A 71,338-nucleotide genomic window follows, 5' to 3' on the forward strand; every position below is an offset into this window, starting at 1 on the left:
CATTTCTTTCCAACTCTGCATTCAGTGATGTCACACTGGTGGCCTGGAATCTGCCACGGTAAAAGTATTTATACCATGGAAATCGGTAAATGCCACAATTCGGGACTCTTTGCTTTGGAGAGCCGCTGGAAAGGATGGTCCCCCTGAGGAATGCCAGAGGGGGTCTCCAGATTTCAGGTCCACTTAGGGAAGAGAGCTGGGTGGGGAAGCCACACCTGTTCCTCGCAGGAATCCCAGGCAGAAAATGCTGCCCCCTATTGGTGGAGAGAAATATGGTCATTGTTTCACAACCGGAGAGCCTGGGTGACTCCAGGGAGGCAGCTACCAGGAGCTGTAGCTTATCCCAAAGGGGCTGGCGGCGGAAGCAGTTGGTGTGGGATGAAGGGATGCCCAGGCCACATCATGTTTCAAAGGGTGTGACAGGAATGATAAACCACTCTGCTTGTGAGAAGCCTGTCCCTCCGTCCCTGACTGGAACATGTCACCCTTGCATTGCCTTGTGAATGGGCAGCATTGAGCTTGTCTGAGGGAGGAGGCTCACTCTAAGACAGCCATAAGCACCACCTGGCATGTTCTAAACATTTACAGTGGTCTCACGCTATGCCAAGAGCTTTAGATACTTCCTCATCTCAAACTCTCACAACTCCACAAGGTAGGCATTATTGATCCCATTTGACAGATAAGGAAACCAATGTTCAGAGAGGTTGGGTCTCTTGCCCAAGGTCACAGAGCAGGTAACTAGTGGAGCTGGGATTTGAACCCAGGTCTGTTTGACTCCAGAGCCCTTGGTCCCAACCACTATAGCATCCTTCCTTCCTTCTTATATTCATTCACTCATTCACTTGTTCAACAATTATTATCAAGCAAATTTCCCACAGAGAATGTAGAATTTGGAAGGAGTAAGAGGCCATGCTATGGTGGCCCCACATTCCAGATGTTTGGAGACAGGACCAGTCTTCCATATTCTCTCTGGCTGTCAGAGCGTGTGTCTTGGTGTTGTGTTTGGTAAGCACATCTCCTGTAACTGAGGATCCAGAAAGCCTGGGAGAGTAGACAAAGCACTGTTGGCAAAAGGGGGTCAAAGGAAGATCTCTGCCTACACAGAAATACAGGAGAGACCTCTGTGAATATCTGGAGATATTTCCCCTTGGCCTGGGCTTGTGGGTGAGTAAACAGCCACCGCCTGGCCCTCTGGGGCACGCTGGCCAGTTCAGGTAGACTTCCTCCATCTCTCTCCTGGACTACCCATTTTCCTTTTGCCCAGGCAGGAGGTTTTGGCTCTGAAGGATGCCTTGCTATGGACATTGGTCTTTCCTCTCCTCACACATGCATCTACCCTGCCCCAATGCCTCTTCAAAGGGGAGGAGGCCCAAGGAAATTTCTTATGATCTCTCCAAGGAACTGTGGAGTTCTTCCTCCTCCGTTGCCTCTTCCTCCCAACGCTGGACCAGCAAAGGTGCTGCCTGAGGCCTCTCCTGACCTATCTTGGGTTCTGGTTAGCATTGCTCAGGGGTGCTCATTTCAGGGGTCTGGAGATATGGCATTTGGGTATAGGGGCTGAAGACTTTTGGGGTGGCTGGGAGCTCAGCCTTTGGGACCTCTGGGCAGGGCACATTGGGTGGTTTTGTCCAAGCAACCAGGGAAGAATCACTGAGTCTCCAAAGCAATGTAACCAGAGAGGAAAGTGTCTCTAGGTGGAAACTCGGGGTTTGAGACATCTCACACAGCAGCAGAGGTAGCACTCAGTTTGTGCAGGAAAATATCAGTAGGGGTCATGGGTCCAGTGGACTTGGAAGAGGCTGGGTAGGGGAGAGTGCTGGACTGCAGGACTGCCCACCCTGGGAAGCTGTGGGGCAGAGGAGGAAGCACCTCTTGGGGAGATGGTGGAGTGAGTCCCAGGGAATCCCAGAGGTGGTGTTGGTTAGAGGGGTGCTGGCGATGGGAGGGGCTTGGCCTTCAAGAAAGAAGCAGGCTTACTTACATATGTGAGGTGTGATCTGAGAAATGCTAGGAAAGTCTAACTTGGCCCCACTGACCTGCTGCTAGTGTCCGAAATTCCACTGTAGGACCTAGCTCCTCGTAAGGATTCCTAGGGAACATCTGGCCTTTTGAGGCAGGTGCAGGGAGAGAGTAGAAGGTGGAGTGATAGGTCCACCACAGGCATGTCCCCTGACCCAGAGCAGGCTAAGGTGGGTGAGCTCTAGAAGGTCCCTAGTGCACCAGGGAATGGAGGTCCAGGGCCCCTCAAGGTGTAGGTATAGGTAAAGTCACTTAGCTGATGGATATGAGGATATGGATTTTTACAGTCTCCTGTGCGTGTCTTCCCAGCAACATTTGCTATGGGATCATTGTATACCACAGACTCTGCATAACAACAGGAAACAGGGCTTTGCCCTCCATGTGTCCATGTGTCAGGCGAGTGGTGCACTGGGCATCACCTTGGGTACGAGGAGCATGACCCGGGAAGCCATGCCTAAAGGGAATGGTAAGGGTGCCCTGCTTCTTGGATATCTGATTGTCTGGTTCTCATGACTGCTGCTTCATTTAAAACATGCACCCACACACAACAGTGGGGTAGGATCCCAGGCATCTTGGATGATTTTCACATCAGGAATGAATGGATGCATCCTTTCTCTGCCCTGCCCACATGGAAGTTCTGCAGCCCACATGAAGGCACATCTAGTTCTGGTGGGTGACCATGGTGAATGTCAGGGATTGGGCTGCCTAACCTCCTCCACCCACCCTCCTTCTACGGAGCCTCCTGCGCTGCTGAGACTGAAAAGCTGCACACTCCATTACCCAGGCTCCCTTGCAGCCTCCTGCGCTGCTGAGACTGAAAAGCTGCACACTCCATTACCCAGGCTCCCTTGCAGCTGGGCTCTGGATGCAAATTAGATTCTACCATTCAGATGCTCTCCTGGGAGGGCCGTCCTCCTGTGTAGACGTCCTCCTGTACCTTTTAGCTATTTTCAGTTCACAGGCAAAGTGGTGGAGATGAGAGGTGTTCTAGAGCAGGCTTCAGTATCCACTTGACAGCTTTCTGGGTCCCAAGGGTGGGAGGTTGGCAGAGTGGGGCTGGACTGTGATTCCAGTGCCCAGTCACCACCTTTGTGATGGTTGAGAGGTGGTTGTGGCACTGGTGACAGCATCCTGATCCCTAAATCCCAGCTCCATTTGTGGTTCTTGAACTCACAGCCCCAGCAGCAGCCTCTGGGGTTGTGTTTGCAGAATTGTTCCTTGAGGCCCACCCTGGAACACTCTCCCCCAGCCCTTCCAAGGATTTCTTAAACACTTTCTGTTTTGGAAAAAATTACAAATTCACAGAAGTTGCAAAAATAGTACAGGGAGGTCCTGTGTACCCTTCACCCAGTTTCTCCCGTAGTTACATCTTCCTTAATTGTAGTGTGATATCAAAACTAAGAACTTGACATTGGTACAATATGTGTGATTCCACAGTCCTCTTATCACGTGTACACTCATCAAACACCACGGCAATCAAGATAAAGAACTGTTTCATCACCACAAAGATCTCCTGCACTCCTATATAATCAACCTACCCCTTTCGCTCTCTGCCATTCCTAAACCCTGACAACCACAAATCTGTTCTCCATTTCTATAATTTTGTCATTTCAAGAGAAATGTTACATAAATGGAACCACCCAGGATGTAAACTTTTGAGGTTGGCTTTTCTTCCACTCAGCACAATGTCCTTGAGACCCATCCAAGTTGTTGATGTATCAGTAACCCACTCCCTTTTGTTGCTGAGTAGTATTCCGTGGTATGGATGTACCACGTTTTGTTTAACGATTTGCCCATTGAAGGACATCTGGGTCATTTTCAGTTCTTGGCTATTGCAAATAAATCTGCTTGGAACATTTGGAACATTTGTGTACAGGCTTTTGTGTGAACATCATTTTCATTTTTCTGGGGTAAATGCCCAGGAGTCCAATTTCTGAGTCACAGGGTAAGTATATGTTTAATTTCTCAAGAAACTGCTCATGTATTTCACAGAGTACATTTTACATTCTTACCAGCAATGAATGTAAACCCAGTTGTTCTGCATGTTTGCTGGCATTTGGTATTGTCGCTGTTTCTTATTTTAGTGGAGGCATGGTTGAGTCTTCCTTCTCCACCAGTGTCTCTATATTTGAACTTGGAAAATGGGAATGATTTGGGGATATTAACCTCACGGTTATACAGTAATCCACCCCCACCCTCATTTTCCATTAGTTGGAAAAGGTAGCATTGTGAAATATTGTTTATCAGAAATTCAAATTGAACTGGGTGTCCCCTACTTTTGTTTGCTAAATTTAGCAACCCTAGGAAAAGGCTGACCTACCCAAACCAGTCAAAAGTCTGAAAGTACAAGACTCAAAAACACATCATTTGATTATTTCCACTAGATATAAGCTCCCAGAAGGCAAAGATTACATCTTCTTGTACTTCTTATTCCCAGGATCCAGGATAGAATTATCTCAAATTCTAAATTAGTTGTGTGTGACTTCATGAAATTTTTTTCTTTGAGAAGAGAAACTCCTTTGGTTAAAGGACACACAGCTTTCTGACTATACTGCTGTTTGGAAGGGGTGTGTTTTTTAAAATGTTAATTAGAATTTATTTGGCTTTCGAAAATTCATAAACATAATGGAAACAGAAATGACACAGGAGGCTTCAGACCACATCCCTTTAAGGTAACTACTCTGCCCACCTGCTTTCCCACAGGCTCAGTGTGGCCAGAGCTGACTGCGAGGCTGGCTTTATGCTGCTGCTGTGGTGGGACCTGGGCCCCATAACCTGTACCCTCCTGAAGGGAGGCCCACAGTGCCAGTCCACAGGTCGATGCAGCCTTGGTTCGCTGCCTCTGGTGCTGACTGCAGGGGCCTGGCCAGGCCATCATGATCACCAGTGGTGGGGACTGGGAGGGTGCAGGGCTGCACTTCTGCAGAGACCAATGGTGGCAGCAGGAGGCTGCCTCCCTTCTTTCCTTCCCTGCATCTGGAAGAGGACTACTTGGAGGCCTGAAACTGCCCTCCTATCCTGAAGGGTGGAAACCCTGGCTTAACTAGGTCTTCCATCAGTTGTGGGCCACATGGACTGTGAGGCAGGGCCTGGTGCAGAGGTTGGTGCACCTGGACAGCCTGATTATATCGGGCTGTGGCTGATTGGGAACAGCTGGAAGCTGGTCAGGGGCTGAGGAACACCTACCTGAGGCATTCCTTATGTGTTCAAGTTCCCACATGGGCCCCCTGCCCAGACGTGGCACACCCCTGCTGCCACCCCACCTACAGCCAGAAGGATGCTTTCAGAGCTGACTCATGGTGGAGGTCAGGGGGAAGAGGAGCAGAGGCCAAGGGCTGAGGAGCTCTGGCCCAGGGAGCTGCTGGGTTACTTGTGACAGGCTTTGGCCTAGTAGCTGCCTACATATCCCAGACCTCAGCTCTCTCTTGTGCTCTTACCTTCACCTGACTCTTTGATGGTTAAGATGCAGATTTATAATAAACAGGATAGAGAAATGTAAATGCCCCTAATGTTACGTAAGTTCTTATCACTCCTGTGTGTGTTTGTGTATGTATGTATATATAGGAGTCATAAGAGATTATTTATACATTCATCCCCCTATGAATATGAGGATGATGGAGATGGTCTCTATCGTGTAGGGATGTGTGTGTTACATGGATGTATGTATTTGTCAAAACTCACGTAACTCTACACTGACGATCTGAGTATTTCACCATAAACACCAATAAATGGTTTTTTTTAAAAAAAGCAGCAGCAGCAAAAGAAAAAATGCTGCTACTATTCAGTGCTATCAAGGGGTGGCCTGGGCTGCTGGGCATGGATCCAGCTCCTCCATGGAGCCTGGGGGAAGGAGGCTAATTTCCTAGTGATTGTACACAACGTTCTCTAGCTAACCAAAGTCTTGTTTCCAAAGAATAGTCATCAGTGACATGGCAGAGTGTTCATGTCTTAATGTTAAAGAGGAAAAAAAAGAGGGGGGCAAAATTTCACATAAAGCGGATTCCCAATTTGTAAAAAAGTTTGGACAAAGGCAGAGATACACATATTCATTGAGGCAAGGAACCATTCATTGAGCTTTCGCTTGGCTGTGACCCACATGACACAAACCCTCACTGAGCTCCCAGCCTGTGAGCAAGGTCTTGCGGAGAGGTAAGTGCTTCCTGGGAGACAGTGGCGGGGCCAGCAGAGTTAAGGCTTTTTGGGTGTGACAAACTGGGTTTTCAGGAGAGCTGGCCCTTGGGCTAAGTGGTCTTCCTTTTAAATCAAGGTGTGCCATACAGAAAGCACAGAGGTGAGTGAGTGCACTAATGTACCGTGTAAGCAGGATGATGGCTTTCCTCAATGTCCACGGTGCAACCACCATCCAAGACCACAATGTTGCCAACCCACAACCCCCTTGTGTCCATCCCAGTCTTTACCTCCTTTCCCGGTAACCACCATTCTGACTTCCATCGCCATAAGTTTGTATTCCTGTTCTAGGACTTCATACAAATGGAACCATACAGTAAGTATTTTGGGTCTGCCTTCTTTTACTCAATGTTGTCTGAGATTCACTTCATTCTTTTTAAAATTGTTGTGTCCATTGTATGAATATACCTGTTGATGGACACTTGAATTGTTTATGGTGTTTGGCCATTAAGAGTAGAACCATGGACATTTTAAGACATGTCTTTTTGCTGACATAAGCACTCATTTCTCTTGGGTATATATCTCAAGAAGTGGAATTGCTGAGAGATAGGACAACTAAGTGCTCAGCTTTAGTAAAAACTGCCAAATGGTTTTCCAAGTGGTTGTACCATTTCACTCCCCCAGCCCCAGCAGTGTATGAGATCTCTGGCTTTGAGCTGAGTCTTGATGTGTGGATTCTCATGGCAGTTTATGGTGGCAGCAGATGGAAGCTACAGTTAGGGAGAAAGATATTCTGGATGAAAGGAATGTCATAAAGATCCATGGCGACCATGAAAATGCACCATTCAGATCTCCTGCAGCAGAGAACAAGGGATGGCTCAGCTGCCATGCTGAATCCACCAAGGTACTGATGCTGAGGCCACACTTCCCACTGCGGCTCCCAGGTGACGACTAGCATCGGCGGGTGGGAGGGAATACTTATCTAATGGACACCTTTGGCTCAAAACTCCCCGATCAGCCTGCTGAGAGGTTCTCAGCACTGAGCTACAGCCTGAGGCTCTACCTCCTCTCCCCAGCTTCTCTCCCTCTCCCCCTTACAGGAGTCAGACCTGCAGCAGGTCTCCCCAACAATAAAAGGCCAAAACTCCTCTTTCTTCAGGACAGATTTTATCTTGGGCTAACTTTCTAGCTCTGCTCCCATGGAAGCCAGACAAGCCAGTTAGCTGAATGTCAGGTACAGTATTAGGCCAAACTGCCCATGGGAGTTTTTGACCTCTGATTGATAAGCTACACCTGGGCTGGAAGGACAAAGAATAAGCTATACCATCTGGTAAGAAACCATGGCCTTAGGCTTCCCTAAGTGCAGAAACTCATAACTGGGCATGTCCCTTGAGGGACCCTGGGAACTCTGATTGTGGGTTGTTGAAAACACATTGACTCCTATGGGGCATGGGCTTCTGAATCAAGGTGGCCCTCAGGAGTACTGATGTAAGGACTGCTCCTGTGGAAGGGAACTGCTGACATGGCCCTGCTGGCATGCTGAGCATCTCTCTCCATCCTTCTAAGAAACTCTGATGCCAGGTATGATCTGTCCAGGTCTTGCGAGTCTTAATGTCTAGTTGAGCCCAAAAAAAAACCCATGGTGGATACAGCTCTTCCTCCCCTCAGCCCTCTCCTACCTACTTCTAGGCTTTTATCCCATGTAGGTGGAACTGTGATATTAGTCCAGCTAGTCAAGATGAAATCCAACCAGCTTGCTCACTTTGCCATCCTGGGCGCTTTCCCATTGCCACGTCTCCCTAGCTAACAATCAAGATTAAAGGGCACCTGGGTTTTGACGACCAGCTCCCCTTCCTCCCATCCAATAAGAAGACTTGACCAAGATGCTTAGAATCATTTAATGAATGTTCCAAACACACCCTTCACTGGGCTACAGGTAAATTTCACTGGGATGGAAGCAGATGAACCACCCAATCAAACAGTACATGATTACTCGGTTTCCAGAAATCTGGATACCAGAAAAACTCAGTAGGAAACATCAGGATCACCTAGCCAGAGGTTCCTTGTGATTCTTTGCTTCCTCCTCTCCTCTTCCTCCTCCCTGCTAAGGAACTTCTCCAGGGGTACAAATGTTCAGGATGGGAGAAGGGGAAGTCAGGTCCCTTATCTCTAGGGCAAAGAGGAGTGCTGTGACACCACACCCCAGAGACAACAAGATGATGTGGAGGCACAGGCCTGCTCAATAAATAGTTCCCAGAAGTCTCCACAGTGGGATTAATGGGCCCAGGGACGCTGAACTGCAGGAGCCACCTTCCCGAGGCCAGGCTGTGGCCTGCTCGCTACGTGTTGCACACCAGCACATCTGCAAAGGGTCCCAGGAGGATCTTGTTGAAGATGCAGCGGACCCACACCAGGTAGGTGGTGAAGGGCTTGATGTTCTCAGTGAAGGTGTGGTTCTGCAGAGCCAGGATGTAAGGCACGTAGGTGTTCTCCCCCTGCTCCTGCAGCCACACCTCGTACTTCACCTCCCTCACCTTCAGGTATTTAAGGTTCCATGGGATCTGCCAGGAGACAGTGAGGCGGGCCTCGGAGGCGCCATGCACTGACGCCTGGCACCGTGCCTCCCGCACCTTGCCTGGATATAGGCCGACTGTCCACTTCTGCTTCCGTGGTCCTGGCCGGCCCTTCACCACGCGCCGTATGGTTTGAATGAGGGACGGGATGTCCACCTTGGTGTCCTGGTAGATTCGGAAGAGCCACTCGGGGTTCCGGCAACAGAGATGCCGTGGGACCTCACGGCTTTGCAGGATACGGGCTTGCTCAGCCCGGTCCAGATGGGTGATGCCCCCCTGATCCCAGGGCCGCTCAGGGTGTGTGACTGTGTTCTCTGGCATCATGTTCCGCCAGGCTACATACTGGAGGTCCATGCCAGGCAGCATGGCCAGCGTCTTATAGGGAGTGTAGTGGTCGGGATTGACAGCATATGGGAAGAGCTCTACCACAGTTGCCCCACGGGGCAGGAAGAGGGTGGTGACCAGCTGGGCCCCATGCATGCTGACCAGCATGGAGGCATTGCTGACCAGCCGCACGACATCAGCAAAGGTGTGGTCCTCCAGGGACACTGTCACTGTCTTCATCTGGAACTCCTGGGCCAGTGCCAGCAGCAGCTCTGCCTCATTCAGAATGAGTCTGTTCTGGGTTCGGCTAAAGACCAGAATGTACTCCTCGCCTAGGGGGACTCCTGTGTGGCTCACGTTCAGCTTTTCTGTCATGAACCGTGCAAACTGCCGGATCTCATTGCCTGAGACGAGGATGTTGGCCTTCGGGCCCTGGGGCTGCACAAAGCCATACTGGTACCAGGTAGTGATCTTGGAGAGGCCCACAAAAGCATGGGAGAAGCACAGCAGCCGGCCCAGGGTCTTCAGCTGTGCCCGCAGGAGAGGCTGCTTGGGGCTGAGCAGCTTGTAGAGGTCGAAGTGTGCACCCTCGCCCCAGCCCTCCATGAAGAAGAGCCGTGCCTCGTGGGCCAGGCCGGGAAACTGCCGCAGGGTGTAGAAGAGTGGCAGCAGGTCGTCATGAAAGACGTGCATGAGGTTGTCGGGGTTGAAGCGGTTGGCGATGAGGGCCACGTCTGGCACGAACACCGGCTTGGGCATGAAGCGCAGGGCAGCAGCAGGCAGCTCCACGAAGTTGAAGTACTGAGTGTTGTGGTCCTCCACGGTGGATAGGTCGAGCAGGGCTGGCTGGAAGCGCCGGGAGCCCAGGTTGGGCAGCATGACAGAGGTGTTGCCATGGAAGAAGATGAACTCCTCAGCCTCGTTGGAGTAGCAGAGCCACTTGAAGCGGCAGATGCGGTCTGTGTGCGTGCGGCCCGTGCACACCATGTGTGTGCCGCCCTCCATCAGGATCTGCAGTGCCTTCGGGTAGTCGATCCTCAGTGCTGGGGCTGGCTCTGTGGCCTGTCGGCTGAGGGCCAGCTCCTCCTCCAGTGTGGCTGCATGCTCACGCAGCCGCACATGCTTCCACAGGACCGCTGCCAGCACCGACACCAGGAGGGCGTTGAACACCGCCGAGAGGTGCATCCTAATGCCACTGTGGGGCCCTAATGAGATGACGGCCACTGGGAAGCACCACAGGCCAGGCAGGCTTCACCCATCCCTATGGGCATCCTGAGAACTGGTGAAAGCCTGCAGGAGGAGAGAAGGAAAAGAAAAAGGAATTGGCAGTCTTCCTGGCATCATTACAAGCTCCTGCTATGTGCCAGGCACGGTAGCTAGGCTCTGTGTGCCCGCTACAGCACTGGATCCTTGCAGCCATTGTGCACATTGGTAGGCGTGGTAGATTAGACCATTGTTTAAAATATTCTCTCCCTCCCCATCGCCTCCATGTTGGAAAGTGCATCCCCACACCCGACTTTGGGCTTAGCCATTTAACTTGCTTTGGCCAGTGAGATGTCAGCAGACAGAACATAATCAAAGGTTTGGAAAGTGTTTGGGCTGGCCTTGCCCTCTTTATGACACTGCCATAAGAAGAATGTATTCAGGCTAACTTGCTGGCCCCAAGAGGAGCGAGATACGCATGAAGCAGAACTGCTCCGGCCATGCCCTGTTCTAGTTCAGCTGATCCCTCATGACTGAGTGGGCCCAGCCAAGAGCAGCAGTGCGATCAGCCAAACGCAGCCAAGATCAGCCAACACATAGACATCAGGGCTGAGCAACAGCTGATTAAACATCCCTGAAATTCTGGGGCTGTTTGTGATGAAGCACTGCTGCAGCAAAAGCTAACAAAGAGAGGCCATAGGAAAGACAGGCCATAGGAAAATCCCTTGCAGGGGCCTGACATTCCTGGACTCTGGGTAATGACTTTTCCTTAAATGAGAACAACTGGCATTGGAGATCTGTGAACACTGTTCCCAGGTTGCACACCAAGACCCCAGTATGCCGCCTTTGAGAGACACACACACGTATGGTCAGCTAAGCTTTGCTCCTGCTTAAAGCTCCTTTAGAAATCATGCCTGCTGGCTTTCAGAATCCCTTAGGAGGAGGGTAGAAACTTGTCCCCTCAGTGGTAAGATAATTGTATCTGGGTATCATCATTGAAAAATGTTTTGTGTACTGAGGCAAAAAAAACCAATAGGGTTTTAAATGCCCTCTCCCATATACACACACTGACAGAGAGGCCTGGCTAGGGGTAAGCATTTACTCCCTCTTCTTGCGATATTGTGAAGGGTATCATGCCTGCTCTGGGACCCAGGATTATTCAGACAGTTGAAGAAGCTCATCCTTTGTGACACAGGAGCAGCACAGGTAACAGCTGACACCTGCAGGGCACTGCACCGGGAGGGAGTAGCTGCTCCTTTATTCCCTTGTGGCTAGGTCCTGATGCAATTCCTGCCTCCCTGCAATGAAAAGAATCCAAGTGCATCTTGCCTAGAAAGAGAAGGTGTCTTTAGCTAGGTTCCCTAAGAAGTAGAGTCAGGGGCAAGGATTTGAATCAAAACAGTTTGAGAAATTATCCCATGAAACACGTGTAGGGGAATGGGAAAGTGAGAACAGAGAAGGGACCAAAGCCAACACATACAGGGTACATTAATGAGCAGTTAATGCCATGTGTAGCCTTCCTCCCATGATCATATGCTGGATATAGTATGGAAGCTGGGATACATGTCTATCAACTCCTGTTGGGCATTACTTAGTTGAAGGTCATTCCTGGAGGCATGAGATCTCTTCTGGCCTACTCTTATCCAAAGGTTGGGCCCACACATATGAATATATCATATACTCCCCACCTCCAAACTTCAGGAAATGAAAATTACCGTGACCAAGTATCATACATTCTAGCTTTTTTTTTCTAGTACACTGTATTCTAAGTTCATTAACAACAACAGAAACAAAACAAAACAAAAAACCTGCCCATAATCATCTTAATTAACTTTCCGACCTACTCACCAGGTTGGCAACTTACTGTTTAAAAAATACTGGTCTACTCCAGATGTTCTCAAGCCTGGCTGATTACTGGAATCCTCAGGAGTAGTTGCTAAATAAAAATCCATATTCCCAGGCACCAGTCCTGGAGGTTCTGATTCAGTAGGTCTGGAGTATGGCTCAGGCATCTGCATTATTTGTTTCTTTTATTTCCTGCCTTCTTGTGAATTACTTGAATTCCACTTTGATTTATCAGTAGTGTTTTTGAGTATATCCCTTGATATAGATTTTCTAGTGGTTGCTCTAGGCATCATACTATAATCTGTAACTTATCACAGTCTACTGGTATTGACATTTTACGTTTCGAATAAGTGTAGAAACTTTACCTCCACCTAGGTTCCTTTATAATTGTCTTATGTGTTTCCTCTACATATAATGAGACCCACATCAGACAGTAATTTTGGCTTCAACTGTCAAGTATGATTTCCTCAAGAGGGAAAGGATCATCTATTATATTCACCCATATTTTTACTCTTTATGTTCGTCCCTCATTCCTGATGTTCCAGGTTTCCTTCCATTCCTATATCCCTTCTTTGAAGAACTTCTGTTAGTTCACTATTCTTTTAAGGTCAACTTCCTGGCAACAAATTCTCTTAGTTTTCCTTCATGTCGAAATGTCTGATTTTAGCTTCATTCCTAAAGGATATTTTCACTGCGTATAGAATTTGGGGTACAGATTTTCCTTCTTTCAGTATGTGAAAAATGATGCTGTGACACCTCCTCTGGCCTCTGTGACTGCTGATGAGGAACTGCTACCCTTCGAATTGTTTTTCCCTGGAGGGAATGCATTGTCTCCTGCTGCTCTTAAGATTTTGTTGAGTTTTCAAAAGTTTGACTCTGAGGTGCCTTGGTGTGGGTTTCTTTGGGTTTATCCTCTTTGGGGTTTGCTCAGATTCTTGAATCTGTAGGCTCATGCCTTCCCCCAAATGTGGGAAATAGCCATTATTTCCTTGAAAACTTTTTCAGCCCCACACTGCTCTCCTAGGACTCCAATTACACCAATGCTAGATTAAAAAAAAAAAATTGTATTGGCCAGGGGCGGTGGTTCACACCTGTAATCCCAGCACTTTGGGAGGCCAAGGCGGGTGGATCACGAGGTCAGGAGTTCGAGACCACCCTGGCTAACATGGTGAAACCCCATGTCTACTAAAAATACAAAAAATTAGCCAGGCATGGTGGCGGGCGCCTGTAGTCCCAGCTACTCGGGAGACTGAGGCAGGAGAATGGCATGAACCCAGGAGGTGGAGCTTGCAGTGAGCCGAGATCGCACCACTGCACTCCAGCCTGGGTGACAGACAGAGCGAGACTCCGTCTCAAAAAAAAAAAAAAAAATTGTACTGTCCCACAGATCTCTGAAGCTCTGTTAATTTTTTTCCGGTATTTTTTCTCCCTGTTGTTCAGACTGGATGATTTCTATCATTCTGGCTTCATGTTCGCTGATTCTTTCCTGTGTCCTTTTTATTCCTGATTGAGCCCATTCAGTAATTTTAAAATTCTGCTTACTCTATTTTTCATATCTAAAATTTCCATTTAGTTTTTATAACTTCTTTTTTTTTGCTAAAACTTATCCTGGACATTTCGGTCATAATGTTATGATACTCTGGATCTTACTTAAATCTTCTATTTTAGTAGCTTCTGTTAAAACTGTACTGGTGGGGGAAAGGAGAGCATTGACTCTTTACTGTTGGGCGGGGGTGGGCATCCAGGCTCCCTACTCAGCCTCCACCAATACCATCGTGGCTGGGAGGGGGAGGGATACTCAGCACAGAGTGTGTGTCAGGGTGTCAAAACCCAGGCTCTGCAGTTGGCCTCCAATGACACCCTGGGGTGTGGATGGAAGTCTAGGCCCCAAGAGGACTATGGTAGTGAAGGACGTATGTTACTACTAGGCGGTCGTGAAAGTCTAGGCTTCCCATCAAGTGGGGAGGGTGTGGGGCAGCTGGTTACCCCTAGGCAAAGGTGGAAGTCTAGGCTATCTGATATGGTTTGGCTCTGTGTCCCCATCCAAATCTCATCTTGTAGCTCCCATAATTCCCACATGTTGTGGGAAGGACCTGGTGTGAGATGACTGCATCTTGGGTTGGGGGGGGTTCTTTCCTGTGCTGTTCTCGTGATAGTGAATGGGTCTCACTAGATCTGATAGTTTTAAAAACAGGAGTTTCTTTGCACAAGCTCTCTCTTTGCCTGCTGCCATTCACGTAAGATGTGCCTTGTTCCTTCTTGCCCTCTCCCATGATTGTGAGGCCTCCCCAGCCATGTGGAACTGTAAGTCCAATAAACCTCTTTCTTTTGTGAATTGCCCAGTCTTGGGTATGTCTTTATCGGCATGAAAACGGACTAATACGCTATCCATCTGGCCTTTACTAAAACTGAGGGGTGGAGGAGGAGGAAATTTTCCCTGGTGTTTTGCAGGAATGGGGTATTTACAGCAAAAAAAAAAAAGTTTTGCTAAACTGTTCCTTCTTCCAGTCCTTTGACAAAAGAGACCAAGCTTCCTTGGGGCTTTGTTTTGTTCTGTGCTCACTGGCATTCCTGGATTGTGGGCTTCTCTAGCACCACGGTAGAATATATAGGAGGCAAGAAGAAAACCCAGAGAACTCACCATTATGTTGTTCTGTGAGTTCCAGGATCCCCAGCTGGTTCACTCTTTTCTCCACCTTTCAGTCTTCCAATGTTTTATATATAATGTCCAGTATTTTTAGCTATATTAGTAAAAGGGATAGGGATAAATTTGTCTACTCTATTTTGACCAGAACCTGAGGTATCCTTGGCATCCTGCTTTTTTTTAACCAAGCTCCCAGGTGATTCTGGGGTACAAACAGGTTTGAGGAAAACCAAGTAGCTCTTAACCAAAGAAGCAGGCCATGAATCACATTACCACTTATCAGTTTAAAAGCTTGGAAATGTTTTCTTATTTCTTCTGTATATAAATTAGAGTAGGCTCAATGTCATCCTTATAATCACATCACCATCACTCAGTTGCTTTCTGATACATCTTGAGTCAGGAAGATGAGGATCACCATTTAGCTTGCACAAGAACCCACAACCCCACTGCCTAAGCTGTGGGCAGCAGTGAGCAGCCTACATGTTAGTTATGCCTTATTAATAGCAACAGCTAGTATGAGTTACTGTTCTGCTTTACTTCACTGCAAAATATCTTTTGGGTTTCAACAACACCTGTATGCCCATAGGAGTATGCCATGCATGTGACTCTTCCCTATCACGTACTATGGGGGAAAGACAAAGGGCCAAACGTTGCAGCAGGAACCCTGCAGAACTTCAGATCAGGTCTATCACTTTGCTCTGTGACACTGGACATGCTGCTATGCCTCTCTGGCTCCTGGGTGCCTGGATGATCAGATAAAGCATCACGCTGACCTGGGCTTCTCACCTGTTTAGCAATAAACTATGAAGCAGGATGCCAGCAATAAACATAAGCCCAGCTAAGCCAGGATACAAAGGAGTGGCTTCATTTTTTGTTCTCAGAAGGGAGAAAGGAGAGGTGACTCCCACTCAGGCAATCATGTCTACCCAGAACCTTAGAAGATGACCTTATTTGGAAAAAGGCTCTTTGCACAGACAATTAGATAAGAATCTTGAAATGAGATCATACTGGATGAGGATGGGTCATAAATCCAATGTGACTACCCTTAAAAGAGACAGAAAAGGACACACGGAGAAACAGAAGGCCATGTGAAGATGAAGACGAGACTGGAGTGATGTAGTTATAAGCCAAAGAGCCAGCCCGGATGACCAAAACCATTAGAAGCAAAATAGAAGAAAGGAAGGATTCTCCCCTAGAGCCTTCAGAGGGAGCATGGCCCTGCTGACACCTCAATCTTAGACTTCTGGCTTCTAGAACTGGGAGAGAATAAATTTCTTTCATTTTAAGCCACTAAATGTGTGCTAATTTGTTGCAGCAGCTCTAGAAAACTAATATAGGGACCATAAGAATTCATTTGAAAAAGGGGTTCTGTGCTCTTAAGAAGGAATTCCACTGCTACAAAGGTTAACAACCACTAAGCAAGTCCTCATTTTACGCAGAGAAGCAATTTGCCCAATGTCACACAGCAAATCAGGAAAAAGAATGGAAGTGTTCTAGAACACACCTGCTGCAGCACTGCCTCCCAGTGGGGATGACTAGGGAGACCAGCAGGTCACCAGCAGGCCCAGCTGTGCAGCTTCTGTGTTCAGGTTCTCATGAAGTTAGGACTCCACTTCGCCATCCACCTGCCTAGCTCCACGGCCCAGACCAGTCTGATATGGATGAGCTGCTTGAACCCTCCTGAGGGGTGGGGAACTTCTATCTAGGACGGTCAGAACACCTCAGTCTCGGGAAGCCAACTCCATACATTAGTTTGACTTGTGGATTGGCTCTTCTGGAGACACCTTTAAAGGTATCACTGATCAATCAGTAGCTATCACATCATCTCCCAAACCAGCCTGGCTCTCAGTTTCCAATGCATTACTGGTTGCAGGTAGCTCCCAGAAGAGGATATGCACTGTCTGGATAAGTTTGAGGATAAAAAGACAGAAAGACTTGGGTTCAAACCCCAGCTCCTCGACCTACTGCATGTCCTTTCTAAACTCAGGCTCCTCATCAATGAAAATGGGGGTACAGTACCCACCTCACAGGAATGTGGAGGTAAGAAATGATGTATAGTTGAATTTTGTGAATGGTGATACTCAACCACTTTTGACTTATAAGAACCACAATTTCATTCCATCAGGTTCAACCTAACATGTGCAGTATATAGTGGAGCTGAAAATAAAAAGGTTTTAAGGCACCAGATAGCTAATAAAGGGCCACTGGGATATAGACAAAACATTGGCATTTTAAAACATTTTGGACATACGTGGCTGCCTTCATCTGACTCAAAGCAAAAACTGATCAGTGGTGAGGCAGGCACTGTCACTTTTCATCACAGTCATTTGAAACAAAGGATTTTATAGCTAAGCAGGAGAAGATTCCTTCCAAAGAAGATGGAGACAGACCAGACAGTGAACGCTGTCACTATGTCATTGGTGGCACCTTGGGCCTGGTCAGTCGCCAACCCTCTGCTTCTTGGGCGTCCAGGTCGAGTGTACTGACAGACGACATAATGGACACTGTTGCTTCCCCCAGCAGCCACTGCCCTCTTCCTTTTCCTAACAACATCCCTAGTGTGCCCAGAAAGCCACCCTCCTGCTGACACCCACGAGGCTCAGAGAAGCTCAGACCTTGCACCTCAGGTGGACTGTCAGCAGAGCCTACTTCTTGGGCCAGTTACTGGCCCAGCCGTGGCAAAGTTACCTGAGTGGGACCAATTCAGCTGAGGAATGAGGTGTCGCATGCCATGTTCCTACCCACTGGACAGAAAAAGAAGGTGTTGTCCTAAGGCTGCTGGCTGCCATCTGCTGACCATGCGGAAACCAGCTTGAGGCAAAGACAGTGCCTAGGACGGCATGGCCAAAGAGATACAGACGACCCTGGTGACATCTCCAAGCCCCATCTCTGGACATCCTGCTGTGAGAAATGGTAACTCCTCATTGCTGAAGCCAGGTTGGGTTGGGATTTTGGCTTCCCACAGCCAGAACATTCCAACTGGTATGGAGGGAGAACTTGTTTGCAAAGTGTCATGCATGAGGCAAACATGCAGGGTCTGGCTGCATCTCCTGTTTCTGAGCTCTGTGCTCTAGCTTAGGGGGATTATTTGGCATCAGTTTCCCCTGGACTCTTCTATAACTTGGGTAAATGAAGCCCCCTCCCTAAGAAACCTTTTCATGAGACATGAAAACAATCAAATAGAGGATCTGCGACAATTTTCTATACAGGTGACACCTGCCAGTAGGGAACGAGAACTAAGGCCACCAAAGTGTCACAGCACGGGCAGAAGGTGGGCTTCAGTGAGCCCTGCAGGCAGGAAGTACCAGACCCCTCCTGAGGAGCAAACAAGTCCTCTGGCGTGGCTGTTTCCTGGAGCTTTCAGAGGGACAGAGATGTGATATCTGAACAGTACAAAGGCAGGGGCTAGGAGGCAGTCCAGGGAATGTGACCCAAGGACACCACACAATCCAGTCTGGTTGGAATGGATGGTTCACAAGGAGAAGTAGAGAGAAACTTAGAAAAATCAGCTGAGGGTGTGATGCCAGATCAAGGAGTTTGAACTGTATCTTCTAGGCAATAGGGAGCTATTATAGGTCTTGGAGCAGAGCAGCCTGGAGGTTCTCTGGGAGAACAGAGGTAGAAAAACCAGTTAGGAGCTCCCAAGCTCAGAGTCTCCCCATTTAATACAGGAGAGGAGAGCCTGAGTGTTAGAATGGGGGGCCTAGAAGGGAGCGCACAGAGGAAGCTGGTGGGTCACACTCTGCATGAAGTGGGCACAGGAGCATGTTCCTGATGGCAATTCGAGTCCCAAAGTCTGCAGATGATTTAAATTTAAATAAATTCTGATGAACTCAAAGCTCATCCTTTAATAAAACTTCCACTCATTCACATCTTAATGGGCCTTCTTGGTGGTGAGAGAAGAGGATAAAGTCACAGCTATGTTGAGGGCCCTGCAGAAAGGAGAATATAGTGGGGCCCTGACTTCATGTCCTTCATTCAGGTCTTCAAGGCTCTTGTGGAACACGGGCTGAGAACTTCTGGGCCAGCCACAGGTGAGAGGCCAGAGGTCTGTGGCTGCCTTCTTAGCTGGGTTTTAACATCACCTCCAGTCAGCCTTGTTCATCTCTAGGGGAGTGTCCCTGTGAGCCTAGAAATCCTGCAGCTGAGAAATCTAATTAAACTCAGTGTTTCCTCAGTCTTTTCCAACCCATACACCCATTGATAATAAAGAGAAACTCTCTCATGCCCCAAACTGACCTGTAAAGTTCAGTATCCCCTTCTCCCTCATTCATAAGACTCTCTTCTGCAAAGTCTGCTCCTCAAGACCAGTGGATTCTATCAACCTTTACTTTCTGAAATCGGTATTTTATATCAACATCTATCTATATATTTTACTTTTCAATGTAAAATTATATCACTGCCATGCTCTTTCAAATAGGCATGCCCCCAACTGGACATTCTCCATACAACCCCACCAACTAAGAACTACTGTGCTGAACTACATTAAAGTGCTGATATGACCATTTTTGACCAGTGTCCCATGGTCCTGCCATAAGAACCAACTAACCTTACCACCACCATGGTATGGACAGTTCTTCTCAAGAGAGGACACCTGCGTGCCCAGTAAGACATGCCCTCAGCTGGAGTTCCGACATCTGATCTCTAGGAGGAAAGAAGAGAAGCCAGGAGCTAGAAAGAAACCAGAAAGAGGGAGAGTTCATTGACATTTGAGGTTAGGAGAAGGAAAAAAAAAGGATAAAATAAGAAAAGGGACAAAAGGTTTAAAAAGAGAATGGAAAGACAGCAAGGAGAGACTGTCTTACCAGGGGGTGGAAGGGAGACCACCCTGAGATCCTCAGCTCAGATCTAGACCAGGGAACTGAAGAGGAACTCACACTGGGGTGGCAGGGAGGAAGGCACCAGGGAGGAACATGAGCAGGAGGAACAGTGGGAATATTTGTGAGTGTTTACCCTAAAGGAATGACTGGACTGGCAGTTGTAAGAGGAACTATGTCAAGCACAGTTCAAACACTTTTTGTATACACAAAATATCAAGGTGCTAATTTCAGACACTGATTCTCCTCCCACAAAGTATCTAGTGATAACTGTCATAGCTAAGGAAATGGTTGGAATTATAGGCGTTCCTAGTTCAGTTCACCAAGAGGGCCTGGAAGCAATGACAGTGCAGTAGCAATCAGTATACCCAGCACCCAGATCTGTGTTTCTAAAAATCTTTCTCTACAAAAAGGAACCAGAGCTCCTTGGAGAAATGGTTTATTCCAGGGCTAGGGCAGGGAAAGTACAAGACAAGCTTGGAACATTTTGTAGTGCCAGAATGTAAAAGTATTAAAAAAAAAATGATGGGGAGACAGTGAAAAGGCACAGGAGCCAGCATGAAAGAGCTCCCAACAGCTAAATCTTGGATAATTTTAGTACCAAAATTAAAAAGTAATAGTAATGAATTATAACCCATAGAATAAAATATCCATGAGTCAATATTGATATGAATAAATAATTAGGAGAGAAAGGACAGCTCTTCCTTAGAGAATTCCAATTAAAAAATGTAGAAGCAATCATGGAAATAGATCACCATTTGGCAAACATCACAGTAATAACTGTTGCAGGCAAGATCTGCTGATAGATACTAAAATTAGTGGGTGAAAAAGTATGATGAGAGGATATTTGCATAGTCTCAAAGATTCTTCCCATGAGGTGCATATTAATTACAAAGGTAAAAATAGAAACTACAGTAGAGAAGCCTGGCAGACATGCCCTGAACCAAGTAATCAAAATTAACATCACCTGTAATAACCTATTGACGTAATGTACCCCTTTATATGATGCACTGAGACAAGACCTCACTTCTGTGGTTTTCTTGCCCAAAATGCGTAACTTCAATCTACATTTCTAAATGGGGATTCGTGATTCTCGCTCCAGTTCTAGCTCTGAATAAGGTCTGTAGGTTAGCTAATAGAGAAAATCTTAAACCCAATTTAAGGGATGTTCTACCAAATACCTGGCCAGTACTTGACAGGGCTAAGGTCATAAAAGACAAGGGAAGATGGAGGAGCTGCCTCAGATCGGAGGAGACTAAAGAGACACAGCAACTTAATGCAGTGTGGGATTCTGGTTTGCGTCCTGGACCAGAAAGGGAATATTAGTGGGATGATTTTGAATAAGGTCTGCAGTTTAATGTGTTGTGTGAATTTCCTGGTTTTGATCATTACATTGTGCTCTGTAAGATGTTATTAGTAGGGGAAGTGGGGAGAAATGGTTTATGTAACTTTTTTGTAAGTCTAAAATGTATTCAAAATAAAAAAGTTATTTTAAATTATCTATTTTTAAAATAAATTAGATAAGAAACATGAGTTTTTGTTTTGTTTTGTTTTTTTGAGACAGGGTCTCACTGTGGCCTTGCCCAGGCTACAGTACAGTGGCATGATACCAGCTCACTGCAACCTCAAATTCCTGGGCTCAGGCGATCCTCCCATCTCAGCCTCCCAAATAGCTAGGAGTATGGGCACGGGCCACCAGCCTGGCTAATTTTTAAATTTTTTGTAGAGAAAGGGGTCTGGCCATGTTGCCTAGGCTGGTATTGAACTCTTGTCCTCAAGCAATCCTCCTGCCTCAACCTCCCAAAGTGTTGGAATTACACATGTGAACCACCACACCCAGCTGAGAACATGAGTCTCTATAAATATTAATGACATGTAAAATGACATGAACGTGGTTTGCTCTAAAATCCTCCAGCAAACAAAGTAGACAGACAGAACCCGACAGGGGGATACTGATCACTGTGGAAGATGGTGGAGTTCTTTATATATTTGTACTCTTTTGTGTTTACTTGACAAAATAAATAAGTTAAAAAGGAAACAGTAAAGAATTAAAGAAATCACTATTTATAAATTACAAGAGAATTCTGAAGAGTAACAAGAAATAAATCGATATTCAGGAAAAACAAAACTAGGCCCTCTCTGGAGAGATGGGAGGCAGATGCATGCCCTATGAGCTGATGCACATTTTGCCCGGATCAAAGAATAGCTTCCAACAGAAGCTAAAGCCAAAACAGACAAACCCAGGGAATATCAGCTAGAAGAGAGGAAAGACTTACCTCCAACATGAGTGGGCATCTCAGCCACCAGGCATCATCTCTCTAGTGATCATTCTGCCACCTGCCCCTCTCTTAGGCAGAATTGGCAGCAGGTGGGGATATGGGGCAGTGGCTGCAGGCAGGAGTCTAGGGTCCACATCTGGACCTGGCTGACTGTACATGCAGTGGCCAATCCCAGCAAAGCACTGAGATCAGGGCCTTAGGGCAAAGCTCATAAACCAGGAAATATGGGTGGGGGCCTTGTGAGGCAAACTGGCAACTAAGCAGAGACCAGCCTTTGAGACTGGAGGACGTGGGGGCTGCTTCTAATTAGCTGCTAAGTCTTCCCAATCCCCTAGTCCCTAACCCCTCCCAACTCCATCCTCCTATCCCCACTCTCAGGCCCTGCCAGAATAGTGTTGATGGAAGGCAGGACAGACTGGCCTGCATGGACCTGCACTGGGCATTTCAGGTTTCTGAGTTACCCTTCCAAGGGGAAAATGGGAAGAAAGTTTTGCTGGGGATGGACAGAGCAACATTCTGCTAGAAACAGCACGGTGGATAGAGCATAGGTCCTGGAGTTCTGATTGCCTGGGGATTTCTACCAACTTTACCACTTATGAGCAGGCAGTCTACACCGCTGTCTGATGAATACCCCACTCCCATACCCCCCAGGCAGGTTAGCTTTGAGACATGTTCTACACTGGTTCCCAGGGTTCCCCAGTGGGATTAAGTCCCAGGGTTACCCACTGGTAACAAGCGTGACACACATACTTTTTGGCTGCCTTCCCTTCCCTCTCTCACTTTCTCACTCCCCATTCATGTTTACAAGTCTATTGGGACTGAATACAAATCATCTACTTGTTAAAGAATCCTTGTCTTAGGATCTCAGGATCTGCTCCTGGGAGACTTAAAAAAAAATAGATCTAGTCCTGAATCCAGAGGAGAACCTTAATAAACATAGATATTACTGTATTTTGTCACTATGGAGACATGGAAAGCCACCCTTGCACTTCTACCTACTGTGAATTAGGTAGCCAAAGTGTGGTAGTAGGAAGCCAACAAGCAATTGGGCAGTCAGTGGTCACTACAAAACACTGTCAGTCTATTTCCCACACTCCTGTGGCACCTGCCCCTCCTCCCAACAACCTGCATAAGCCAGCCAAACTGAAGGATCATGCAAAATCTTCAGGAAGGTTTTCAAAAGACAACAGATGGAGGCAAGGAGTACATTAATCGGATCTCCAGCCCTAAAGAAGATAAAGAGGCCTTTCCCCATCACCACATCGAAATGTTCCTGGATAATAAACACACAATTCTCTAGGAGGAAAATTCACAATGTTGGAGAATAACTGGGCCAAGTTGCTTACTGGGCAACAGACCCAGTGATTTCCCCTTTCTCCAGACCAATTTTCACTGCTGTGGGGCTATCACAGCCTGGAGAGGCTGCCAGTCTCACTGACAACAGAACAGCAGCAAGGAGGCAAGGGAAGTGAGAGAGCCCAGGTGGGCCTCCTTGGCCTTAGAGACTGAAGAGACTTGGAGCTAAGCCGCTGTCTTCCACAGGACTGCAGCCTGGTCTGACTGACACTGTCTGCTTGGTCCTAATGTCTGACTGTTCAGGGCAGTCTGTGCACCAACTGCCTCCCCAGGGCACTGGCGACAAAGGGATAAGAATTCTTTCAGACTGAAGGCCTCCATGCCCCACTTCATCTGTCTCCTGGCTCTGCTGAAATGTGCAGGGGCCAGGATCCCAGCATCACAAGAAATATGACTGTGCAGTGACAAGGAACTCCCTCTCAGTTTTAAGCAGCCCACCCTCCTTTGTACACTTACTCTGAGAGCACAAAAGCAGAGCTGGAATGTGCCTCTCCTGCACCTGCTGTCCGTAATCCTGTCTCCCAGTGAGCCCACTTCTGAGCAGTCATGCAAGCTCACCCTGTCTGCAGTCAGATCTGGCTGGCACCCCAGCCTGTTGAGCTCCTGCTGCGTCTCAGTGCTATGCTAGGTCCCTCACACGCATACACAGCCTTGCTAAATCCTTCCTTGCCCCTGCTCAGCAGGGTGGTGCAATTTGTCTCCATTTTCCATCCAGAGAGAGGCTCAGAGGCTGAACCATGTGTCAACAGTCCAGGATTCAACACCAAGCACGTCCACCTGTGCTGCCTCTCAGAGACAAGGGCTGCCCAGATGGAGTCTTGCCATGAGGAGGTGAGAGGTGGCACTTGGAGGCATGGGCCTCCCAGGATAATACATTTTGTCTCTACTTAGTGCCTTCCTGAAAACAGAGGCTGATTCTTTAGGATGTGCGGGTGGGCATGAAGGTCCAATGGTCACTGATGCAAAGGACCCCACTGCCCTCTGGGCTTACAGAGCCTCCAATGAGATGGGATCCGTACAGGACAGATGGTCTTTGACATGAGCCATTCCACACAGAGGAATAAAAAACAGATCAGCCCTTTTCCTGCTTGGGCAAGGACATGACAGGTGCCCTAACAAAGCGTCCTCCAGCCTTGCCCCTGCTCCATGCCAGGACAGCTGCATGCTTCAGTGCTTCTCGGCTGTCTTGCCCTAAAGCGTTCCTCTATGTACTAGCCCCAACCCTATGAAGTATCATTATTCCCTATTTTTAGATGAGGAACCGGAGGTTGAGGAGGTTGAGTGACTTGCCCAAGGTTACAACAGGTGTGAAGCTTAGGTCTTAACCTAGTGTTCTTGGACTCTAAAGACTGTGTTGAAAACCACCCTCAAGATACAGAAGATCCAGTCTTCATTAAAGTGGGGCAAGGGGCAGAGAAGAGAAAGAAACACCTCAGACATTCAGAGAACTCAATCAGGGAGGAGCGAGCCCAAATAAGGGCACGCACATCCCACCCTACTTTGCAGCCCAGTCCCCTCCTGGACCCATGACAATGACCAGAGAATGCCACTGGCTGACCAGCTGAAAGTCATCAGGCTATGGGGCAGGGAGAAGGGAAGATGAGTGAATGCTGGGTGGATGTGATCACAGTGCTCAGTGGTGAAACTCTTGAAGGAGACAAAAGGGATTCAAAGGGGACCCAACAACCTTGATCCTTATTTGTTTGCTTTCCTTTAGAAAAGCGGAGGTAATCAAACTAGGAAAAGCTGCCTCTTCCTATCACTCCTCTTACTCGTGCCCTAAGCGGAGTTTTGGCCCCTCCACTGCTCTGGGACCAGCAGCTGATTCCCGTGCTGTACCTCCCATCCCATCCTGCTACCAAGGATCCAATCGGCACCTGAAACTGATTCCCAGATTACCAACAACTATTAAATATGAACCCACTCTTACCTTGAAAAACACACTCAAAATCACCAGCCTCTAACACTTTATGTTCCAGGCAGTATACTGAACACTGTAGGTATATTTTCTCATTCAATCTTCAAACCAACATTAAGAGGCTAACACTATTTCTATTACTCCATTTTATAGATTGGGACACAGAGGCTGGGAGAAGCTAAGTAAATGTGTCCAAGTCCCTCAGCATGTACAGAATGGAGGCAGGATCTGAACATGGATTCTAAGCACTGTCTTATGTTAATAGCCCAGGCACCATTTGGACCTCACCTTCTTGGCATTCCAGGGCCACACAGACCAGGGTACTTCAACACCACCATGTTTATCTGCCTCTGCCTCCTCTATATTGGGCACCAAATTTAGAGACCAACTGGAGTGGGGAACAAAGGGCTTAGTGGCTCAGCCAGGACAAAGCATGATAAAACAAAAATTTTTTCAAAAGAAAGAGAAAAAAGAAATCAACAAGAGATTAAAAACATGCCTAGAAAATCCCTTTAGAAACTGAGGCAGACAGGAGGAAGCTACCAATTCACTCCCCCAAACCACTTTACTAAGCTCCCAAGAGCAGTTAAATGTTATCAGATCCCCAGACTTAGTGAATCCTCCTTTCTAGGATCCCAGCTGTTCCGAGCATCAGAGGATAATGTCAAAAATGCTGTTGCAACTGCAGACCCCAGTAACAGCTGGGCAGGTGGGGTGGGGCCACTTGCCTTGGGGAGCTCACCACGTGAGGGTGGTCATTGGTGCTGGGTGCAGGCTGTACTTCTGGGGGCCCTGGCCAGCCCCAGACACGGGCACAGAAAAGCCCATAAGGGCTTTAAGGTTTGATAAGGAGTAAAAGCTCCAGGAATTCTGGGCCCAGAGTAGGAGGTGCACACTCACATGCCTGCTAGGGCCGGAGCCAATGGAGAAAGTAAAGCTGAGGGTGGGCTGTGTGACCTGGAGACAGAACACCTAATGCCAGCTGATGAGAGAATGGCGGGAAAGCAGCCTGGTGGTACCTATCTGTATCAGTCTGCTTGGGCTCCCATAACAGAATACCAGACTGAGTGCCTTAAATGACAGAATTTTCTCACAGATCTGTCAGGGTTGGTTTCTGGTGAGGCTTCTCTTCCTGGCTTGTAGATGGCCTCTTCTCTGTGTGGTGGGGAGGGAGGAGAGGGGCAGGTGAGCAAGGGGGAAAGGGAGGGAGAAAGGAAGCCGGGAGAGGGAGGTGGGGAGAGAGAGAAACACTCTGATCTCTTTTCCTCTTCTTATAAGGACACCAGTCCTATCAGATTAGGGCCCCACCCTTATGACCTCATTTAAGCTTCATTATTAGGATGATCTATCTCTAAACACAATCACAGGGGGGTTAGATCTTCAACATATAAATGGGGGGAACATGATTCAGTCCATAGCAATACTCTTCTGATTTTCCCAGAGAAGCAAAAATCTATTTAAAATGTGAAATGTCCTCATTTGTAACTTCTGGCAATTATTCAAATTGAGTGAAGACAACGTGCACCAAGGCCTGGGGCTGCTGGCCTCATGGTTGCCAGTTAAAAACGGATGCTCATTTGCAAGCTCTGGTCTAAAGCAAATCCCCTGTCCTGCTGGCCTCACCATGGCCTGTGCCCGGGTTCCCAGTTTTGTGACTGCCAGAACCAGCAGCTCACCGGTCACTCCTCCACAAGAAGGGTTACAGAGGTGGAGGGACCAGACAGCCAGCACCTGCCAGACCCAGGCTGCAGAAGATCAGGCAGGGCCCAGGCCAGGAGGGGGTCAGCAACGGTGCAGAAGGTTTTATATTTTACTTTCACAGCAATTTGACTTTTAAGGATTGTTCACACTTCCAATTGAAAATTATAGAAATCTTATTTTGTCACTGAAAAGTGTTTTTGTCCTAAATGCAGCCTGAAGTACTAGTGCTAGATTGTGGAAGCTTTCAGTCCTGTATTGATTTGTTGTCTTACATGTTGTAAATTAGTAAGGAGTAAACATGTTTCACTAACTCAAGCTTATCCTCAGAATGATCTCTTTCCCCCTCCTTTTTTTTTGGTTATCTGAAGTAGTATATGGAACTGGTATTAATAACATAATGCTTACATTTGCTCCTAAATTAAATATTAACCTAATGCTATTGATAAATTCGGCATTTATAGATCAGGTTTTCTGACCAAGGTATTTATCCTTTGGCAAAATCTTGGCAGTCTGAGTGGTTCTTGTAAAACTTAACACATTTAATTATCAAGGCATATTTAACATTTAGTTAAGGGCTCACTTTCTTAGATTAAAACTTTGACATGGGTAGTATCTTCTTGCTTTAGAATAAAGAGCAAAGCAAAGTCAAAGCTGGAGACATTAATCCACCATCAATAGCTGATGACTGTGACTATATTGCCTTATCAATAGAAAAGGAACCCCTTCAAAGCAGGAAAAACTCCAACAGAATTCAAGTCTGTACTACTTTGGTGAGAAGGGTGATGTCAGTCTTTGCTGAGGATAAACCAAGGCTTGAGTGTGGGGCAGGACGTTCGGCCTTCCACCAGCTCATATGCAACCCTCTCACCGGTTTTCAGCCTCCAAATAACGCAGAAACCTTTGCTTGCCACACAGCCTGCCGTGTCATCTGGCTTTTGCTTAGCACAAATGGGTCACCTGGAAGTGACATGTGCCTGTATTGGTCCTCTCTGGCATCACTGTGTACCAGTGTGGTCATAAACGGGGATGAAACAGGGAACAGAACGGTGGGAACCTCTGTTGTGTGGCTCACAAAGGTAATGGAGAACACGCCTACACCAGGTTTTCTAGGTGGAACTACAAAATCAAATGAAAACAATTCTTACAGGGAATGCTCAGACCCCAGTGTGTACACAAATCCAGATGGACCCTCAGGCCCAATTTGAGAGGGTTGAACTGATCAAGAGAGCCAAAAACACCCAGTATAGGAAGCATAAAACATTCACAAAGAAACACGAGGAAGTGTGCACAACAAGAGATCATCCAGGGAAGCTGGCTGGAGGGTGGGTGAGTTTTGAGCAAGTTTTTGGAGGTGTTTTGGTGGTGATGGAGGATAAGATGAGCATCTCTGTTATGTGTCTACATGTCCCAATTACTCATGACTGCTACAAATCTGTCTGCAGCAAGCATCACTGTCTAGTTCTCACAAATGTCCAGCAAACCATGAGGCCTCCAAGCCATGGGCAGTGATGGCCAGGCCCAAAGCCATGTGCAGTTCAGTGGGCACTGCATACCCAGACAGGTAAAGGTCGGGGAGCCCAGGCTGTGGGGCAGGCACAGAAGTGCCAGGGAAGGCAGGAGATAAAGCTGCCAGGAGACCTGGGTTTCAACAGTAGAGCCCTATGGGCTCAGGTGACTACTTGCAAAGCCTTCTGCAGGGTGACGCTTTATGGCAGCCAGGTCCCTGCCAGATACCCAGGGACCCTGAGATCCCACATCAGCAAGCAGAAGGAGGTGACAGAATTAGGCTGAGTTTTCCTTTGGTCTCATTACCACCATGTCACCCTCAACTCCTCCCTTTCCTAATAATAATGATATTATCATAGCTAAGATCTACTGGCCAATCACTAGGTGCCAGATTCTTCACTTTGCAATGATAATCTTTATTTTATAGATGGTAAAAATCAAAGCTCAGAAAGGTTAGAAAGCCAAGTTTACAGAGGAAGCAATGATAAGACTAACCCAGGTAGGCTGGCTACAGGGTCTGCGATCTCCTTCTTTTTATCTGGAAATAATTTTAAATTTACAAAAAAAGTTGCATGTATAGGACAAAGAACTCTCCTACACTCTTACCCAGATTCACCAACTGCTAATTTGACATCTTTGTTTAATCATTCTCTCTATATGCAGTCAGCCCTCTATATCTGCAGGTTCTGCATATGTGACTTCAACCAACTGTGGATCAAAAATATTCAAAAAAAACTTAAAAATACAAAAAAAGTATCAATTTAAAAACAATATAGTATAACAACTATTTACATAGCATTTACATTGTATTAGGTATTATAAAGAATTTAGAGATGACTTAAAGTATACAGGAGGATTGTGTAGGTTATATGCAAATAATGACACCATTTTATAACAGGCACTTGAGCATCCTTGGATTCTGGTATCTGTGGGGGATCCCGGAACAAGTCTCCCTGAGGAGGGCAACTGTATACAAATTCTCTCTCTTTTCTGAATCATTTGTAAATAAGTTGAAGAAATCAGGCCCCTTTAGCACTCAATACTTTAGCATGTATTTTCTAAGAATGAAAACATTCTCTCACACCACAAAAATTAACGAAATGAATATTGATACTATAATGACAATGATATTATTATTAACATATGGTTTCTATTTTCTGGTCCAGAATCCAGTCCAGGATGAAGCATGGTATCCAGTTATCACCGCTCTCTAGTCCCTTCCGATCTGGGGTAGCTTCTCAGTCTATCTTCAACTTATGATCTTGACAATTTTTAAGAGTCAGGGCCAGCTATTTTCTAGTATATTCCTCAATGTCTGATGTTTTCTCATGATTAGGTTCAGGTTATGCATTTTCGTGAGGAATTAGAGTCTGTACAATTAGTCATTAATACAACCCCACCCTATGTGAGTCTTTCTGGGACACTCACCTTGGGGCAGCCAGGATGAGGAAGGACTGAGAACCCCTATACTGTGTAGGATGCTAGAAGGAGTAGGGCCACTTTACTGGAGAAAAGAAGCCCCTGCACCCATGGTGTCTTCAAATACCTGAGTTGCTGCACAAGAGTGAGGCTGCTCCTGAGGAGTGGATGCAACCCCTTCTACCTGACTGGACACACATGCATGATGGTGACACGTGCAACCCAAGCCCTAGGCACAAGTGTGGACTATGGGCACATATGATTCCCATTCTGTCCTGCCCAGCACAGCTGTGCCAGCTGCTCAGGGACCTAGAGTAAGAACTGCAAAAAGAAGTCATGGGGAGGTGGAGCTCAGCATGGTCAGTTGGAGGAAGACTTTCCTAAAGACTAGAGCTGTTTGAGCATGGAGGAATCAGCTACTTTGTAGGGCAGTGAGCCCCTGCCTGGAAGTGGTCTAGCAAAAAACAAAAACAACCCATGTGGACTACTCCACAGCGGGGATAGGGCTGGCCATGGTGTCTTCCAAAGCAGGACTCAGTGGATCCGTGGACCTGTTGTAGCAGTATCACCTGGGATCTGAGAAATGCAGAATCCTGGGCCCCACTTCAGACCTGCAGAACCAGAATCTCTCTGAGATGAGGACCCAGGAACTTGTGTCTTAATAAAGCTTCCAGGTGATTCTTGCGTGTGCACAATACTGAGGGGAACTGCTCTGAGGTTCTTCTAACATTTCACAATTTTGCGATACTCAGCAAGGCATTTCTATCTAGCCCAGGTTAAACAACTAATTCAATTGAGAATAACCCTCCCCATAAGTATCAGTAAAGGCTAAATAAATTCTGTTCCTACCTTTTGCTAAGATGATGCATAAGCCTAAGCTCTGGGACAATCTGAGAAGTCCGCCAGACTCTAAGCTCCCTTTTGAGACAAGTTGCCCCAACCCATTCCTTCCCACACAAAGTGCACCATTTGTGGTGTGGGAGTGGCAAGAAACGAGTCCAGGTCTCTTGGCCACAGCTAAATGGACTAAGGATGGAGTCTGGGTCTAAAGCAGCCACCAGTAGAGGACATAGGGAGATGGCCATCCCTGCAGGCCAGCAGAGAGGAGGTAGGTCCCCCGAGAAAGAAGCCCCTGAACAGAGCAAATTTGGACAGCATCTCCAGTTCCTTACAATGGCTACTGTGTGACTCTCTTGGAAGCTCTGGGACCCAGCACAACTGTGGCAACTCCAGATGCCACTCCAGGATGTGCCATGATTCCTGCCACAAACCTCCACTGTCAAAGGACCCCGGGGTGTGTTTCATCACTGGGTGTGGCAATACAGCAGACCAGGTCCCCAGTCCCTTCCTAAGGCTTAGCTCAGGGCTGAGGAGCAACTACACAGCAAAGAAGGGGCCTTCTCTTAGCCTTTTCAGAATGGAGAAAACAGATAAATTTGTAGCATAAGCTTGTACCAATGGCAGTCACCACTGGCAGAGTGAAAGATCTGATTCTCTTAGAGGTGCTGGAGTATGTACCAGTGCAGACATGGGAAGCCAGAGAAAACAAAAGGACTTGTCCAGGTTAACTAAGAAAAAAAGGATGTTGGCCTCTGGGTAGGGGATAAAGATGAATGGTCTCACCATCTTACTTTACTGAGCACCTACTATGCGAGAGGCGCTGTCTTAAGCCTTTTTCCTGACCTATTTCATTTAAGCCTCACCCTCCAATGCAGTACCAATATTATCCCCATTTTCTTTTAACATGAGAAAACCAAGTTTTAGTGGAGTTAAGTACCTTGCTTAAGGTCTTAAAGCTCAAGAAGGGCCACCAGGATTTGAACCTGCCTCTCACTAAGGTCTTGTTCTTAGTACCGTGCTCATCTGTCATCAGACTTGGAGGAACACTCAATGGCAGATAAGCAGAGTAGACTGTAGAGCAGTGAGTTTTTATTAGTCAAGGGCAGAGCAGGTGTGGTGGCCCTGGAAATGTAGAACCACAGGCCCTGGACTGTAACTTAGCAACCCAAGGCTTCTTGCTGTAATTCCTCCCCACCCAGCCAGGCAGAGGGTACCCAGCTGTGACAGGTGGCTTAGGGAGCTGTGGCCATTCTCTCACCCTAAGGAGAGTCTAAGTAACATACTAGTGTGATAATTTATCCCATGTGCCCTGGTACTGTGCTGAGAGGGTTAGGCCATCAATTTAGAATTACAAAACCACTGCCCTTTAGAGCTACAAGAACCCTTAGAAATGATTTCCTCCAACTCTTTATTTCATAAAAGAGGTCTGGAGAGGCAGTGTGAGCTCTCACAGGCAGCCAGGATTAAAATGGCAGAATGTTGGCTCTCAGTCCAGGGCTCCTTCTCCTCCCTTATCCACAGCTCAAGGGCTGCTCTCCCTCACAAAGCAAAGATAAGGCTCAGAGAATTATGCAGCCCCAGAACATTTCCCAGGAGCTAAACGAAGGCATTTCTTCTCATACACAAGCTTCCCAGATCCCACCCAGCCTGCACCCTCACCCAGCACTGCCCCCTCACCCAGCCCTGCTGTCCAGTGATGAGACCCTAAAGAGGCGACAGGGCTTGCCTGGGCTGCCTCTTCCTAACACCTCCTCCCCTGAACTCACTCAGGGACTGTCCCCTACAGCTTCACCATGCATCCAACACCAGCCACAGAGAGGAAACACACAGCCAGGCTGCAGGGTCCTGCCTCTGACCCACTTGGTGCGGGAAGACTCCCTGCTGCAAGACTGGAGGCTGCCCCAGGTCATAACTGGGCTTCAAGAATGCAAGAACAGCAAGGACGATGGGCAGCAGAGAAGGAGAATTACATGGCACCAGTTCTGGAGCTGGAGATGCCAGGATATGAATTCCCATCCCTGTCACTTAGCAGCTAAGTGACCTTAGGCCAATTCTTTACCTCTCCAAGCCTTCACTTCCTGGCTTGAAAAACACAATTATACCTACTTCACAGGGTAGTTTTGTGAATTCAAAGAGACAGCAAAGGCAAAACACCATGTCTGACAATTATTTTTCTAATATTATTATTAATCGTAATGGTAAAATAACTCCTGTTCACTGGCTTTCACTCTCAGCCAGGCACAGTGCTAACTGTTTTACACGCATTATCTCATTTATTCCCCACTACCTGAAGTAAATGCTATTAATTCAATTTCACATTTAAGAAGGTATGCTTAGAGGCATTAAGTGAATTGCCCAGTGATACACAGCAATTAAGTAGAGGGGTTAGGATTCAAAACCAAGACGGACTCCAAAGCCCGTGATGACATTTGCAGGTTCCACCTTTCACATTCATTATTTCATCCAATTTAAGAAACCCTGGGAATCACGTGATTGGTAGGTCCTGGGGGGAAAGTATCCCACTGACAACCAAGCTGAGATTGGCAAGGACCCTTGGAATGGGGGATTTGGTAATCTAATTTTCTAGTTAGTGCAATATTTACTAGAAGGCTTTGTTTATTGCTAAATATTTTCTAAAGCAAGGCTCAGAGCAAGAACTTGCCAACTAGCATGCTTACATGGCCACGGTGGGCCCAGCCACCAGCACCATGCCCTCCTTTCTGCTGAAGATCTCCACTCTCCTTCTCGTTCTCGCAGGGGCCCAAGGCTCAGGAAGGAACGTGCTGACCACCCCTGGGGATGAGGGGACCTATGCTCTTTCCTAGCTCTGCAGGGACTGAGATTCCTCAAAATTAATATTGAAAGGATGAGCTGGAAGATCTGCAAGATTCATGAGAGCCAGAGAGGGCAGCTAGTACCATTAAAGATGAACCTGGACTCCAAGCACCTCTAACACTTTCTGTCGTTAGTCACCACGACTGCTGATATTTGCCACACACTTACTGTTAGACATACTGGGCTGAGGACTTGCCTGGCACTATTTCATCCCCACTGCAACCCCGTGATAAAGGCACTGTACTTTCATCTCCACTTCACAGAGAAAGAAACAGAGGCTAAGAGAGGATAAGTGACTTGCTTAAACGCACACCGCTAGTAGCCGAGAACCAAGATTTGAAGGCGGGGCACATATTGTAGTAAACATTTGGTGAATGAAACCTCCTCTGTCTATGCTCTTAGCTACTAAGTCCTATCAAGCTCGCCCCATAACCCTGAAGTCATCCTTTTCCACGCGGAGCCTTGCTTCTCCCAAGAGTACGCTCTAAGTGTTGGCTGGCAATAAAGTAGGCAGACACTGGTCGCCCTGCACCTGGTGCAAGACTCTGGCCTGACGGTCACATACTTTAGCAGAGAGTTCCCATCAGTGAGCTGGAGACGGGTTCCTAAACACACACATGGAGTCAGGAGTTCACTGGGTTCCTTCTTCAGAGGCTACTCTGGCACTGCCAAGCAGGCCGTGGCAAGCTCTTACCACCGGACACACATGGTAGGTGCCCTACTGGCCCCCAAAGCGCCCAGGAATCAGCTGCAGGCCTGCCGGGGTTCTGCCTTCAAAGGCAGTTGGGGAGGCCCAGGCCCGCTCCGCGCACCTCGCGTGGCTCCCCACCACCCCCGCCAAATGTGCACCACCCATCACCTCCCAAAGCAAAAGGGCCTGAGGACCCGACGCCAGTGCCTGCCACGAGCTGAGGGCTCGAACTGGCAAGCCCCAGGGCGTTGCCCAGGTCCCCGGCCCCCGGCCCCCGACCCCCAATCCCCGGCCCCCGACCCTGAGGGTCCACCCCCGCCCCGCCCACCTCCCGCGCCTCCCTCAGCTCGCTTCACACGTCACCCCTCAGTTCTGCAAACTCTCCTGGATCCCGAAGGCGTCCTAGAACCTCCCCCTCACCCCGGGGCCCAGCACCGCGTCGTCCCCTCCAGGGGGCCGAGGGTTCGACACCTCCACTTCAAGTCCCAGGCGGGTGTCGGAGTCCGCTCCAGCCCCAAGCGCGCGCGCGTCTTACCTGAAGCCTGGACTCCGCGGGACGAAGCCACCTCCGCCGACGCGTCCAGGAGGCCCCACGGCGGCGCCGCTTTCCCACCCCGCCGCCGCCCCCAGCGCCAGCTTCTGGCCCAGGAGGCCCAGAAGGCCCAGGCAGCCAGCACAGGTTTGGCCGCGCCGCCGGGTTCGCAGCGACCGCCACCTCCAGGCTCGCAGGTGTCCGCCGTGCGCCTGCCCGGCGGGCGAGCCCGGCGCGGAGCCTGTGCGCCTGCGCAGAGCCGCGAGTTCGGTTGCCCTGGCCCCGGCCACAACCTTGGCTCGCGGAATCCTGGGAGGTGTAGTTTTGCGTACGAGGACAGCCCGCGCCGCCACCAGCCTGCGGAATGTTGGGAGTGATAATTTGCGCCGAGAGGCTGAGTTTTACTTAGTGTTAGGATTACACAGTTATGGCAGTTCTGATAATAAATTTAAATGCAAGTTTAACCAACAACCAAATGTCATTGTAAAGTCAAGGTAATTAATACGTTTACATGCTTTTAAAAATTGTAATGCTACAGAGAACTTACAAAAGCACCAGTCCTCTGCGGCACCATTCCATTAACCAGCTGTCACCTTATCCCACCGTCCAGTCCTGGCTGTCCAGTCCTCAAGGGCAGCTACTTATGGCTGTGGCATCTGGCATTCCCGCGGATTCTCCGAATATACATATGCCCCTATTTCTTGAGTTATGAATTTTAGATCTTTTGACTTCTTTTTTAGATCTCTTGACTTTTTTTGAACTTAAGTCATCTAGAGATGCACCTACCACCACCAACTCCACCTCCATAGAGTTATAAGATTTCTACCTATCAAATTGGGAAAGCCCTGACTTTAATTTATGATTATTTTAAATTAGCCCAAATGTTAAGGTATTAAGTTGGTAAATTTTTGCAGGGCAATTTGTCAATACAGCCAAAAACCTTTAAAAACATGTAGTCAAAAGCCTCTAACCAAGAAATTCTAATAATTGTGGATGACTGCAAAGGCTGAATAGTGTTGTTTAGATGATAATAAACTGAAAGGCTGAAGTGGTGATATTACTTTCAGAGAGAGTAGAATTGACAGCAAGGAAAATTACCAAGAATAAAAAAGGGATAATTATATAATGATAAAAGGTTCAATTCACCAAGAAGACATAATTCTAAATGTGGATACACCTAACGACATAGCCTTAACATAAATAAATCAAATGATAGAACCATAATTAGAAATAGACAACTCTGCAACTGTAATTGGAAACTTCAGCATCCCTCTCTCAACAACTGATAGAACACTAGACAGAAAGTCAGCAAGGATATAGAAAAGATCAACACTAATACCATCCTAATCTAATTGATATTTACATAATACTTCACCCACCAACAGAATACACATTCTTTTCAAGCAACCTTGGTATATATATTAAGATAAACTGTATCCTGGATCATAAGTTTTTAAATATACAGAAGACATTAATATATATTTTACCAAAGTAGTTATACAGATGGCAAATAAGGACAGATGTTCATCACTAGCCATAAAGGAAATGCAAATTAAGACTATGCTGAGATATCACCATACACCTATTTAAAACAGCTTAAAAAGGCAGGGCGCGGTGGCTCATGCCTGTAATGCCAGCACTTTGGGAGGCCATGGCTGGCGAATCACGAGGTCAGGAGTTCAAGACCAGCCTGGCCAACATGGTGAAACCTCGTCTCTACTAAAAATACAAAAATTAGCTGGATGTGTTGGTGCGCGTCTGTAAACCCGGCTACTCAGGAGGCTGAGGCAGGGGAGAATCACTTGAACCCAGGAGGCGGAGGTTGCAGTGAACCGAGATCGCGCCACTGCACTCCAGTCTGGGCTACAGAGCAAGACTCCATCTCAAAAACAAACAAACAACAACAACAACTACAAAACAGCTTAAAAAATAAAATAGCAAATGCTGGTGAGTATGCACAGAACTGGATCTCTCATATATTACTCACAGATGGGTATATCATGGTAGTTTCTTTTAAAAAACTAAACATATGCTTCCCATATGACTCATCAATCACACTCCTGAGCATCTATTCCAGAGAAATGGAAACTTATGTTAACACACAAACTTGTACACAATTGTTCCTACTTTCTTTATTTGTAATTGTCAAAAACTGTCAACAAACAAAATGCCCCTCGATAGGTGAATGGTTAAATAAACTGTGATTACATCTATATAAAGAATATCATTCAACAATAGAAAGGCACAATTGACACATGCCACAACTTGGGCATTATGCTGGGTGAAAAAAAGTCAGTCTCAAAAGGTTACATACTCTGGTTGCCATTTGTATAACATTCTTGAAATGACAAAACTATAGAGATGGAGAAAATATTAGTGGTTGTCAGAGGTTGAAGACAGGGTGTAGGTGTGAATATATAAGGGTAACAGAAGGGAAGCCTTTGTACTGATGAAATAGTTCTTTGTCTTGATTGTGGTAGTGGTTACACAAATCTACACATGTGATAAAATGACTAAAACTACACACAAACTTTCTATCAAGGTTAAATTCCTGATTTTTATATTGTATTATAATTACGTACAATGTAACCATTGGGGGAAACTGGATGAAGAGATTCCTCTCTGTACTATCTTATTATAGATTTTCACAAATCTATAATTATTTCAAGATAAAAAGTAGGAAAAAAAACAAATTTGGAAACTGCTTAATTCCTCAGTCATGCAGGATTAAGTAAAATCACAGATCATCTCAGAAATCATTGAAAAGATGCTGCAAAATAGTATTTACTTAATAGAGTGGAAGACATTTCACATTATATCATATTTAATGAAAAAAGTATAAAATATTCCATAAGATCCCATTTTTAAAAAGAATATATTTGTGCACAGTAACAGCACAGAGCACAGAAGGATATCAGCAAAATTTCAATGAGCCATGACCCAGGGTGGTAAGACTATGGGTGTTTTTTTATTGTCATCTTGCTGGTTACCTGTATGAATTTATTCTGAAGTGAACATATATTGTTTTGTTATTTTAAATATAAGTTGTTTAAAAAACTTCTAAGTTTTAAAAAGCTCCTATGTTGAGTTTATGGGTCTCTATAAGATAGCCAGTCATAGTCACTGATAGAAAGAGGCACCTAACAGTCCAAGAGAGCAGCCCCTTGCTGGAGGTGGACAGGGATTGGGTTCTGGCCAAAGCTGAATCTCCTGGATAGGATCTAACAGGATGGCCTGTAAGTCACCTAGGACCCAGTTTGCAGACACTGATCATCTTTGAGTCCATCATGTTTTGAAAACTATTCTGGCTGTGGAGCATTGCTGGTAGGAAGCTTTAGTAGACTGGAAAAAACTAGTACATTTCTTTTTATTAAATATCCAAGGTGGCTTAGGTAGCTGGCTTTTTGAGGTCTTTCCCAGCATTTTAAATCCATATTCATGCATGCCAAGCTGAGTTAGGCATTCCTCAAGTCCAAGCCCTCTCCCTTTGTCTGGGGTCATATTCCCTTTCTATTTCTCTGTGTGGATGCCTTCCAAACCCACATCTCTAGCCCTGAATTCCAGATCCACATTCCCAATCCAAGTTGCTTGGGGCATACACACCTCCACCTGGCTGGCCTGCTAGGATCTTAAAATCTGCATGATGAACATGGTGGTGATGGTAAAGATTGGGATGGTTTTTAAATATGTCTGCAAATTATTTGACTATTTTTCCTTTGAAAGGGGGAGTCTAGTTCCCTTCCCTCAAATATGGGCATAACTTAGTAACTCACTTCAATGAACAGAAAATGTCAGAAGTGATGCTATGTGACTTCTGAAACTGGGTCATAAAAGTGGTACATCCTCTCTCTGTCTCTCTCTGGTTGCCTTGGGAACAGATTCACCATGTTGTGAGGAAGCTCAGGTTACATGGATAGGACCTGCATGAGTGTATTAATGTGTTAGAGCTGCCATACCAAAATTTCAGACTGGGCAGCTTAAAAAACAGAGATTTACTTCTCACCGTTCTGGAGGTTGGAAGTCCAAGATCGAGGTGTCAGCAGGGTTGGTGTCTTCTGAGGCCTCTCTCCATAGCTTGAGGATGGCCGCCTTCTTACTGAGCCCCCACATGCCTTTTCCCTATGGATGCCCATCCTTGGTGTCTCTTGTGTGTCCCAATCTCCTCTTCTTATGAGTATACCAGTCAGATTGGATTATGGCCTAACCCAAAAATGAGCCTAATCACCTCATTTTAACCCAATTACCTCTCAAAGGCCATATCTCCAAGTACAGTCATGTTCTGACGTATTGAAGGTTTGGGCTTCCGCATATGAATTCGAGGGCAGGGGGATACCATTCAGTCCATAACAATGGGTATACCAGCCAGCAGCCCCAGCTAGGCTTTCAACTGACAACCAATATATATTGCCAGATATATGAGCGAATGAGCCCTCAGATGACTCCAGCCCTGATATGGTTTGGCTCTGTGTCCCCGCCTAAATCTCAGGGTGAATTGCAGTCCCCAATGTTGTGAGAAGGACCAGGTTGGAGGTAATTGGATCATGGGGGCAGATTTCCCCCTTGCTGTTCTCATGATAGTGAGTGAGATCTCACGAGACCTGATGGTTTAAAAGTGTGTGGCACTTCCTGCTTTGCAAGCTCTCTCTCCTGTCACCATGTGAATATGTGCTTGCTCCCCCTTCACTTTCCATTATGATTGTAAGTTTCCTGAGGCCTCCCCAGCCGTGCTTCCTGTACGGCCTGCAGAACTGTGAGTCAATTAGGCCTCTTTTCTTCATACATTACCCAGTCTCAGGTAGTTCTTTATAGAGGTGCAAGAACAGACTAATACAAGCCCATAGCTTTCAAGCCACCTTAGCTGATACCCTGAACATCACAGCAAAGTTAATCTGTCCCTGTTGTGCTTTATCTAAATTTTTGACCCACAGAAACCACAATAAATAATCAATGATTTTAGTTATTTTTGAGCCACTAGGTTTTCAAATCTGATTATGTAACATCAGATAATGAATATTATCATCCCATATTAGTTATCTACTGCTGCATAAAAAATCACCCCAAAACTTAGTGGCATAAAACAACAATGATCATTTGTTATGTCTCACCATTTGTTTGGGTCCAAAATCTGCAAGTGACCTGGCTGATTGGTTCTTATAAAGTTGCAGTCAGATGTCAGCTGAGGCTATAGTCAACTGAAGGATTGATTGAATGAGCCTGGAGGATCTGCATCCCAGATGGCTAGCTCAAAGGGGTAGAAAGTTTGCATCTCTCCATGCAGGCCTTTCTATGCAGCTGCTTGAATGTCCTCAAGACAAGACAGTTTGTTTCCTCCAGAGCAATTGATTCAAGACACCAAGGCAGCTGCTATTCCTTTTCGTGATCTCATTTGAGAAGGCTCAGAGCCTCATAAATGATCAATTCTGCAGCCTTCTGTTGATCACATCGGTCAGCACTGATTCATTCTGGGAGGGGACCATGTGAAGATGCTGAATACCAAGAGAGAAGGATCATAGTAGACCTTCTTGGAGGCTGCCTACCACAATGATAATAAGAGATACCATCTGTTTAGTGCCTATCATGTGTTTGGCTTTATGTTGAAATTATCTCATTTAATCCTCACTACAACCTTATGCAGTAGATTATTTTTGTCCCTAGTTTACAGATGAGAAAACTGAGGCTAAGTCATTCAGTGTCTTGCCTCAGGCCACGTAGCTGGCAAATGGAGGCACAGAGATGGAACCCAGCTTGGTGTGATGCCACACTAACATCTCTGACCTGCCATCTCTCCCTCCATTCTCCCCAATGCCATGCTGCACCCCTTCTGCTCCCTCTCCCTCCCCACTGCCAAGTTGTGTAAATTCCTGCAATATCTCTCTTTCCCTCCATCCTCTTCCAGTCTTGCTTCTACTGTTCTGTTACAGGGTGGCCCTATAAGTATAGGCGATGTCAAAAAATATATAAGATTTTTAAAAAGTACTTGTCTGTTAAATGCATGAAGAAATTCTAGCGACTTGTTATAACTCTACTCAGTTTAAAACCCATGCATCTATTTGGGTTTTTAAAAGTGATCTTCAGACACAAAGCAAGTGGGAAATGGGAAGCCAGATAATCCAGTGGAAGCTGTGCCCACATCAGAAAAACGAGACCAGAGTAAGGCCTAGGGGAGCTGCTGTGAGAGAAGAGGCAAAGCACAAGGGTCCTTCCCCCAGCCAAGCAACCAGGCCTTCTTTCTCCAGATATGGCACTGAAATGAAGTTTTGAAGGAATTTTAAAAGAATGCATTTGAAAATGTAATAATCATTTTTGATAACACATAATTTTTGTAAATCTTCCCTATTGTATATTTTAAATTCAAAGTTATATTTGGCCAGCTCATTGATAGCATGATAGGCCATTTTGCTAGCATCTGAGCTTATCAAGTCTGTTTGCCATGGGGACCCTCCACTTTCCCTCCCACAGTGAGTATTCACCATCCTGCAAGAGCAGGAGGTGAAATCAGGGCATTGATAAGGCCCCTGCTATGCACTGATTTTTATAGATAATTAGATGCTACCTGAGAGGAGGATAATTATAAAAGACATTTATTTCCTGAAATTGAAGATTAACTCATTGCAGTGCCTTTAATCAACTTTAAGTTGTGATTGTGTGCAATTTGCATAATTCTGAATCATTCCCTTCTTTTACCTCTTCATCCTCAACATTGCCCTTCTCCTTTGCTCCTGCAGATGACTGTTATTTGAATTGTCCAGCCCATACAGGCTTACGAAAGGAGATTTTTTTTCTGAATGAGTGACAAAAGGAAGACACATCTTCTAGTGGTAAATACTCTGGGTTTCATTGAAAAGAAGTCCATGTGGTACACATCCTGGGAAATACATGACTGAGAACCCCATGAACTGGCCTCCACACGCCCTACAGGACAATCATGGGTCACTTGCTTGGATCTGTTTAGTGGCTCATTTATTCAAATAGATACAGCTACCCCCTGAATATGGCTGCTTCTGAAATCTACAACTCAGTAATTTACTTCAGTCTTTCTTGCCCCACATCTTGGATTTCTTGGAGGATAATTCCACCGGAAATGTTATGGTCAAAAATAGTGTACATATTGGGAGGCCAAGGCAGGCAGATCACTTGGGGTCAGGAGTTTGAGACCAGCCTGGCCAAGTGAGCCTGGCCTGTCCTCACTTGAGGTCAGAAGTTAGAGACCAGAGATGGTGAAACCCCGTCTCTACTAAAAATAAAAAAAATTACCCAGGTGTGGTGCCAGGCCCCTGTAATCCCAGTTACTCAAGAGGCTGAGGCAATGAGAATTGCTTGAAAACAGGAGGTGGAGGTTGCAGTGAGCCAAGATCATGCCACTGCACTCCAGCCTGGACGACAGAGTGAGACTCCATCTCTCTCTCTCTCTCTCTCTCTCTCTCTATATATATATATATATATACACACACACACACACACACACACACACACACATATGGTGTACATACACTATTGGCTATTGGTGAGAAAGTCAGTGTGAATCAGTTAGGGACTACATTGAGCTGTTAGCAGTAGAGGCCTGACTGAGATAGCTTAGAACAATTAGGACTTTGTTTGCTTACTTATGAGAAACAGCTCAGAACTGTTTGAAGCCTCTACAAGGATTTTCAGGGACCCAGGCTCATTTGGCCTTTCTTATCCCTGTACTTAGTACACACCTTCTATCCTTGAGGTTATAACAAGGTTGCTATAGCTCCTGCCATCAAGACAGAGATCCACACAGAAAGTGGAGGAAGGTGCAGAAGCAAAGGGGCATTCTTAAATGTATTACTCAAAACGTCTGCTTACATCTCATTGGCCACCCCATTTACAAGAGAGGCCCAGATATGTAGCTTTTTGATTACTAAGGGAGAATGGATATTGGGTAGATTACTAGCACTCTGCAATGAGGTACAGCCTTTTTGGAGGACAATCAGAAGTTTAAAAATTTAAATGCATTTGCTCTTGACTCGGAAATTCCTCCACTGGGAATTTATCCTGGAGATGTGTTCTAACATATGTGCGTGCACTTACACACTACAAGCTGTTACTTGCAGCAGGAAAGGGCTCATGGAAATGCATTTGTACTAAGCGTAAAGCCCCAGTGAATGTCAGGCTTGGACCCATTGGATTATCAACTCCTTTTCCCAAGAGGGAGGTGGGAAGAGACATGGAGCAGAAGTATGGGTGCAGCCTCCCTTCTCTGAACCAAAGCACGAAAGTAGGGAGATGACACAAACACTTCCCCTGTAGCTGCAATGCCCCCAAAGTAAGCATTCAACAGGAAGTCAGAGGACAGGCAGACCATCTCCAAGATTGAAGAGGGCTGCTCAATGGTCTGTAAATAACTGTTCTCTTTTGTTCTTTTCCAGGTAGAGGAAGCAGATAAGGCAAAGCTCAGTGTGTGGCTGTTAACACTCAAGACTCTTGGAGACAATGGGAGTCTACCCTTCATCTTCGGGGGAAGAAACTGAGACCCAGAGAGGCATAGGGGCAGAGGTGACAGGAATTTTCTAGGTCAGCTTATTGGAGATTGTCTGTCTTAAACTAGGTTCTCAGACACTCCAAGGCCATCACAGTTACCCAGTTAACAGCAGTCATTTTCTTTTATATTCAGAGGAGTGCTGGTAGCACTAAGTTGGCAATTCATGAGTGGGGGCTGCCCAGTCTTCCCACTGGGTCTGTGTGCTGTGGGCCTCCTGCCTGGCCGGCTATAAGGACACAGCACTAATATAGTAGCTCAAAGCAAATGGCTCTCCATGTCCCTGGTGGGTCCATTTACCAACTGCTCCTGCTAAATGAAATCCTGAAAGGGCCCCTGGAAGGGCATTGTTGGTTTGTATGGGAACAGCCCCATCTATGGGGAGGAAAAAGCCCTGGGTTATCATCCAACCACAGCTTTGTACTTTCTTCAAATTCGTGAGGCATTTGGAAAAGAAGGACTCAAAGTTCTGATATGATCAAGATGGGGAGAAATGACCATTTTTACAGCCCTGACTGTTCAAACAGCCACAGTGGAGTGGGGATTTTCATTTGAGAGTCATCCCAGTGAAGCATTGTCAATTCGTCCCATGCTGTATGTTCATGGCAGGAACACCTGTGCGAGTATAGCTGGTGCCTCCTCCATCCTCCCCTCTCCCCACGAAAACATCACAGGCCTCAGCAGGTAGGAAGAGAGCATCATCCCTGGGACATCTTTCCTCTGTACCTCACTCCCAAGCAGCACCTATCCTGGCTTCTCTCTCTCCTTCCCCAGACCCCGGATCTGGGGCTCTTTTCAACTAAGGGATACATTCCATGTATGGTGAGCCCTTTGGCATATGTTATTGTAAGAAATTTGGCAACTTGAAAGAAGAAGCAGAGCCAAGTGAAATCCCAACACAGTGGCTCTGTCAGCCTGGAATCTGGGGTCTTTCCCTTGCAGTCTTGAGACAGCACCATGGAGTTGTTCTGGGTCCACCCCAGCAATGAAAAAGAGCTTGGTGGCCTCTCTGCTCCCCCAGCCTCATCCAATCAGGCCACAGACATTGTCCAAACACTGTATCTGTGCCAGGCACTGTGCTGAACATTGGGAATAAAATGAGGCAAGGCTGGGCAGACATGGCCAGCAAGCCAGAGTGTGTCCCTTGCAGAGCCATGATCTGGAAAGTTCCACTGAGAAAGGGAGGAGATGCATTCAGATAGATTCCAACAGAGCCCAGGAGTGATGCTCTGAACAAGGTATATGGTGAAGGAGAAGGGAAGACTGGGTGTAGAGAAGGCAGTAAAGGCAGAACAGTGGATGTTTCTTGTTTTAGCTCAGTCAGCATCTGTTCTCCTTGTGGGGACGCTCCCTGGAGTTCTCATGGAAAGCCATTCCTCCTCTATCTAGGTCCATGTGGTTTGAGTAGGCTGCTCTTGTCCCAGTGCCAGGGGTGGGACATAACCCAGTCTTGGCCATTACAGCAGTTCTACCCCTGACCACAGGATTTGGTTCAGAAGTGGATAATGAGAGTCAGTTCTAGGACTTGAGTTGTATCTCCTGAGAAAGAGAAGCCCCTTTCTTTGGGAGTCATTAAGAATGTGAGCCTGGAATATGCCAAGAGGCACCTAAGGTGAGGCTCTATTGGAGAATAAAAGAAATGCAGTAAAGAGATTGGGGGGGAAAAGGAAAGACAGTAAGAGAATGAGAGACCCTCTGAGTCCCTGGATCCAACCAGACCTGAAGCTAAAATCCCTGAGATTTTCAGAAACATGAGCCAATCAATTCCCTTCTCTCCTTTTTTTTTCCTTTTTGCTTGATCCAGTTTGAGTAAGGTTTCCATCAGTGTTAGGCATGTGGCAAAGTGATAAAGATAGGGCATTGAAAAAGTACAGAAAGACACTTTCTCTCTTTCTCATCTTTCAAGTTCTCGAGGGATAAAATGTTGCCTTTGAAGGACTCTAGGGAGCAAAGAACACAGCCAAGGGTATGACCAGGTCCACAACAATGCTAGTGATCTCTGAGAGAACCAGGAGGGAGCTCACAGCTGAGACCCAAAAGAAGGTGAGATCATCAGAAAGCCACATAGAGCAAAGGCCAGGGGAAGGCAGCTCATAGAGAACCCTCAACTCTGCAACGTCCATGTGGACAGTAAGGGATCCCCAGATTGGGACTGGGTAGCAAAGGGACTTGTCCCCTTTGCATTTTCTACTTGCTGGCTTGGTATTTATCATATGCTTTTTCCTGGTACTTTAATTTGGCTTTATGGCTAAACTGGCAGCTTACTATGAGTGGGAGCTCAGGCTTTGAAATCAGGCAGATCTAACCATGAACACCTGAGTCACTGTATGACCTTTTTAAGCCTCAAATTTTTCATTCAGAAATGGAAATGATGCTGTGCAGGCATGATGCACAGATGTCAGCTGGGGGCTCCTTGCTCCTTGAGAATCACGGAAAGGCACTTGGATCCTCCCGGCTTCTTGGCCTGGTTGGTTGCAAGGCCACCCCATGGCTTCAGTGAACTTCCATCATGGTTGCTATTAGGCATCAGTCCAAAGAAATTTTGCTGCTTTGCTAGTTCCTGCAACAAACCCTCACTTATATAAAGCATTTGTGAGAGTCATAGAGTAATAGACTTTACCAAAGAACTGACAAAGTTGGGGATGTGTCATGTCCCATGCACCACATAGCAAACAACATCCAAGTTAGTTGCTCTTCGTCTGCAACTACGATGGAGGCTTCTGTTGCCGCTTCCTCTACTCCATGCCATGTGTGTGCTGTCTGCTTTCCTCTCCTCTCCTCCTGCCCTTGGCTTTTTCAACACAATTGCTTCTCTTTGCCTTATGCAGGGCAGTCACTGCTGCTCTCTGAGGCCTCAGCACTAGCTGGACCCAGGCCCTTGAGGATTCATCTTCTGCCTTGTGTGTCAGAAACGATCTTAGTTGCACACAACAAAATCCACTCTGGCTGGCTTAAGCAGAAGATGGTTTATCAAGGGATGTTAGGTGACCCACAGATTCACTGAGATGAAGAAGAAACAGCCTCTAGACGGGCTTCTAGGAAAAGCCCTACAACCACAATGTCCGAGAACCAAACTGCCGAGGGAACAGCTGCCATCTTGGCCCCAGGATCATGCTGCCCCTCCTATGAGCAGGAAGTGACCTGTCCCTGCCAGCCATAGAGAAGCCAAACTCCTCTCTGCCATTTCCGCATGCAGGATACCACCTTGTGGAATTCCTTTCCTTCTTCCAACTTACATCTGCTTGCATCTGCTTGGTGGAACCTGGGTCTTAGGTGATCCCCAACCTGCACAAAGTCTGGAGATGGAGTTTCTCATTGGAGAGAGCACTCAGTGAATCAATTTGTACGATCTCCTATACTCATCAAATACTTCACGCTTTCAAAAGACAGTTTTTTAAATAAGAGAAATTCTATTGCCACGTTTTAAGACTTTTTTCTCCATCTTAGTATATGGTAGTGTAAATTTAAATAGAATAAGCCTGGGAAGTTATTGGCACAATGTCTATCACATAGTGATGGTTCAGTACTTATTAACTATTAATTAGTAAGGCAGTAGGGAGGTACCTTTTCAGTTGGCCCTTCAAGGTTGAAGAGGATTCCCAACCCAAGATGCTTAAGGAGAGCAGAGAAGGAAGGAGAGCAGAGAGAGAGAGAGAGAGAGACAGAACCCATTAAAAAAGTATTGACCTTTAGGCTGGGCACGGTGGCTCACGCCTGTAATCCCAGCACTTTGGGAGGCCAAGGCGGGTGGATCACGAGGTCAGGAGATCGAGACCAGCCTGGCCAACATGGTGAAACCCCGTCTCTACTAAAAATACAAAAAAATTAGCCGGGCATGGTGGCAGGTGCCTATAGTCACAGCTACTCGGGAGGCTGAGGCAGGAGAATGGCGTGAACCCGGGAGGCAGAGCTTGCAGTGAGCCGAGATCACGCCACTGCACTCCAGCCTGGGCGACAGAGCGAGACTCCGTCTCAAAAAAAAAAAAATTATTGACCTTTAATTTTCTCACTATGGTCCGTTTCAGTTCTCCCTGAATGTCTTTTCATTCTACTAGAATGACCAGCTTCACTTGGCATTGACTCCACCTGTTGAAAGTCTGAACAAGTCAGCTCTTCACAAGACCCCAGAGTCATCTGTAGTCTCTGACTTAGTTTCCACTGTGTACCTCCATCAGCCTGCACAAATTTTTGCCTTATGGTCAAGAGGTGCAGGACTGGAGGATATGTTATATCCAGTTAAAAACTCTGAAAATAACAAGATAGATAAGGTCTCTGCCTTGAATAATGCCTCAGAAAGCTTGGAAGATAGTAATGAATGCTCAGTTATTGAGTTTCTCACTGAGACTCTGCTTTATTTTTGTTTTTCAAACAACCTAAATGATCTGCTGTATATCATACACAAATTCTATCACGAAAATATCTGCAGATTAGCCTGTGGAGGCCCATCTATGGGTGAGTTGACTTTTACCCAGATGCTATGTGAGCAGCCTTGCCACTGCTGGAATTCTTGCACCAAATCAAGAGGGAGACTTGGGTCCCTAGTTCTGCATGGGAAACACCATTCTTCAACAGTTTCCTTCACTAGGCAATATATCATTTGGGATATTTATCAGTGTTTTGGAGAATCTGCAATGTACATTTGGGCATTTGGGCTGAATTACATCCATCAAAGAGAAGGCTGTAGGCTTGCTGGCTTCGTTTCCTTTATTTAAAAAAAGAAAAGAAAAGAAAAGAAAAACAAACCAAAAAAACCCGCTTCTAGTCTGATTGAATCTACTGGTTCACAGCCAAGCTGGATGGGGGCAATCATTGGACAGACATTTTAAATGACTGTGGGGTGAAAGAGAAGAAACCTTCTGTTTGTCCTATTCTGATCATATTTCCGTCACCCCTTTCCTCCTCAGTTCACCAGAGAAATCGCCAGCCCTTGGCCTGACTTTGAGGGTTGGAGACCAGGCTCTTTAATTTGCTCTGTCCCATATTTTGTTATTCTGTCAAGTATTTGATCCTGTACTGGGAAAGAGACATTTTGTAAAAAGCAAAAATAGTAATAGGACTGATTTGGCAATGTGACCTAAAGAACAAATGATCTCACTGTCACATTAAAATTTGCCAGTTAGGAAAAGGAAGGTTCCTGAAGGTGATGGAAAAGAATTATTAAAACAACTCAAACACAGCTTGTTAGAGAAGAAAAGTCATTCATTCTGTGGGCAGGGAAGGAGATCCAACACAGGCTGCTCATTTTTATTTATTTATTTATTTATTTATTTTTTTTTTGTAAGGCGGAGTCTCGCTCTTTCACCCAGGCCGGAGTGCAGTGGTGCTATCTTGGCTCACTGCAAGCTCCGCCTCCTGGGTTCACGCCATTCTCCTGCCTCAGCCTCCCGAGTAGCTGGGACTACAGGCGCCCGCCACCGCGCCCGGCTAATTTTTTGTATTTTTAGTAGAGACGGGGTTTCACCTTGTTAGCCAGGATGGTCTCGATCTCCTGACCTCGTGATCCACCCGCCTTGGCCTCCCAAAGTGCTGGGATTACAGGCATGAGCCACCGCGCCTGGCCGCTGCTCACTTTTCTACACCTCTCCTTTGCAGCTTTGCAAATAGAGCTGCATCCATGCTCCTTCTCCAATTCCAGGTTTGCGAAGTCCAATTAACAGCCCAGGTGCTGCATAGAAACTATCCAAATCACCCTCTATGGGGATGTCTCCTCCCTCCCCATGATTTTCATTTGTTGTGACATTCTCTTCAGTTGGTTTATTTGAGAGGTGGTATCAGGAAGCTAACCAGGGAGTGAGAAGTGAGACAAGGAAGGGAAGGAAGCCAAACACAGGGTGAACTAAAGCCATCATTGCAGGAAGTGGTAGCTCAGTCCAGAGGGAAACTCTGGAGGCTGTGCAGAGTGCTCCTCAGAGCCACCCTAGGGTAGTGGGGAGGCTTTACCATCCATCTTGGCAGGAGCTGTTTTCAGGAGTCTCAGCACTTCCTTCTGCCCCACACCTGTGGACTGAACATTCCAAAGAAAGCCCTCAGATGGAGAATCCCAGGTACTTTCCTTAGAAAGCCTTCAATATACAAGGGAGTAAGGAAGGCTGAGGGGATGTGGTAGGAGCAGGAGCCAACAGCATCTCCTGTACTTTGCCTCATTGATCCATTAATTTATCACTTCATATGAAGCCCTGTGCCAGATGCTGTAGCTGCAATGAAGAACAAGACAGACACTGTCCATGATCTCCTGAAGCTCAAAATCTAGCAGGAAAGACCAAAATTAATCAAATAAGCACACAAGTATATAATAAAACCAGTGACAAAGTGAAGTGAAAGAACAGAACCAAGAGCTCTAAAAGAGGATGGCAGGAAAACATGCTCCTGTTTGAGAAATCATGGAGGGCTACTTTGAAGATGTGAGCTATCTAAATAGAGGTGGGAGCGCTCTGGAAAGCAGTTTATGCTGGAAGAATGACATGTACAAAGGCCCTCAGCACCAGGAACCAGTGTAGTGAAGCTGGAGATGAAGAGGGAAACAGCAAGTGGGAGAATTGGAGCTGAATGAGGCTAAAGAGGTGAGCACGGAACAGAGTATGCAGTGCTGTGTAAACTGTGCTCATGGTTTTTATCTCTATTCTCAGAGCAGTGAAAGCTATTGACAGATGTTAAGCCAGGAAGTGATTACACTTTTTTCTTCCAAATTTTTTTATTGTGGTAAAATACTCATAACAAAATTTACCATCTTAGCAATTTGTCAGTGTACAGTTTGGTGACACTAAATGCATTCGTAATGTGCAACCATCACCACCATCCATGCCCATAACCCTTTTTAACTTGTACAACTGAAACTCTATACCCATTAGACAATAACTTTCCATTATCCTCTCCCCCAAACTCCTGGAAACCACCCTTCTACTTTCTGTCTGTATGAGTTTGCCTATTCTAAGTACCTCACATAAGGGGGATCGTACGGTGTTTGTCCTTTTGTGACTGGCTTATTTCACTTAACATAATGTCCTCAAGATTCAATATGATTAGATTTTGAGTTTTAAAAGATAGATGTAAAAAAAAAAGATAGCTGTCAGGCAGAGAATGGATCAGAGTGGGAAATAGCAATTGATGTTAAGCACAGAGTTGCAGATCAACATGTGTGGAGCTCAGATGAAATGGGCTGAGCTGGAGACATGACCTTGAAAGCCTTTGGCACTGATATATTGTAACATTACCTTATACTCATATTGAATGCTTTGTGTGCACACCTTGTCTTCCTATCCAGGTTGTAAGCTCTGTGGGTTCAGGGTTTTTAACTTAACCCCCTATCTTTGCCACACTTCCACTCCCTTATACCTAGTTTAGTAGAAGCAGCATAATGAGGTGGATAACATATGGAATTTGGAATAAGAGAGGCCTGGCTTCAATGCCAGACTCACCACTTACTAAGTGCATAACCTTGGGCAAGTTACTTGTTTCCTCATCTGTAACATGGCAATAATAGTAATAGAATCTATTTCATATGTTATGAGGAGATTTAACATGATAACATAAGCTTTGAACTTAGAAAGGTGCCTGTCATAAAATAAGTAAGTATGTAACACAGGTTGGCTATAAACTTGAATCTATCTAAGCCTCAGTTTTCTCCTTCGTAAAATGTATACAATGATACCTTGTTATCAGTTAGCTATTGCTGCCTGACAAACTATCCCAAAATTCAGGGGTTTAAAATAACAATCATTTATGATTATAACTCACGTGTCTGTGTGTCAGCAGGGGCTGGCTCTGTTGATCCTGGCTGGGCTTGCTCATGCATATGTGGGTTGGCTGGAGAAGTTTACCTTGCATGGCCCTGCTCTGCATGTTTCTTCCCCTTGTACTGGTACCAACAAGCTAGGGGAAGCAGGCCCTTTTAATGGATGTGGCAAAACTGCAAGAGCACTGGCCCAATGGTATAAATGCTTTTTCACACCTCTGCTTGTATCATGTCAGTCAGCAATGCCATTGGCCAAAGAAAGTCACATTGCTGAGCTCTGAATCCATGATTCTTAGAAGTGAAAAGAACATGTATACAGAGACAGGTCAGGAATTGGGGCATTGATGTAATGGACTATACCTATAAAACAGAACTTTTTTAGGTAACATATGTAACATGCCAGTCATGTTGTACGTTTTTAATACCTACATCTGCTTTCCTCTTCAACAAGTGTTGGGTAATTGACTCTGATTTTCAGAGTAAAAATAAATTGGTTCCGAGCATTTGAAGCTATCTTTGCTTATTATAAAGCTTGGCATACTATATGATATAGCAATCAATTAACAGTTTGGGCTGGACACCCTCACACAGTGCTGCTGGTGATGTAAGTTGATATGATCTTTCTAGAAAGAAATTTGACAATATGTATCAAAAGCCTTAAAAATGTGTACTCTTTGACTCAGAAATCTCCATTATGGCAAATCTATCCAAAGGAATTTGGAGAGATATAGACAAAGGTTTATGTATAAGGATGCTAATTGAAGTAATATTTAGAGTAGCAAAAAAGAGGATAATGTTAGATTAGCTTGTTGCAGGAAGAAACCTCTTACTGAAAACAGCTAGAAAGCTCAGACTCAAGCAAATCTGTTTAGGGATTGGAAAGTTACGAAGACAGCCATAACTTGAGCATCCAAGATTCAGGATACATGGGAAATCAAATAAGGTGACTTGACATTCTGTGCTGTTTTCCCCTCAAAAGATTTGTGGAACGGGCTGGGCATGGTGGCTCATGCCTGTAATCCCAGCACTTTGGGAGGCTGAGGTGGGTGGATCACCTGAGGTCAGGAGTTTGAGACCAGCCTGGCCAACCCAGGCTGGTCTTATAGAGATGGCAAAACCCCGTCTCTATAAAAATACAAAAAATAGCCGGGCGTGGTGGCACGTGCCTGTAGTCCCAGCTACTTGGTAGGCTGAGGCAGAAGAATCGCTTGAACCCAGGAGGCAGATGTTGTAGTGAGCCAAGATTGTGCCACTGCACTCCAGTCTGGGTGATACAGCAAGACTCTGTCTCAAAAAAACAAAAACAAACAAAAGATCTGTGGATTCGTGAGTGGTGTAGCCAGAGATGCTAAGCAACAAAAAGAAGTTTTTAAGTGATACGGAATCACAAAATCACCAATAGTGTAGGCTTAGAGAAACTGAGCAGATAGTGTCAGCTAAGAGGTTGAAGAGATTAACAGATTTTGCAGCCTCAGAGAGATGGGGGATAAAAATTGGTTTTGAAGTCCCACTAAAAAAGAGAGACTCTGGTAAATAACTCAGGCTTTCAGATGGAATCCCTAGAGACCTTACACCCTTGGAGTAAAGGTTAGCTAAAAATAAATTAGACCTCAAAAAAACTGATACTCACCCTCAATCTGCAATTGGCTTAACATCATCTGTCCTAACTCTAACTGCCTGCCATAAGCTAAAGGCTCATTTAGGGTTTCTACAATATTTTACACATGATGTTTCACATTCAACCAAAATTCCCAGGATATCAAGAGACAGCAGAAAGAAAAAATCAGACAATAAAAACAGACCTAGAGGTGATCCATATATTAGAATTATTAAACATAGTCTTTCAAATAAGTATTATTAATATGTTTAAGAAAGCAGATGACAAAATGAAAAATTTTGCCAGAGAATTGGAATGTATTTTTCAACATATTTAAAGAAAATCCAAGAATTGGAAAATATAGTAAAGAAAATTAAGAACACATTAGATAGGTTTAATAGCTGATTAAATGTATCTGAAGAGAGAATTAGTAATATGGAAGTTAAGTCAGTAGAAAATATCCAGATGACACATGAAGAGAAAAAAGAAAAAATATGGAAAAGATTTAAGAGACAAATGGGAGATAGTAAAAATAAAATCTAATAAGCATATAATTAGAACCCTGTAAAGGAAAGAGGAAATGGTACAGAAGTAATATTTGAAGAGAAAATAGCAAAATATTTTCCCAAACTGATGAAAGACATAAAACTTGATTAAAAATATTAAGAAACACAATGAAATCCAAGCAAGGTAACTACAAAGAAAATCATACTTAGGCAAATCCTAGTAAAATTGCTGTAAAACAAAAATAAAGAAAAAAAATCTTAAAAGGTAGAAAAAAAGAGAGACACATTGCATTTTAAAAAGTCATAGTAAGGATGACAATTGACTTCTTAAAATAAATAATGGAAATCAAAATGCATCTTTAAACATTTAAACATTTTTAAAATAAAAAAAATTTAATTGTTGTTAAAATTTTAAGTAGCCTAGGCAACAAAACAAGACCTCTTCTCTACAAAAAAATGTAAAAAATTAGCCAGGCATGGTAGTGCATACCTGTAGTCCTAGCTACTTGGGAGTCTGAGGAAGGAGGATCACTTGAGCCCAGGGGTTTGAGGCTGCAGAGAGCTGTGACCACACCGCTGCACTCCAGCCTGGGTGACCGAAGGAGACCTTGTCTCTAAAAAATAAAATAAAATAAAATTCAGAGTAAATTAAATGTTAATTTAAAAATTTAAATGTTTTTTAAATGCTGAAAGAAAATAACTACAAATATAGAATTCTATACCAAGCAAAAATTGCCTTCAAAAATAGAGGGATAATAAAGACATTTTCAGACAAACAATAACTGAGATAATTTACCACTATCAGATCTGTAATAAAAGCAATAGTGAAGGTGTTTTTCAGGCAGAAGGATATGATCCCAGATGGAAGTATGGAAACTCACAAAAGAATGAAGAAAAAATGTAGAGGTAAATATGTGAATAAATATAAAGGATTACTGACTGTAGAACACCATTTTAATGATAATGTCTTGTGGGGTTTAAAGTACACATGGAATTAAAATATATGACAACAATTATACAAAAAAAGAGGAGTAAGTTGAGTTATATGATCTAAGAACCTTACAAAATTGAAGAAGAATGATAAGAGTACTAATTTATATTAGGCTTTCAAAAGTCAAGGACACATGTTGAAATCTCTTGAATAACCACTAAAAAGATAGAGAACTAACAAACCTTAACAGGAGAGAAAATGAAATAACAACAAAGATGATTAAATTAGAGACAGGGAAAGAGAAAAAGGGAACACAGCAGAGGTAAAGCAAATAATAATATTGTAGATTTAAACCCCTAAGATATCAGCAACCACATTTATGTATAAATGAACTAAATATTCCATTAAAAGACAAAGAAGGTCGGACTAGATCAAGGAAAATAAAATTCAATTATGTGCTGCTTACAAGAAAGCACAAGGATTGAAAACACTACAAACACTGCAAGAATTAACCAAATAGAAACTAAAGATAAAGCGTGTTAAAGTGCCAAGAAGTATATTGCTGGGAGAAACAGGTACATTTCGTCATGACAAAAACATCAATCCAGGAAAATATAATAACTATATTTTTACAGTAGCCAAAAAAGAAAGAAAGTAAGACTTCAACCCAACTGTCCAACAACAGGAGAGTAAGTATCTTATGACACATCTATATGATAGCATCTCATGAATCCACTTAAATCCATGCTTTTGAAAAACAACTATATGGAAGAATGCTTCAGATATAATTTTATATGGAAAAAATAGGACATGACTGGTCACATCAAGACATTCACATATGTAAGCTTGGGAGGGAGCAAAGAAAAAAAGTAGAACATATTCCAACATGTTTCAATGGATGAAACATGTTTCTGTGAGTGGTAAGATTATAGGTGATTTTTATTTTATTTTTACTTTTTTATATTCTCCAAAGTGTCTACAATCAACATATAGTGCATTTTATTTGAATCTTGGAAGACTTTATTTAAAAAGAATTATGGATGTCATAATAATTAAAAGCTGGAAAAGGCCTCCTTTGCCTAATCAAAGTTTCTACTACACAAAATTCTGAAAACATGAGGAAATAATCCCTCTGTTTTCTGAAGGGTACATCAGAGACATGCTTGTAGGTGGAGATTGGACTGGACACAGGCCCCAGGGAGCCCAGCCTGCTCACACTGCAGATCGCTGGAGCTCTGTTGATAAAATGATGTCTGTGACACAGTCTTCTTTCTGCAAGGCTTACACTACTCAGGATGTGCAAGTTTGGGAATAAAAGGAGTTTTGACAAAGCTTTTGTGCTTGCCTTATTGAAGGAGTAATAGTATGCTTCTTATGGGCAAAAGCAAAAGCCATGGAAGCTAAAACAACGTAATTTAAAATTACCCTTAATTTAACCATCCAGAGAGCACTGCAGTTAGCCTTTTGGTATATCACCTCCTAAAAGGTTTTCTTTGTGTGAGTACATCAACATGCCAAGAGAAGTCATACTATGTGCCTTGTTTTGTAACCTGCCTTTTTCATTTACCCATAGATCACAAGTGTCTTGGCAAAAGGCGTCTTTAAGAAGTGACAGCAATTCTCATGGGAATCACAAATAGATTGGAATGAGGGAACTGACTCATCTGCCTTGGCCCAAACCACTTTCCTTTAAGTGCCTTAGAGATGAACGCAGATGTTGTAAAATTATCATTTTCTATTTTTAATAAGCGCTTAATTTTCTTTGTTGCTATGGTGCATGTTTTACTTTGTTTGAGATTATTATATTTTATTCCATTGAGGAGAATCTACTTATACCAGTAACATGAGCCAATTGCTTACTCTCTCAGATCATAGAGGAATTATTTATTTTATAGAGGTTAAAGGGACTTTAGCAATGATTTAGATGACCCCTCCTATTTTATGGGTCAGAAAATTGAGGTCCAAGATAGATGATGGAACTGGACTTGGATGGTAAAGCTGGCAAATGACACATTTTAAGACCCCAGAAATGCTTTGCACATTTTCCAAATGCCTCTGCCTTGTGAGAAGATCATAACCAGAAGATTTGAAAATGTTTTAACATTGTGACAAGACAGACACTTCTGGTGTGAACATCCAATTAAAGTCCCCCGCCCCCGACATGTTCTTCCATAGAGCCTCCCTCCTTTCCCACCCCTAGATTTGATCACAACACCCCACCTAAATTCTCTCTCACTTCTGGGCATTCGTGGAAAGCAACCCACTTTTATACATTAACCTCAGAGAACAGTTTCAACTGCCCTACTCACAGCTAAGCCACCTAACTCCTATCCCATGAGCTCTACTTTCAGAAATATCCCAAGCTGGGGTCTCCTTTGTTGTTGCTTTGATTACTTTTGTGGGGGCTAATTACTCTAGCTTCCAGTCCGTCTTCCTTCATTTACAATCCTCTTTTCCTAGTTCTCAACAATCTTCAACAAATATTTATTGATTGTTTATTATATGCCAGGCTCTGGGCCTGCTTCAGAAGACACAAGTCAGTGATAAACAAGACAGACACAATCTCTGTCATGGTGGCAATTACTGCCTATTAGGGTTGGTGGACAGCCAATTTTTTGAGTAAACATTAATACAACACAGGATGTGATGGGGGCACTATCATGGGCATTAACCCAGACCTAGGGGCTCAGGGAGGGGTTCCCAAAGGAAATGATATTTAAGCTGAGAGTTGAAAAATAAATAGGAATTAGATAGACAAGGAAGTTGGGGGGATGGTGGTAAAGATTAGTATATTAGGAAGAAGGAATGGAGTATGCAGAAACCTACCAATGAGCCAGAGCACATAGAGTGTTAGGAAATGGTAAAAAAAAAAAAAAAAAAAAAAAAAAAAAAAATTAAATTGTTATGGTTGGAGCGCAGGATAAAACTGGTGAACAATAAGGCTGGAGAAGTAGGCAGGGGTCTCTCTTGGCTCTCACATTGTCATTTGTATTAGTCATTTGTATTATAACAGAGTACCTCAAAAGTTATCAGCTTAAAACAACAAATATTCATTATCTCACAATTTCTATGGGTCAGTTATTCTGGATGCAGCTTATCTGACTAAGGGTGTCTACAAGGCTATAATCATGGTGTTTGGACCAAGGTCCACTGGTTACATGTGAAGGCTCGACTCAGTGAGGATTTGCTTCCATGCTCGCTCATGTGGCTGATGGGAGGCCTTGGGTCCTCCAGCTGTCGTCCAAAGACATCAGTTCCTTGCCTCATGGCCTTTCCATAGAGCCTTTCCATAGAGCAGCTTTCCATAGAGCTTTCCATACATGGGCCTTTCCATAGAGCAGCTTACAAGATGGCAGCTCGCTTTCCAGGGCAAAGGCTTTGAGAGACAGTGAGAGAGGGCTGGCAAGACAGAGTCACAGTCTTTTTGCAATCTAATTTGGGAAGTGATATCTTATAACTTTTGCTGTATTCTACATGTTAAAAGTGATTCACTAGGTCCAGGATGCACTCAGTGGTAGGAGATTACACAAGAGTGTGAATTACCAGGCCAGGGAGACCATAGGGGCCATTTCAGAGACAGGCTATTGCACTGCTCTTGTTTATAATTAATTCACATGGACAGTACAGATGCTGGGAAATGTTTGCTTGCTAAAAATTCTCATCCATTTTCCACACCCTTCCCTTGCATTGCTTTCTTCCTAATAGCAAGAGAGCCTCTAAACCTCACATTCAGATCCAATACTTGTCTGGAGTCAACCTAAAAGAATTTTGGAGGAGATGAGAATTTTTTTAAAAAAACAAAATTCCATTGTAAATTTTATCAAATTACCCCCTAGAATCTTGTATTGTCTGCACAGTGGTTCCAGAGCTGTAGTATTTTGAGTTGCCCTAACACCTCATGTAGGTTTGTGACTTGGAAATGACCTCTTCACCTAAACATTTTTCTCTTTCTGTGTTTAAAAATGTTAGTATTATCAGATTCTTTCTGAAGTTCTACTTTTTGACATATGAAAACTATAAGAGCTTTTCTGCTGGGTGCAGTGGCTCATGCCTGTAATCCCAGCACTTTGGAAGGCATAGGCAGGTAGATTGCTTGAGCTCAGGAGTTCAAGGCCATCCTGGACAACATGGTGAAACCCCATCTCTACAAACAAAACAAAACAAAAAAACAAAAACTCAGGCATGGTGGCACATGCCTGTAGTCTCAGCTACTCAGGAGGCTGAGGTCGGAGGATTGCTTGAGCCCAGGAGGCAGAGGTTGCAGTGAGCTGAGATCATACCACTGCATTCCAGCCTTGGTGACAGAGCCAGACCCTATCTCAGAAAAACCCCAAAAACTGTATAAGCTTCTAAAAACAATAAACAAACAAGGCTCAGGAGCTTGCAGGAATATTGAAGCCAGACATGTGGTGGGGATATGGGTGCCAGGAGAAGAAGGCTGAGCAACAGCAAAAGGCCTCAGGGTGCTGCTGTTCTGGGAAGCTGTCAGTACTCAGTGTGCCACAAAAACTTACTTGCCCAGAAACTGTCTTGCACTTGCCCTAGAAATGATCAGTTGGAGAGAATTGATTCAAACTGATTATCCTCACAAAATACTGATATCTATAAGCTATGGATCTGAATTTCAATTCACATGGAGAAATGTAAAAGCTGGGGGCCTGGACACTTGTGTCCCCTGGCTTGATGCTCTCTCTCCACATAGCATTAGAATGAGTTGGAACAAGGCAAGCTACTTTTGTGACCTGGATGCTTAAGAGCTTTGTGTTCTAATGGTCTGAAGTAACACCTGCATGCTAGGGATGCTGCTGCCACTGGGATGCCGGGTCATGATCTAGCTCTAGAGCATCCTCCCCCGGACAGCCTGGTCAGCACTCCCAATATCTGTGGCACTGGCAGAAGGCTAACCAGCCAACCACACCAGGACCTCATATGTAAGAAGAATTCAGAGTTTATGGGTTGTAAGTAAATGAAATCCAATTGGAATGACCATTGATAGAAATGGAATTTATTGGCTCATGAAATCCTGAAAGAGCAGGAGTGAGGCCATATGGGTGTGCTCCATCTTTTGTCTCAGCTTCTCTCTACATATTGGCTTCATTTTCTTCCCTTCACCATAGATCAGCTTCCACCATATGGGAGAAACCATAATCCTTAAGATTTATATTGGAAATGCCAGGCCAACAAAGAGGAACTTACTCTATTTCCCAATTCCTAAAAAGTCTCAAGGAAGAGATTAAGTGCCTCTCCAGGAGCAAGCGACTGCTTCAAGTAGGGAGGGTCAGGATCATATCAAAATGGCAACCGCTGGGCAATAACATGTGCACAACAGTTGCGGCTGGAGGGAGAAACCCCTGAAGAAGGCAGTAGTGATGGCATCCACCACAGGACCTCAGTAGCCCATGGGCCTCATGAACAATCACAACAAACCACCTCTTGGCCAAATTTGAGCACCTGATGCCCTCATACATGCATAGATTCCTTCATTCTTCTGCTCTAGCAGATGAACGTGCATATGTTTTCAATCATAATTTAGGTGTATTACTTTGTGTTTTGGATGTTTCTTCTTCAATATCCATTGGATTGGACACGTCAAATATGCACTAAGAATGAATAAGAATGGTTTCAGACTATGTACAATGCATAGAGCATCGCTTCTCACCCAGATTGCTTATCCCACCTATGCTCTTGGGGATAGGTGTTACAGACTAATGTTCTAACCAGTCAACTAAACCACAAGCAGATCCAACCAATTAAAACCAGGGGAAGGGCTTAGAGAAGAGCCAAAGAGATGGGTGAAAAGCAAACTCTGGAAAATGAAAGACTGTGCTCACATAAGCTGAAAGGAGCAAAAATTTCAGCATCATTTAATGTCTTTAAGGAAATTTCACACTGAACAATGTAATTCAGAAACGTAATATTAGAGCTCCAGTGTCTTAGTCTATTTCGTGCAGCTATAATAGAATACCACAGACTGGGTAATTTATAAAGACCAGGAAAGGTATGGCTCACAGCTCTGGAGGTTGGGACATCCAAGATCAAGGTACTGGCATCTAGTGAGGGTTTTCTTGCTGTGCTATACCATGGCAGAAGGCCTTGAATGACAGAAGAGCAAAAAGAGAGAGAGAACGATAGCAAGAGTGGGTGAACACTCTCCTGCAATAATGACATTAATTAATACCATGACCTAAACACCTCTTAAAAGTCCCACTCACTTGGCCGGGCATGATGGCTCACTCCTGTAATCCCAGCAATTTGGGAGGCCGAGGCAGGCAAATCACAAGATCAGGAGTTCTATACCAGCCTGGCCAACATGGTGAAACCCCGTCTCTACTAAAAATACAAAAATTAGCTGAGCGTGGTGGTGGGTACCTGTAATCCCAGCTACTCAGGCGGCTGAGGCAGGAGAATCACTTGAACCCAGGAGGCGGAGGTTGCAGTGAGCTGAGATGGTGCCACTGCACTCCAGCCTGGCGACAGAGTGAGAGTCTGTCTCAAAAAACAAAAACAAAAAGTCCCACTCACCAATACTGCCATAGTAGCAATTAAATTTCAACATGAGTTTTGGAGGAACAGATATTCAAACCCTAATACTTAGTCGCATTCCTTTATTTGCAGATGAGGAAACTGAGGCCGGAAGGGCTTAAGTGACTGTCTAAGATGTTACATAAGTGATAAGCGGCCAAAGATGCCCCATGACTTAGAAACTACTGATATCTTTACATGGAAATATTATTGCATCTATAATCCCCGCAAGTGCATGAAGGCAGTTTTATAATTTCCATTTCCCCAATGAAAAAGTGAAAATCAGAGATGTTGAGTAACTTGCCCAAGACTTCACAGTAAATAGGTGTTAAAGCCAGGCTGCAAGAACAGGACTCTGTAGCAAAGGTACAGAGTGATACAAAATGCAGAGAAATGATGTTTAACACTGCCAGAATGCAAGGATCGGAAAAGGTTTCAGAGAAAGTGACATCTGAATGGGTCTGGAAGGAAGGTGAGAGTCCATGGGAAAAAAAGAAACAGAGCCTTCCAGGTAAGTGGAGAAGAGCAAGAACAGAGACTGAATTGTGGAAGAAGAGATAGAAAATGGATTTGGAGAATGACAGATGAGAGTGGAAATTGGGGCAGTGGTCAGCTCATCAAGGGCCTTAAAAGCCACATTAAGAGTTTTAGATTTTTTTCCGTTAAAGCAGAGCTCCTTAAACTGTAATGCGCATGAGGATCATCTGGGGATCATGTTAAAATGCAGATTCTGAATCAGCAGATCAGAGGTAGAGCCCAAGAACACATTTCCAATAAGCTCCCACATGATACTGATGCTGCTGATCTGGGACCACACTTTGAGTAGCAAAGCCTTAGACTCATGCTGTCCAATGTAGTAGTCCTCAGCCACATGTAGCTGTTTTGTCCTTGAAATGTGGCTAGTGAGATGGACGAGTTAGATTTTAAATTTTATTTCAGTTTAATTCATTTAAATTTAATATTTAGAGCATACTCAGTTTGTTATTTTAAAACCCTTAAGTACGTTTGGATTAACTTGAGTATGTGAACCAACTTTTTCAACTGTAAGATTTATGAAATCTCAGTAAAGGTCAAGTATTTCCAATGAGAGTTTATAATGAATTGAGAAGTGCCGTAAGTGTAAAGTATACACCAAAGTTCAAAAATTTTGTATGAAAAAAGAATGTAAAATTTCTCATTTTAATATTAATTACATATTGAAATGGCATTTTTGGATATACTGGGTTAAACATAAATTATTAAAATTCACCTGTTTCTTTTAACCTTTTAAAATGAGGCTATTAGAAAATGTAAAATTTCATACATGGTTTGCATTTGTAGTTCGCATTCTATTTCTATTGGACGGCACTAACATAGATGAGAGGGAGATATTATTTATTGGTTTCTAATCTAAGGAGAATTCCTGGGAGTGGCTCACGGTTTCTGCATTTGGGAAGCTGCAAGCACACAGTGATTCAGCCCCATCCCCCATGCGTGGGCAGATGAAGGCATGGGGGAATAACGTGACCCTGGATTCTGGAGGAGAATATTTATTTGAAGAGGTCCTTGGCTCTATCTTCCCCTGGTCTGCATCTGTCCAAAGGTTATACCTTGCTGGGAAACGCTATTAATTCTCATTACTTTTCTGGCCAGGATCAGAAGACAAATGGATGTATCTTTAAGACATGTAGCTCAGGGACTCCAAGCCCAGCTTGTCACTGCTCACTTTCCAGTTCACCTGTAACCATGACAACTTCATTGGCAGAAGTTGCTATGGAACATAATTCAACCTGACTCCAATTTTTTAAGAAAGAAAGAATGGAAAAACACTCAGCTTTGTCTCAGAGGAATATCAGAGATGGGCTCTCTGGCGATATGCTCTTGACTACCAACCTCATTTAATTACTTTTGCTTGTGATTTTGCTAGGGAGGCATTTCTGCCAGGAGTGATTTCCTGGGAAAGCTGTGAGGGGTTTACATGGAAATGTTACTGTTATGGGATCCAATGGCTCACATGACCTTGGGCTGGCCTGGAATAGGAAGATTTTCAGCACATGCCCTCAAGTTCATTTCATTTCCACTACGTTAGTTCTAATGAGGAAACTATCAGACATTTCATTACATTTCAGAGCTGGGAGGTGCTCGGATGGAAAATTGGGGAGGGGACTAAAAGATGGATCTGAAGCCACTGTGGGGTTAGGTCTTCGGCCTATCCAACCAAATTCAGGGAGGCAGAAAAAGCTGGGAGGATATAAGAAAAGAAGATACTGTACAACCAAAGAAATAATGGGAAAACGCTGTAATCTCGTAAGTAAATAGGAAATACCAGTACCTCGTTATTTCTTTGTTTCTAAAAAGACATGTGTGTATCTTAGATCTGTTTGCTGAAAGGGCCTAGGAGCAATGAGTGACCTTTATGACTGAATTGTAGTCTCTAAATACCATTTCCCACTAAAAGAAATCAGAGTTCCCTGAGGAATGGCTGATTTCACACCCAGAGCAGGGAATGTACAAGATGGTCCTGGCTGTGCCACAAAAGGAGATAACTGTCAATTTTAGTGGATCATATCAAAGGCACCCAGGGGTCAACTTGAAGGGTCTCCCACTGGCTAAAAATGAAACAATTTAAGCATAAAAAATTAATGCAGTAGACTGAAATTGCCATTGACTGCATCAAAATCCATGTTTATAATGATACTTTTGAAAAATAGACATTTACTGGTCAATCTTCAATGTTACTAGGGATCCTGACAAAGAAAGGGAAAGATTCCAGCATTTGTCCTGTCCCTTCTGCATGAACTGCTTTTCAGTGTAACCAGATAGGTAATGCAAGTTCTGTGTGGACAATTCCAACTAATAAAGGCAGATGGAAGGATACAATTAGTAAATATTTTAGAGTAATTTTAGGCAACAATCCTCAATGGATGCTGAAACCACTGGGTGAAATGTTGATGGAGAACTTTATACGAAAAAATCAGGGTGATAACACCTGGATCCACTGTTCCATCTCGGCACTACAAAAGTGGAATCACCAAGCATTATGTGCCTACTCATGTGATGCAATGCGAAGTGTAAAGCACCAACTCTGAGGCATTCTTGGCCAAAATATTGACTAGACGCTAATTGAACATTTATATGAAGATTTTTTTATTAATTTTTTTAGGCGCGATAATGGCGTGGTGGTCATATTTTTTAATGTCTTTATCAGCTAGAAATGCATCCTGAAGTAATTTGGGGGGAAATACTATGATGTTAGGATTTGCACTAAATCGCCCCAGCGTAAAACAAATATACAAAAGTTTGGGTAGATGAAATGAGACTGACAACAGGTTGATAACTGGGATTGGGCAGATAGAGGCTTATTGTATTATTGTGTTTTTAAGAATATTTGAAAATTTTTGTAATGAAAGGAAATCTGGGCTACACAGTTCTAGAAGGGAGGAAGCAAATTATTTTTGCTCCAAAATGAATGAAAAGCAGTTGCATTTTATGTAGGATTTGAGAGCTGTCCATCGTCCTAGCATCAAAAGTCTAGCCCAACCCACAGAGAGCCATCAGCAGGTTCTCATCACAGCTCTTACTCAGAATTTAACTCTCATCATGCATGTAAGTAGCTCCTGCACATTGTATCAAGCTTTTCTTGGTTATTCCCGCCTTCCCCACTTACACTCTTTTTCCATCTCTTTCTTTTCTCCTTCTATTTTCTCATCGTGTGTGTATCCATTGTAGCTCAGGCTCATTAAAAGACTGATGTCCAATATGAAAGAAAATGTGTGATGTACTGGTAATCAAACTTTTAAAAATACACCATTTTCAAGTGATTCACTTCACAATTTTCTGTTTTCTGACAATTTGATAAGTTAACATTGGATATCCAAACTTAGCCAATAATTAACATCGGCTATTAATCCCACTGAATATTAGAAACATACAAGACTATCATGCATCTATGCCATGATGTGGCAATATTCAAGGAAAGTCAAAATAACTAATTAGAGCAGTGCTTATGTTTCCTTTTTCAATTTTCATCTATTTAAAAAGTAATACCTCAGAAAAATCTTTAATTTCTCCAACATAAGACTATTGCCGTGTTTTAATCACCACATACACTGCAACATTCGCAGTGAACTTGCAGTTTTAGGTCTTTCTCCTTTTCCATTAAGTTTATATCACAGGTATGTTTATCGTTCTATTGGCAACTAGAGTATTTTTTTTCTTTCTTTTTTCTTTTTTTTTGAGATGGAGTCTAGCTCTGTCGCCAGGCTGGAGTGCAGTGGTGCTATCTTGGCTCACTGCAACCTCTGCCTCCAGAGTTCAAGTGATTCTCCTGCCTCAGCCTCCCAAGTAGCTGGGATTACAGGCACGTGCCACCATGCACAGCTAATTTTTGTATTTTTAGTAGAGATGGGGTTTCACCATGTTGGCCAGGATGGTCTCGACCTCCTGACCTCGTGATCTGCCCACCTTGGCCTCCCAAAGTATTGGGATTATAGGCGTGAGCCACTGTGTCTGGCCTTTTTTATCATTTTTTGTTGACATATAAAATGAAGATATAATATGTGATATATAGTATGTAATTAAAATATATGATGATACATATAATATATAATATTCTAAGGCATATAATATGTAAAATATAATTTCTCCACATCCTCTCCAAAACTTATTTTCTATCCTTTTTATTACAGTCATCCAAGTAGGTATGAATTGGTATCTCATGGTTTGATTTGCATTTCCTCAATGACTAATGATGTCAAGCACCTTTTTTTGTGCTTATTGGCTATATGTATACCTTCTTTAGATAGGTATACAACCTTTGCCATTCTTAATTGGATTATTTGTCTTTTTATTACTCAGTTGTAAGAATTCTTTAAATATTCTGGATACATGACCCTTGTCAGACACATAATTTGCAAAAACTTTCATTCTGTGGGTCATTTTTTCACTTCCTCGATAGTTATTCTGTCTTTATATTTGGCTTTTGGTAGTTTGAGTATGATGTGTATAGGTGTGGATGTTTTTGAGTTTACCCTACTTGGAATTTGTTGAGTTTCTTGGATGTGTAGACAGTTTTTAACCAAATTTGGGAACTTTTCAGCTATCATTCCTTCAAACATTCTTATGCCCCTTTTTTTCCTTCTTTGTCACTGTGACTCCCATTATATGTATGTTGATACGCTTGATGGTGTGTCTGTCTTAGTCCATTTGAGCTACTATAACAAAAAAACCATAGACTGGGTGACTTGAACAACAAACATTTCTTACTCACAGTTCTGGAGTCTGGGAAGTCCAAGATCAAGCTGCCAGTAAATATGATGCCTGGTGAGGGCCTACTTCCTGGCTTATAAACAACCGTCTACTCACGATATCCTCACATGGCAGAAGGGCAGAGACAGAAAGAAGGCTCTCTCATAACTCTTCTAAGGGCAATACGACAGCTCCACCCTTATGACTTCATCTAATCCTAATTACCTCCTAAAGGCCCTACCTCCTAACACCATCACTTGGGCGTCAAAGGGTTTCAACACATAAATTTGAGGGTGACAAACATTCAGTTCATAACAGTGTCACACATGTCTCTGAGGCTCTGTTCATTTTTCCTTGTTCCTTTTTCTGTTCCTCAGACTGAATAATTTCAATGGACCTATCTCTGAGTTTGTTGCTTATTTACTTCTGACAGCTCAAATCTGCTGTTTGGAACCTCTTATAAATTTTTCAGTTTGGTGATGGTACTTTTCAAATCCAGAATTTCTATTTGGTTCGTTTTTGTAATTTCTACCTTTTTCTTTATATTTTCTCTTTATTGAAACATTAGTCTCACACTTTATTTCTATAGGCCTGGTTTCCTTTAGTTCTTAGAACATTATTTATTTATTTATTTATTGTTTATTTATTTTTGAGACAGATCTCACTCTGTCATCCAGACTGGAGTGCAGTGGTGCAATCTCATCTCACAGCAAACCCCGCCTCCCAGGCTCAAGGGATCCTTCCGCCTCAGCCTCCCAAGTAGCTATGTGCCACCATGCCAGCTAATTTTTAGCCTTTTTTTGGTAGAGAGAAGGTCTCATTATATTGCCCAGGCTTGTCTCAAACTGGTTCTTAGAACATATTTTAAATAACTGATTTAAACTATTTTCTAGTAAGTACAATGCCTGGGCTTCCTTAGGGACAGTTTCTACCAATTGCCCATTTTTCCAGTGTATTAGTCATACTTTTTGTTTCTTACAATGTTTTGTTGAAATGTGGACATTTTAGATAATACAATATGGCAACTCTGAAAATCAGATGTCCTCTCCCAGTTTTTTTTTTTTAATTGTTGCTATTTGTTATTGTTGTTGTTTGTTTGTTTATGACTTTTTTTCAACTAATTCTGCATTAGTCTAAATCTTTGTTGTCTGTGGCCACTGGTGTCCCTGCTCTGTTACTTTGTTAGGTATGGGTTGGAAAGATATTTCCTCAAATATGTGGAACTTGTAGTCTCCCAGACTTTGCCAAGGGTGATGTACCTCTTCAACACTCAGATTGGCAGTTGACAATTCTGCCTTACCCTTCACTTTTTTCATGCAGAGCCTCAAGGTCAGACAGAGGTGAGAGCTTAGGGCTTTCACAGGTCTTCCCTTAACATGTACACAGCCCTGGCCATATGCACAGCTTTAGAGCACAGCCTGTAGATTTCCGGGAATAGGTCAGAGCTTTTCAAATCCTCTATGTGGACATCTCTTTCCTCAATTTTCCTTTTATGTTTTTGGTTAACCTATTGTTTGCCCTACTGTTATCCATTAGGCAGCTGCATAGTTTAATAGTTGATTCCCATCTTTTCCATAAATGCCCCTAAAGAAAAGGGGGTTCCACTGAATGACTTCTGAATCAGGTGAAATAAAGAGAGCTTTGCAAGTGATGTCTTCCAGGGAACAAAAATAAAAGCCAAATAATGACAATTCTCTGATACTAAACTTTGAAGGAGCTCTAACCCTGTTCTGTTCTGTTCTGTCCCCTTCAGTGGATGCCTAGCTGCTAGTGTTTTTTTACCATGATTGTAGGATGCTAGTTTTTAAGACTACTGCACATTAGGTATGGGAGGAGTCCCCCGCTTACCCACGGTTTCACTTTCCATGGTCAACCATGGTCTGAAAATAGGTGAGTACAATACAATAAGATATTTTGAGAGAAAGAAGAGATAAAGACAGAGAGCACATTCACATAATATTTGTCACAGTATATTGTTATGTGTTCTATTTTATGATTAGTTATCGATAATCTCTTACTATGCCTAATTCATAAATTAAACTTTATCATAGGCACATATATATAGGAAAAAAACATTGTATATATAGGATTGGAGACTATCTGTGCTTCAGGCATTCACTGGGGATCTTGGAACATGTCCTGGGAAGATAAGGGGGAACTAATGTGGAGCAAATTACATATCACCAAATTCACTGTTCTTACCAAGATTCAGCCGTTTTTCTTAAATTAATGCTTTCTGAATTGCCACAAGCCTTTTGTTAATTTCCAGAGTTCAGACAAAGTTTATTCTAATATTTTTTGCCAGTTTCTCTCTCTCTTTTTTTTTTTTTTTTTGAGACAGAGTCTCCAGACTGAAGTGCAGTGGTGTGATCTCAACTCACTGCAAAGTCTGCCTCCTAGGTTCAAGTGATTCTCCTGCCTCAGGCTCCCAAGTAGCTGGGACTACAGGCACATGCTACCACACCCAACAATTTTTTTGTATTTTTAGTAGAGATGGGGTTTCACTGTGTTAGCAAGTATGGTCTCGATCTCCTGACCTGTGATCCACCCGCCATGGCCTCCCAAAGTGCTGGGATTACAGACATAAGCCACTGTGCCTGGCCTTCTCATGGTTTTTATAGATGAGAGACTTTTAGATGTCCTTATTCCACCATTTTCATTGATGTCACTCCTGCAACATGTGGAAGTTAACAGTAACAAAATAGTCATTTATGTGAAAACCCTAACCAAAATGAAGTCAGAGAGGGCCATGAAGAAGAAGCTGTCAGACGTGATTTCCTGAAATGCCTGCCCTGCTTGCTCTATCTTGTAAACAGAGCAAGCAGAGCTCATCACAGGAATTTCCTCTGGCCTACAGTATTTCAGATAGTACCCTTGGACCAGGACAGTTGAACAGCAATGGCTTTCTTCCCTGATGGACTAACAGCAACTCCTGCAATGAGTGCCTGTAACCAATGAGCTTTCTTTCAAAGCAGTTTGCATGGTCTTCTCTTTGTCTTTAAAAACTTCCCTTTGTCCTGAATTTCCTTGTGTGGGCCTATGATTTTCATAGCACATATATCCCCAGTTGCAACGCTTTGCAATTTGCAATTAAAATCTTTTGTTCTAGAGATGCTGTCTGTCTCTCTAAGGCTCTTTTTCAGGTTGACAAATTATTTTTTCTAACTAAACTTGTTTGCATCTTATTATAGACTTAGGCCTGGCCTGTAGAAGAAAATTTGCTTGATTTTAAAAACATAAAAAAAGAGACCACTTTGAATTTTATAGCTGTTCTCATTGGAGGCTTACTGAATTATTGGTAACTGATATCCATAATTAATGGGCCACCTTATACTAAGGAATCAGAAGTTATATGCACCTATTCTGCAAAAGAGAGTCAAGAGATCTGTGGGAAAGCCAAGTCTTTAAAGTATCAAGTCACATAAGCTGAGAACTTTTCCATATAGAAGGCCAGCATCCATTTTATCAATTATAAACCACTGTAAAAAGTCATATCATCTTCCTAAAAATACTTCTTTTATATTAATTTTAAAACGTGGGCTGCGTGCAGTGGCTCATGCCTGTAATCCCAGCACTTTGGAAGGCCGAGGCAGGCAGAAGACCTGAGGCCAGGCCAGGGCGGATCACCTGAGACCAGCCTGGACAATATGGCAAAACCCTGTTTCTGCTAAAAATACAAAAATTGGCTGGGTGTGATGGCGCACACCTGTAATCCCAGCTACTCAGGAGGCTGAGGCAGGAGAAGCACTTGAACCTGGGAGGCGGAGGTTAAAGTGAGCCGAGATCATGCCACTGCACTCCAGCCTGGGCAACAGAGGGAGACTGTTTAAAAAAAAAAAAAAAAAAAAAAAAAAAGCTGAGTAAGGTGGCTCACCCGGCAGGCAGATCACTTGAGGTTAGGAGTTCAAGACCACCTGGTCGACATGATGAAACCCCATCTCTACTAAACATACAAAAATTAGCCAGGTGCAGTGGCATGTGCCTATAATCCCAGCTACTTGGTGGGCTGAGGCAGGAGAATTGCTTGAACCCAGGAGGTGAGGTTGCAATGAGCCGAGATCATGCCTCTGTACTCCAACCTGGACAACAGAGCAAGATTCTCTCTCAAAAAAAAAAAAAAAAAGTGATCAGGGATTTCCAGGAATATGAAGTAAATGTACTTTTCCCTATTCCTCCTGCTAAGTACATCTAAATTCCCTGGATATTATATACAAAATGAACAAAAAATGCCATGAAAGATAGAGAGAAGAATGCAAACTAACTAGGGACCTCAGGACTTAAGGAACAACAAGGGAGTGAGTTCTCTGGGCTTACTTTTTGCCTTATATATCTAAGGCTTGGAGCTGAAGAAGCTAACAACCCAGAAACACCAAAAGAGGGAAAAAGTACCCACAAAAGCTTCTCTCTAATCAGAGGACTGGGAAAGGGGAAGCTTAGCAAGAAATTTGGCCAATGAGAAGCACTAGTAGGAGATCAGGGGATGAGAAGAGAGAGAGGCCAGTGTTTTTATTCCCTCAGCTCCTTATTAATATGGGGAAAAAAGGCTCAGCTCTCTTCCTCAATGTTAGATATCTCTACAGGATCATCATAGTTGAGAGTTCCCTGTGAGACCAGCTGAGTTTGCAACAACATTGCAGTTCAAGTTCTCCCTCTGCCCAATTTTGCCTCCCTCAGCCTTCACAGATGTTGCTCCCATGAGACACCTCAATATACCACCAGCATACAAATTTCAGAGTTTCAGAGTCTCCTGGAATCTCAACCTGCCGCAACTGGATTTAGCCAATGAACTAGGAATAACTGCATCCTGCATGACATTTGAGACTCTGCGAAGGACACCTTTGGTTTTATTGACATCCTCTGACATCCAGCTTTCATATTATCCAAGTGTTGGCCTTCTCAGGTATCCCAGTGACATCGAAGCACCAGTCACCACATTATGAGGCACTGTGAGATCCCATTGTACTTTCTAAGTTATTAAAGCATGTTTCCTAACTTTCTGAAAGTTGTATGAGATCCACTTACCCTGATTTACCTAGAACACCCATGTCATGAGACTTTAATCAAGAGCATTTGATTATTAAGATCCCATTTCTCAGATGAGGAAATTAATGTCTGGGTTCACTGTGTGACCTCACTGAGCAAGCTGAATTTTTCAGCTCTGGGTGTTCCAAGAGTGCCACGAAGCCCTTGTTTTACCCCAAACGTTAGGCCCCATAAAATGACTGTCCACTGGACTGAAGATGTTATAGCATCATATTTAAAATCTCCATGGGATGATAGTGGGTGTCAGGCAAAAAATAAAAAGTGTTCTGTAGTCAAATAAGTCCGTGAAACGCTGGGTTAAACAAAAACAAACAGGTTTCTTTACTGCAAAGCATCTTGGTTCTTTTAATATGCTGTATCTATCCATTTATTTAAAATTTATTTAGCCCATAACATGTGTTAGGCCCTCTTTTGGGTACTTGGGATATGTCAGTGAACCAAACAGATACAATTCTCTCACCTTGTAGAGTCTGCATTCTAACGAAGTCGTGGGGGAGACAACAAGCATAATAAATGGATAAATGATGTCATGTCTTAGATGATGATAAAACTATGGGTAGAAGAGAATAAAATGATAAAGAGTGTCCAGGGTAGAGTAAGGTGGGATTAAAATTTTAAATATGGTGGCCAAGATTAGACCTCATTGAG

At 44.3% G+C, this 71,338-nt stretch overlaps 1 protein-coding gene and 1 long non-coding RNA gene across 5 annotated transcripts, besides 5 other annotated features; one reads left to right on the plus strand and one right to left on the minus strand.

Annotated features, from left to right (window-relative positions):
- On the minus strand, positions 8,032-34,877 carry POMGNT2 (protein O-linked mannose N-acetylglucosaminyltransferase 2 (beta 1,4-)). 4 transcript variants are annotated; one of them, XM_017007353.2, is made up of 4 exons: positions 34,634-34,877; positions 19,286-19,407; positions 14,734-14,833; positions 8,032-10,334 (listed from the first exon to the last, which is right to left on the minus strand). In XM_017007353.2, the coding sequence occupies exon 4, from the start codon at positions 10,227-10,229 to the stop codon at positions 8,487-8,489; it is 1,743 nt and encodes a 580-aa protein (XP_016862842.1). In that variant the 5' UTR covers positions 10,230-10,334; positions 14,734-14,833; positions 19,286-19,407; positions 34,634-34,877; the 3' UTR covers positions 8,032-8,486. The 4 variants fall into 4 exon arrangements, with proteins under 4 accessions (XP_016862842.1, XP_011532465.1, NP_001424214.1 ...); XM_011534163.3 differs by lacking the exon at positions 14,734-14,833 and having other exon boundaries at positions 19,291-19,407; NM_001437285.1 differs by lacking the exon at positions 14,734-14,833.
- Positions 8,425-8,926: an enhancer, noted in NCBI's record as "H3K4me1 hESC enhancer chr3:43121119-43121620 (GRCh37/hg19 assembly coordinates)". NCBI's record gives its function as "activates a minimal SCP1, AML or CMV promoter by ChIP-STARR-seq in primed H9 embryonic stem cells {active_cell/tissue: H9 hESC(primed)}" and the evidence as "EXISTENCE:reporter gene assay evidence [ECO:0000049][PMID:30033119]".
- Positions 8,927-9,426: an enhancer, noted in NCBI's record as "H3K4me1 hESC enhancer chr3:43121621-43122120 (GRCh37/hg19 assembly coordinates)". NCBI's record gives its function as "activates a minimal SCP1, AML or CMV promoter by ChIP-STARR-seq in primed H9 embryonic stem cells {active_cell/tissue: H9 hESC(primed)}" and the evidence as "EXISTENCE:reporter gene assay evidence [ECO:0000049][PMID:30033119]".
- On the plus strand, positions 14,832-21,086 carry POMGNT2-AS1 (POMGNT2 antisense RNA 1). The gene is made up of 2 exons (XR_007095896.1): positions 14,832-16,528; positions 16,610-21,086. It is a non-coding gene; the product is annotated as a POMGNT2 antisense RNA 1 (long non-coding RNA).
- Positions 26,274-26,774: an enhancer, noted in NCBI's record as "H3K4me1 hESC enhancer chr3:43138968-43139468 (GRCh37/hg19 assembly coordinates)". NCBI's record gives its function as "activates a minimal SCP1, AML or CMV promoter by ChIP-STARR-seq in primed H9 embryonic stem cells {active_cell/tissue: H9 hESC(primed)}" and the evidence as "EXISTENCE:reporter gene assay evidence [ECO:0000049][PMID:30033119]".
- Positions 26,775-27,275: an enhancer, noted in NCBI's record as "H3K4me1 hESC enhancer chr3:43139469-43139969 (GRCh37/hg19 assembly coordinates)". NCBI's record gives its function as "activates a minimal SCP1, AML or CMV promoter by ChIP-STARR-seq in primed H9 embryonic stem cells {active_cell/tissue: H9 hESC(primed)}" and the evidence as "EXISTENCE:reporter gene assay evidence [ECO:0000049][PMID:30033119]".
- Positions 34,645-34,964: a silencer, noted in NCBI's record as "silent region_14253". NCBI's record gives its function as "represses an Ori minimal core promoter by ATAC-STARR-seq in GM12878 lymphoblastoid cells {active_cell/tissue: GM12878}" and the evidence as "EXISTENCE:reporter gene assay evidence [ECO:0000049][PMID:35858748]".

The sequence above is a fragment of the Homo sapiens genome, chromosome 3 (assembly GCF_000001405.40).
Source record: "Homo sapiens chromosome 3, GRCh38.p14 Primary Assembly".
Taxonomy (NCBI): domain Eukaryota; kingdom Metazoa; phylum Chordata; class Mammalia; order Primates; family Hominidae; genus Homo; species Homo sapiens.

Coding starts and splice junctions, on each gene's coding strand:
- POMGNT2 (NM_032806.6), bottom strand. CDS start 10,229: ATGCACCTCTCGGCGGTGTTCAACGCCCTCCTGGTGTCGGTGCTGGCA.